At 44.1% G+C, this 72,089-nt stretch overlaps 3 protein-coding genes across 3 annotated transcripts; all 3 read right to left on the bottom strand.

Annotated features, from left to right (window-relative positions):
• Positions 1–8,707: 8,707 nt before the first annotated feature.
• On the bottom strand, positions 8,708–18,442 carry LOC311114347 (uncharacterized protein; the record flags this gene model as incomplete). The annotated part of the gene is made up of 7 exons (XM_084189610.1): positions 8,708–10,842; positions 11,182–11,302; positions 12,217–12,432; positions 13,162–15,272; positions 15,739–15,973; positions 17,385–17,458; positions 18,106–18,442. 6 exons carry the CDS (start codon positions 18,440–18,442, stop codon positions 11,201–11,203), a joined length of 3,075 nt encoding a protein of 1,024 aa, XP_084045736.1. The 3' UTR covers positions 8,708–10,842; positions 11,182–11,200.
• A 6,795-nt stretch (positions 18,443–25,237) lies between these two features.
• LOC311114348 (chromatin assembly factor 1 subunit B-like) lies at positions 25,238–35,810 on the bottom strand. Its single transcript, XM_084189611.1, has 14 exons — positions 35,723–35,810; positions 35,225–35,357; positions 34,753–34,885; positions 31,745–31,865; positions 31,520–31,623; positions 30,564–30,660; positions 30,291–30,375; positions 29,673–29,766; positions 29,141–29,210; positions 28,452–28,543; positions 28,150–28,309; positions 27,254–27,856; positions 25,944–26,023; positions 25,238–25,686 (listed from the first exon to the last, which is right to left on the bottom strand). The coding sequence occupies exons 2-14, from the start codon at positions 35,348–35,350 to the stop codon at positions 25,565–25,567; spliced, it is 1,887 nt and encodes a 628-aa protein (XP_084045737.1). The 5' UTR covers positions 35,351–35,357; positions 35,723–35,810; the 3' UTR covers positions 25,238–25,564.
• A 1,408-nt stretch (positions 35,811–37,218) lies between these two features.
• LOC311114350 (uncharacterized protein) lies at positions 37,219–58,583 on the bottom strand (the record flags this gene model as incomplete). The annotated part of the gene is made up of 19 exons (XM_084189613.1): positions 37,219–38,690; positions 40,220–40,437; positions 40,697–41,843; positions 42,008–42,092; positions 43,796–43,952; positions 44,076–44,189; positions 44,353–44,395; positions 48,482–48,556; positions 50,303–50,431; positions 50,525–50,632; positions 50,846–50,943; positions 51,077–51,196; positions 51,545–51,673; positions 52,165–52,306; positions 52,618–52,774; positions 52,985–53,217; positions 53,621–53,753; positions 56,896–56,968; positions 58,545–58,583. 19 exons carry the CDS (start codon positions 58,581–58,583, stop codon positions 38,543–38,545), a joined length of 3,348 nt encoding a protein of 1,115 aa, XP_084045739.1. The 3' UTR covers positions 37,219–38,542.
• Between the last annotated feature and the right edge of the window lie 13,506 nt (positions 58,584–72,089).

Genomic DNA, 72,089 nt, shown 5'->3' with positions numbered 1-72,089 from the left:
AAAGAAACAACATGATCAGCATCTTACCTTCAGTAACAAGATGCTGGAGTCTGTCCAATGAGGAGTCAACTCCAGGTCTTGTCTCCAACAAACTACTATTTTTATACACTGTGCTTTTTTAAATCAGGGGCATGGCTATTGAGTGACTTGAATTTCTGGTGAAACTAGTGAAATTGGTGATCGCTATCACTAGTTCTAAGGAGAGGGACACATATGACTATGTCCCAAATGGCATCCTATTCCCTACACACTGAGTATATCAAACATTAGGAACACCTTCCTAATATTGAGTTGCTCACCCCCCCCCCTTTTCCCTCAGAACAGCCTCAATACATCAGAGCATTGACTCTACAAGGTGTCGAAAGTGTTCCACAGCACAGGAGGCTGCTGAGGGGAGAATGGCTCATAATAATGGCCGGAACGGAGCAAATGGAATGGCATCAAAGACCTGGAAACCATGTTTTTGATGTATTTGTTACCATTCCACTGATTCTGCTCCAGTCATTCGAACGAGCCCGTTCTCCCCAATTAAGGTGCCACCAACCTCCCGTGTTCCACAAGGATGCTGGCCCATGTTGACTCCAATGTGCTCGTGTGTCTATGTATGCGGATGACTCAAGGCTATACACGTCAGCTACTACAGTGACTGAAATCATTGCAACACTTCACAAAGAGCTGCAGTCAGTTTCAGAATGGGTGGCAAGAAATAAGTTAGTCCACGTTTTTCTTAAAATAAAAGCATTGTATTTGGGACAAATCATTCACTAAACCTCAACTAAATCTTGTAATGAATAATGTGGAAATTGAGCAAGTTGAGGTGACTAAACTGCATGGAGTAACCCTGGATTGTAAACTGTCATGGTCAAAACATATTGACGCAACAGTAGCTAAGATGGGGAGAGGTCTGTCTATAATAAAGTGCTGCTCTGCCTTCTTAACAACAATATCAACAAGGCAGGTCCTACAGGCCGTAGTTTTGTTGCACCTGGACTACTGTTCAGTAGTGTGGTCAGGTGCCACGAAGAGGGACTTGGGAATATTACAACTGGCCCAGAACAGGGCAGCACGGCTGGCCCTTAAATGTACACGTAGAGCTAACATTAATAATATGCATGTCAATCTCTCATGGCTCAAGGTAGAGGAGAGATTGACTTCATCACTACTTGTTTTTGTAAGACGTATTGAAATGTTGAATGCACAAGCTATCTGTTTAAACTACTAGCACACAGCTCTGACACCCATTCATACCCCACAAGACATGCCACCAGAGGTCTCTTCACAATCCCAAAGCCCAGAGGAGACTATGGGAGGCGCACAGTACTACATAGAGCCATGCATTGGTGGAAAAAGTATCCAATTGTCATACTTGAGTAAAAGTTTAGATACAGTTGAAGTCGGAAGTTTACATACACCTTAGCCAAATACATTTAAACTCAGTTTTTCACAATTCCTGACATTTAATCCTAGTAAAAAATATCTGTCTTAGGTCAGTTAGGATCACCACTTTATTTTAAGAATGTGAAATGTCAGAATAATAGTAGAGAGAATTATTTATTTCAGCTTTTATTTATTTCATCACATTCCCAGTGGGTCAGAAGTTTACATACACTCAATTAGTATTTGGTAGTATTGCCTTTAAATTGTTTAACTTGGGTCAAACGTTTCGGGTAGCTTTCCACAAGCTTCCTACAATAAGTTGGGTGAATTTTGGCCCATTCCTCCTGACAGAGCTGGTGTAACTGAGTTAGGTTTGTAGGCCTCCTTGCTCGCACACGCATTTTCAGTTCTGTCCACAAATGTTCTATAGGATTGAGGTCAGGGCAGGGACGGCTTGTTCAATAGGGCGATATGGGCGACGCACTGCCAAACGGGAAAAGGAAGGGATTTTTTTTCTAATCAATTATATCACGGCAACAGCAGTTATCAGTGTTCACGTCTGATCTGCCAGCCACTAAATGTCAAATCAGGCTAAAGTCGTGCTTCAAATGGCCCCGCCCGTTTTTGGGGCGATTTCAGTCAAGTTGAAAATCGCCCAGAAGTCTCTCATAGCCTGTCATGTAAAATCTATTTTTTTCACATTTCAAAGCTTTCAATACATTCTCTATGGGTGTCTGTGGGCTTGCACTTACGCGCTTTCGTCATACGTGACGTAACGTTGAACGTAACTAAGACAATGGCGGCTAGAAGCGTCTCTGTTGCGACCTGCAGTGCGGCGTTATTTTATGTTTTTAATTTGTAGACTTAGTTTACAAACATTCTGCCAACCATGGATTTCCAGTGGTTGGTTTTGGACTGATCTTGTTGATCGTGTACATACCCGCTACGAACGGACTAAATAATGAAAACGCTGCTGGCAGCTGAATCCCAATACAGCTGGGAGACTTGGCTGGATGAGTCCCGGACAGAGAAGTGGAGCCGGCCACCTTCACCCTGGTCAGAGCGGACCGCGATCCTGGTAAGAGAGCGACTCTGTACCCCGACATTGAACTGCTTTCTGTGTCATTGCGACCTTACTATCAATTCAATTCAATTTAAGGGCTTTATTGGCATGGGAAACGTGTGTTAACATTGCCAAAGCAAGGGAAGTAGATAGTAAACAAAAGTGAAATAAACAATAAATATTAACAGTAAACATTACACTCAGAAGTTTCAAAAGAATAAAGACATTTCAAATGTCATATTATGTATATATACAGTGTTGTTACAATGTGCAAATAGTTAAAGTACAAATGGGAAAATAAATAAACATAAATATGGGTTGTATTTACAATGGTGTTTGTTCTTCACTGGTTGCCCTTTTCTTGTGGCAACAGGTCACAAATCTTGCAGCTGTGATGGCACACTGTGGTTTTTCACCCAGTAGATAAGGGAGTTTATCAAAATTGGGTTTGTTTTCGAATTCTTTGTGGATCGCTGTAATCTGAGGGAAATATGTGTCTCTAATATGGTCATACATTTGGCAGGAGGTTAGGAAGTGCAGCTCAGTTTCCACCTCATTTTGTGGGCAGTGTGCACATAGCCTGTCTTCTCTTGAGAGCCAGGTCTGCCTACGGCGGCCTTTCTCAATAGCAAGGCTATGGTCACTGAGTCTGTACATAGTCAAAGCTTTCATTAAGTTTGGGTCAGTCACAGTGGTCAGGTATTCTGCCACTGTGTACTCTCTGTTTAGGGCCAAATAGCATTCTAGTTTGCTCTGTTTTTTTGTTTGTTCTTTCCAATGTGTCAAGTAATTCTCTTTTTGTTTTCTCATGATTTGGTTGGGTCTAATTGTGTTGTTGTTGTTGTTGTTGTTGTCCTGGGGCTGTGTGGGGTCTGTTTGTGTTTGTGAACAGAGGCCCAGGACAAGCTTACTTAGGGGACTCTTCTCCAAGTTCATCTCTCTGTAGGTGATGGCTTTGTTATGGAAGGTTTGGGAATCGCTTCCTTTTAAGTGGTTACTATCTGCCCCGTGAGTTCCCCCAATTGTTTGTTACCGTTGTGTACTGTTGATAATCACAAGTTTACTGGAGAACTGAGACCAAGTAGAGACTTTGGACAGGGTGGATATGGTATAATAAAGGCAGTTTATTCAGAGGTAAAGATATCTGGAATCGCGTGCACGGACTCGTGCACGTGTGTAGGTCACCTAAATCATCAGAAAAATTGCCCCTCCTGAGAATTTTTTCAGGAGCCGCCACTGGGTCAGGGCCTTGTGATGGCCACTCCAATACCTTGACTTTGTTGTCCTTAAGCCATTTTGCCACAACTTTGGAAGTATGCTTGGGGTCATTGTCCATTTGGAAGACCCATTTGCGACCAAGCTGGAACTTCCTGACTGATGTCTTGAGATGTTGCTTCAATATATCTACATCATTTTCCTTCCTCATGATGCCATCTATTTTGTGACGTGCACCAGCCCCTCCTGCAGCAAAGCACCCCCACAGCATGATGCTGCCACCCCTGTGCTTCACGGTTGGGATGGTGTTCTTCACCTTGCAAGCTACCCCATTTTTCCTCCAAACATAACAATGGTCATTATGGCCAAACAGTTCTATTTTTGTTTCATCAGACCAGAGGACATTTCTCCAAAAAGTACGATCTTTGTCCCCATGTGCAGTTGCAAACCGTAGTCTGGCTTTTTTATGGCGGTTTTGGAGCAGTGGCTTCTTCCTTGCTGAGCGGCCTTTCAGGTTATGTCTATACATGACTAATTTTACTGTGGATATAGATACTTTTGTACCTGTTTCCTCCAGCATCTTCACAAGGTCCTTTGCTGTTGTTCTGGGATTGATTTGCACTTTTCGCACCAAAGTCTAGGAGACAGAACGGGTCTCCTTCCTGAGCGGTATGACGGCTGAGCGGTCCCATGGTGTTTATACTTGCATACTATTGTTTGTACAGATGAACGTGGTACCTTCAGGTGTTTGGAAATTGCTCCCAAGGATGAACCAAACTTGTGGAGGCCTACAATATTTGGCTGATTTCTTTGGATTTTCCCATAATGTCAAGCAAAGAGGCAATGAGTTTGAAGGTAGGCCTTGAAATACATCCACAGGTACACCTCCAATTGACTCAAATGATGTCAATTAGCCTATCAGAATTTTCCAAGCTGTTTAAAGGCACAGTCAACTTAGTGTATGTAAACTTCTGACCCACTGGAATTGTGATACAGTGAATTATAAGTGAAATAATATGTCTGTAAACAATTGTTGGAAAAATTACTTGTGTCATGCACAAAGTAGATGTCCTAACCGACTTGCCAAAACTACAGTTTGTTAACAAGAAATGTGTGGAGTGGTTGAAAAAATGAGTTTTAATGACTCCAACCTAAGTGTATGTAAACTTTCGACTTCAACTGTACCTTAATAGAAAACAACTAAAGTAAAAGTGAAAGTCACCCAGTAAAATACTACTTGAGTCAAAGTCTAAAAGTATTTGGTTTTAAATATACTTAAGTATCAAAAGTAAGTATATTTTAGCAAATACATTTAAGTATCAAAAGTAAAAGTAAAAGTATAAATAATTTCAAATTCCTTATATTACGCAAACCAGACGGCACCGTTTATTGTATTTTTTATTTACGGATAGCCAGGTGCACAGTCCAACACAAGGACATAATTTACAAACGAAGTATGTGTTAAGTGAGTCAGCCAGATCAGAGGCAGTAGGGATGACCAGGGATGTTCTCTTGATACTTGTGTGAATTTGACCATTTTCCTGTCCTGCTAAGCATTCAAAATGTAACAAGTACTTTTGGGTGTCAGGGAAAATGTATGGAGTAAAAAGTACATTATTTTCTTTAGGACTGTAGTGAAGTAAAAGTAAAAGTTTAAAAAATATATAAATAGTGAAGTAAAGTACAGATACCCCAAAAAACTACTTAAGTAGTACTTTCAAGTATTTTTACACCACTGGAGCCATGGCTACATGGAACTCTATTCCACATCAAGTAAGTGACGCAAGCAGTAAAATCAGATTTAAAAAAACTGATAAAAATACACTTTATGGAACAGCGAGGACTGTGAAGAGTCACACACACAGGTACAAACACACACATACAGTGGGGAAAAAAAGTATTTAGTCAGCCACCAATTGTGCAAGTTCTCCCACTTAAAAAGATGAGAGAGGCCTGTAATTTTCATCATAGGTACACATCAATTATGACAGACGAATTGAGGAAAAAAAATCCAGAGAATCACATTGTAGGATTTTTAATGAATTTATTTGCAAATTATGGCGGAAAATAAGTATTTGGTCACCTACAAACAAGCAAGATTTTTGGCTCTCACAGACCTGTAACTTCTTCTTTAAGAGGTTTCTCTGTCCTCCACTCGTTACCTGTGTTAATGGCACCTGTTTGAACTTGTTATCAGTATAAAAGACACATGTCCACAACCTCAAACAGTCACACTCCAAACTCCACTATGGCCAAGACCAAAGAGCTGTCAAAGGACACCAGAAACAAAATTGTAGACCTGCACCAGGCTGGGAAGATTGAATCTGCAATAGGTAAGCAGCTTGGTTTGAAGAAATCAACTGTGGGAGCAATTATTAGGAAATGGAAGACATACAAGTCCACTGATAATCTCCCTCGATCTGGGGCTCCACGCAAGATCTCACCCCGTGGGGTCAAAATGATCACAAGAACGGTGAGCAAAAATCCCAGAACCACACGGGGGGACCTAGTGAATGACCTGCAGAGAGCTGGGACCAAAGTAACAAAGCCTACCATCAGTAACACACTACGCCGCCAGGGACTAAAATCCTGCAGTGCCAGACGTGTCCCCCTGCTTAAGCCAGTACATGTCCAGGCCCGTCTGAAGTTTGCTAGAGTGCATTTGGATGATCCAGAAGAGGATTGGGAGAATGTCATATGGTCAGATGAAACCCAAATATAACTTTTTGGTAAAAACTCAACTCGTCGTGTTTGGAGGACAAAGAATGCTGAGTTGCATCCAAAGAACACCATACCTACTGTGAAGCATGGGGGTGGAAACATCATGCTTTGGGGCTGTTTTTCTGCAAAGGGACCAGGACGACTGATCCGTGTAAAGGAAGGAATGAATGGTGCCATGTATCGTGAGATTTTAAGTGAAAACCTCCTTCCATCTGCAAGGGCATTGAAGATGAAACATGGCTGGGTCTTTCAGCATGACAATGATCCCAAACACACCGCCCGGGCAACGAAGGAGTGGCTTCGTAAGAAGCATTTCAAGGTCCTGGAGTGGCCTAGCCAGTCTCCAGATCTCAACCCCATAGAAAATCTTTGGAGGGAGTTGAAATCCGTGTTGCCCAGCGACAGCCCAAAAATATCACTGCTCTAGAGGAGATCTGCATGGAGGAATGGGCCAAAATACCAGCAACAGTGTGTGAAAACCTTGTGAAGACTTACAGAAAACATTTGACCTGTGTCATTGCCAAGAAAGAGTATATAACAAAGTATTGAGAAACTTTTGTTATTGACCAAATACTTATTTTCCACCATAATTTGCAAATAAATTCATAAAAAATCCTACAATGTGATTTTCTGGATTTTTTTTCCTCATTTTGTCTGTCATAGTTGACGTGTACCTATGATGAAAATTACAGGCCTCTCTCATCTTTTTAAGTGGGAGAACTTGCACAATTGGTGGCTGACTAAATACTTTTTTTCCCCACTGTACAAACATATAACATACACACTAAACACACACGTAAACCTGGATTGCGTGTTTTAGTAGAGTAGTGTACAGAGGACACACACTTAATGTATTGTGAAATCTGTAGTAAAATGTATTTTAATGTTTAAAAATTGTATTATAATGTATGTTACTGCCTTAATTTTTGCTGGACCCCAGGAAGAGCTAATGGGGATCCATAATAAATACAAATGCTTTCCACAGTTGTGTCAAGTTGGCTGGATGTCCTTTGGTGGTGGACAATTCTTGATACACACGGAAAACTGTTGAGCGTGAAAAACCCAGCAGTGTTGCAGTTCATGACACAAACCGGTGTGCCTGGCACCTACTACCATACCCCGTTCAAAAGCACTTAAATATTTTGTCTTGCCCATTCACCCTCTGAATGGCAGACATACACAATCCATGTCTCAACTGTATGAAGGCTTAAAAAATATTATTTAACCTGTCTTCTCCCCTTCATCTACACTGATTTAAGTAGATTTAACAGGTGACATCAATAAGGGATCATAGCTTTCACCTGGATTCACCTGGTCAGTCTGTGTCATGGAAAGAGCAGGTTTTGTATAGTCTGTGTATAGTGCAGTACTTTTGAGAAGGGGCCATAGGGCCATAGACAATATTAAACAGACAATAGTAAAGTGTGATATGGTGTAATGGGGCTGTTATCAAGAGGAAATTAATGAACACTTGTTTTGCATGCTATGCTGTCCCTTCCCTGGTGTGGTTGCAACATGATGATGATGGTGACTCAATGCACTCAATGCAATCTGTATTGCGGAAGTTCAGCATTACAGCGTGATTGAAGTTTAAAGACAATGTTCAGATAATTTCCGATTAGGCCAACATATGCAGCGTTTACCATGAATGCAGTGTCTGCTAACGCTGGTTAGCGAAGACTGCGTTTACCGTAAATGCTGCATATGTCGGTTCAATTGGAAATTACCTTTACATTTATATTGAGCAATCTGTAACGCTTCAGCAAAACAGATTGAATAGAGCCCTTAGTCATTTTGCAGAGGTACCAACATCACCACTGGCCAATTCTCACTATCTAGTATTGGCTGCCATCTTGTGGTAGTATCAGCTACTGCTTGCTAATGTCATGGTGTTACATGAGTCATGGTTACATTCAGTATCGATCTGAATATGCCTGTGACATCACATCATTATGTTTCAATGAGAAGCGGATGCTGTCTATATGCTGTATGGACACAGTAAATGGATTAGCGACCATCACTGGTAGATTCCAGCTTTTCTTCGTTCCTCCTAACTCTTTGGATTAGCAGAGAGGAAATACTGTATGGTTAGTAAAACCATGATGATGTGCCTGAAATCTGTAGAATACTCATAATACTATGCATAACTGAGTGAATACCTAAGGTTTTGAATATATTTGTCTAAGCTGATCCATTTATCAAACTCAAGAATGAGAAAAGTGTTAGAAATAGCTACTCTGTCTACTGTACAGTTACAAGATAATACAAACAAGAGAGAATCAAATATGTGAAAAACTATTATACATTTTAAAGAAATAAAGGCAAAAATTTCAAAAGCATAAATTTATTCCATATCACCATTTTTACAGATAACCAAAGGGAGAGCGTCAGAACATATTCAATGTCTCCATAGTATGTGCACGCGTTGCATTGAGTATGAAGGAGGTTCTTATATATAAAAAAGGCCAAACAGCCTAGTTTGTTTTTTATCAGTATTGAGACAGTCATGTTGATTACACATTTTAGAGATTCACATTTAGACCTGACAGTTTTCCCTTTCATAGATAGATAGGCAGCATTCGAAAAGACAAAGGGAGGAAGCAGACCCTTACCCCCAACTAGCCAACTCATGGGCCCAGTCCCAAATGGACCCCTACACCCTATGCACTTGTGGAGATCTGAGAGGATTTGACAGGTGTAAGCAATATGGTAACACATCTACTTTGCCCTTTTATCTGCAACAAGTGCATAGGGCGTAGGGTTTAGGGGTCCTTTAGTGATTGGGCCTATTCCCCCCTCCCAACCCCCTTTCCCAAACCCTGACCGAAGGTGAGACTAGAGAACCGATACATAGAGAAACCCTAGTCAACTCATATCATCTCTGAACAGCAAAGAAGACAGCAGAAGGAAACCCAACATCCCTCCTCGTCTTGACTTTAAAAAGACACTCCAACTCCATCTCCACCCCTGTGAAATTTCAAGTATTCTATCCTGGGCCTTGTCTACTCTCCCCTCCATCACATCAACATACTGTATCTTAGGTTTACAACAAAGCTTTGGTACACTACATGACCAGAAGTATGTGGACACCTGCTGGTCGAACATCTCATTCCACAATCATGGGCATTAATATGGAGTTGGTCCCCCCTTTGCTGCTAGAACAGCCTTCTCTCTTCTGGGAAGGCTCTCCACTAGATGTTGGAACATTGCTGCAGGGACTTGCTTCTATTCAGCCACAAGAGCATTAGTGAGATCGGGCACAGATGTTGGGCGATTAGGCCTGGCTCGCAGTCGGTGTTCCAATTCATCCAAAAGGTGTACGATGGGGTTGAGGTCAGGGCTCTGTGCAGGCCAGTCAAGTTCTTCCACACTGATCTCGACAAACCATTTCTGTATGGACCTTGCTTTGTGCATGGGGGCATTGGTATGCTAAAACAGGAAAGGGCCTTCCCCAAAATGTTGCCACAAATTTGGAAGCACAGAATCGTCTAGAATGTCATTGTATGCTGTAGCGTTAACATTTCCCTTCAATGGAACTAAGGGGCCTAGCCCGAACCATGAAAAACAGCACCAGACCATTATTCCTCCTCCACCAAACTTTACAGTTGGCACTGTGCATTCGAGCAGGTTGCGTTCTCCTGGCATTTGCCAAACCCAGATTCGTCCGTCTGACTGCCAGATTGTGAAGTGTGACGCATCACTCCAGAGAACGCATTTCCACTGCTCCAGAGTCCAATGGTGGCTAGCTCCAGTCGACACTTGGCATTGCCCATGGTGATCTTAGGCTTGTGTGCATCTACTCGGCCATGGAAACCCATTTCATGAAGCTCCCGACAAACAGTTATTGTGCTGACATTGCTTCCAGAGGCAGTTTGGAACTCGGTAGTGAGTGTTGCAACTGAGGACAGACGATTTTTACGCACAACGTGCTTCAGGTGGCAGGTTGAAAGTCACGGAGCTCTTCAGTAAGGCCATTAGACTGCCAATGTTTGTCTTTGGAGATTGCATGGCTGTGTGCTCGGTTTTATACACCTGTCAGCAACGAGTGAGGCTGAAATAGCCAAATCCACTAATTTGAAGGGGTGTCCACATACTTTTGGTGATGTCGTGTATAAGTGCACTCAAAGATTCAGTCTATACATAGAAAAATAATGATCATCATCATAATACATTTCCGTCATTTCCATTCTACACATTTCTCATTTACATAAACTGTGACGTCATCGACCATTTAAATACAGTGACGTCACAGTTGCCCCACCCCCTGAGTGTAACGTTCAAGTTTAAACCCCTGTAGCTACTGAAAATGCAAACAAGAATTTAAGTTTGGTTATTTAAATAACAATAATCATCATCAACGTCATAGTAATTACATCCTTCCTGGGATGCATTGCATGTACAAGATTGCAGTTCAACAATGTGCTCTCCTCTCTTCAGCACCTCAGTCAATGTAGAGAGCTTCAACCCTAAAACCCAAACAGGACAGTTAGGGAACTGGAGAGTTAGTCTGACAACGGATAGGAATTCAATCATAAAAGGCAAACTTCATTGATAGGAGCAGTGCTGACATATACTGTACACTTGCTTAAAGGACAAAACAGACCACACCATCGAACGGTTAAAAGCAGCGAGTGGCCGTCATGTCGCCTCTGACTTCAGAACATCAGCTGCCATTTTGTGTTCATTTCCCGCCTATTCTACATGTTGAATCGCCACTGCTCGTCGACATCAGCAGGTGATCTACTGCACATGGCCGACGTCGGTTATGGTTTATCTTGCCCTTAAGAGGGACAGGGGACACTCACCTCCCTCCCCAGTCAGGTCTCAGGATGCAGCCATACAGCTGCGACACTTATACAGCCTCTGGTCGTGGGTCCGGATATGGTTCTTCACATTCCTCATCCTGAAGAACGTCTTACTGCACAGCTACAACACACAGAGAGGTGGATGTTCAATACCATCTCAGTTCATATTTACAGCCCAGGCAGAGAGGGAGGGGGTATGTTCAATACCATCTCAGTTCATATTTACAGGCCAGGCAGAGAGGGAGGGGGGTATGTTCAATACCAAATCAGTTCATATTTACAGCCCAGGCAGAGAGGGAGGGGGGTATGTTCAATACCATCTCAGTTCATATTTACAGCCCAGGCAGAGAGGGAGGGGGGTATGTTCAATACCATCTCAGTTCATATTTACAGCCCAGGCAGAGAGGGAGGGGGTATGTTCAATACCATCTCAGTTCATATTTACAGGCCAGGCAGAGAGGGAGGGGGGTATGTTCAATACCATCTCAGTTCATATTTACAGCCCAGGCAGAGAGGGAGGGGGTATGTTCAATACCATCTCAGTTCATATTTACAGGCCAGGCAGAGAGGGGGGGGGGTATGTTCAATACCATATCAGTTCATAGTTACAGGCCAGGCAGAGAGGGAGGGATGTTCAATACCAGCGGGTAGGGAAGAGGTGAGGGGTGAGGGGGGGTAGGGGCAGGAGTTTAGGGAAGGGGTGAGGGGGCAGGGGTAGGGTTGGGGTGAGGGGGCAGGGGTGAGGGGGTAGGGGCGAGGGGGTAGAAGCATGGGTAGGGGGGTAGGGTAGGAAAGGGGTGAGGGGGGGGTAGGGTAGGAAAGGGGTGAGGGGAGTAGGGTAGGAAAGGGGTGAGGAGGTAGGGTAGGAAAGGGGTGAGGAGGTAGGGTAGGAAGGGGTGAAGGGGGTAGGGTAGGAAAGGGGTGAGGGGAGTAGGGTAGGAAAGGGGTGAGGAGGTAGGGTAGGAAGGGGTGAAGGGGGTAGGGTAAGGGTAGGAGAAAGACAGTAGTAGTTTGGTTTCCAGTTGCAGTACGTACAGGACAGGGCCAGTGCTTGCCCTCGATGTGCCTGATGCGGTGCATGATGAGGCCGTTACAGTCCTTGTAGGAGGCCCGGCACTGCAAGCAGACGTGGGATGACTTGGCCTTGGGGGCCTGACTGCGAGGACTCCGCAGTTGCTTGAGCCGCGCCCGGCGGATTGAGTCCAACAGGGCGGGGCCTCGGCTAGGCAGGTGGAGGGGCTTAGCTTGTTTCTGCAGAGAGAAAGGGAGAAGAGTCCATTCTGTTAGATAACAGTCAGGAACACACATGGATTTCTTTAGATGACGTTATGCTCTTTTTTGCTGGACAAGCACCCAGTTACGTGGTCATTACATATTGTAGCTTGATGATATATGTATGTGTCGGCTGAGCAATCAATATGGAATGCTATCAAACTCAATTTAGTCTCCAAAAGTAAGAAGTATGTATTCTTTGCCCAGATCTGACATTTCCCAACGTAATCTAAGAGAGCATTAAAGTTAAGTGTCAACATTTTTAACAGTGTGAAAGCAATGCTTCAGTTAGTGAGGCTGATGATTAGACACCTTCCCCTCAGACAGGATTGGTTCAGCCATTTAACCCCTGACTGAATCCTCAGTCTAATAAATGGTGTTATGGAAAGATAACGGTTATTTCCACCCACCCCTGACCTCCCCTGGAGAACTGTGGAGGAAAGCATGGCTGCATATCAATAGTTTCAAACTGCCTCCTTCCCTTGATCTGTACTGATTTCAGAGAATTGGCCAGGTGAAAGTAAGTCCTTCAGTAGACCTATGCTATTTCTTTCATTTACTGTACCTTGTGTTTTCTTGTCAGTGCAGTTGACAGAAATAAGGTGAGGACTGAGAAGAGCAGCAGCCCACTTGAAACTATTGAAACTCGTCCCAAATAATAGGAGAGAACGTGCAAGAACAGCTATACTATGCACCCCTGGTGTGTACCTTTGGTATGTCCCGTGCCGTGCATGCACCCTTTGACCCTGTGGCTCTAACCAGGTGGGGGTCTTTGTGTTGGTGAGAGTTGACAGCCCTTGGTGTCCTCTGCCTCTTGGTTCGACTTTGGCTCACACTGCTCTCCTCCCGCTCCTTCTTCACCATGAGCAGAGTGGGGGGGCCTCCTCTGGCCCTCAGGACCCTGTCCGGGGCCCCCCCTGGACCAAACCTCTCCCCCCTCGAGACAGACCGTGTTAGGCAGATATCCACGCTCTCCTCCTCCCTCTTCACCCCCACCATGGGCCCTCCGGCCGGCCGGCAGAAGCTGAAGAGGAAGCCTGGATCTAGAAGCTTGACAGGGGGCTTGATCTGCCTCTTGCCCAGCTCTGGGGACGGCGGCTCGGGGAAAGGCCCAGCCACAGGTAGAGGGTCTGCTGGTTCCTCCTTGATGACCCTGTACAGAGGATGGCTATGGAGGGGAGGAGGGACAGGGTCAGGGCTGAGGATGCTGTTTTTCCTGCTGCTCAGAGCTCCAGGCCCTCTCTCCGTGACCCCCCTTGCTCCCTGGTTGCACCCTGTCCTCCTGCTCTTCTCTTTGGGCTTACGCTGGGCTCTCCCAGCCTCTTTCATGCCACTCCACTCCGGCTTGGTTTTGGCCACCAGACGCCCGCTGTTGTAGCGGAGCACCCTGACAGTCTCCATGGTAACCTTGTTCCTGGGGTGGGCCCTGGGAGGGGGGATGTGTGTGTTAGGGCGTCGGCCATGTGAGGGGAAGGGCGGGGCTGAGATGGCGTAGTCGGCAGGTTCCGGTTTGATCCGGATAGTAGAGATGTTCCTCTTGGGATCTGGAACTCTGGCGTTCCCAGAGCGGGGCGGGAGGTGCGGATGGGGGTGGCTGACCTCTTCACCCCTGATAGAACGTCTGAGATCCCTGCCTCCGTAGGCCGGCCTGGACACGGGCTGCAGCAGGTCCGGTAACGCCACTTTACTGCGCATGCTCCTGTCGCTGGGCGGAAACCGCCGGGGCTGCCTGGATCTCTTCAGTCTCATGTCCTCCATGCTGATTGGATACTCAGGCTCCTTCTTTATGATCCTGTTCAAGAAGTGGGTGTTGGCGGTAGTGCAGAGTGGGAGGGACAGGGGCAGCCCCCCGAACACAAGCCCCCCCAACCCCTGGGGGTGAGGTTTCCGCCGCTTAGTCAGCGAATAGTTATTGGCTTTCAGCTTCCGGAGGCGTTTCTTCTGCCTCCAGCCAATCAGATCCTCTGGTCTGGGGAGGAGGGACGTCCTCTGTAACCCGAGCACGCTCATCAGCCGGTACTTCTCCAGCACTCGGAAATGATCTTTCTCATCCTCCTCCACCTCCTCCTCCTCCTCCACCCTCACTATGGGGGCCTCAGAGCCAGCCCTCTGTCTGGAGGAGGTGGAGGCAGGACGGGGGACAGGGTGTGGCTTTCGGCCCAGAGGAGGGCTCTCTGTCCTGGGCAGCAGTCTCTGGACCTCCTGGGCGGCCCCAGGAGTGGAGCGGAGGAGACGGGTGTGTGTGTGGGGCGAGGAGGAGGAGGGGGCGTTTCGGGAGCGGGGGGTGGAGGGAACATTTTTTGGGGGGTAAGAGGTTATTTTACAGGAGGGGGATTTGAAGTCCATGAGCTTCATCCTGTGCGTGGGGCTGAGGGGGAGGCCGTTCTGCCCTGGGGGGTGGGGGCTGGGTCTGAGGGGGCGACGGGGCGACCGTCTGGTGGGGCTCTCCTCACCCGACTCATCGAACTGATCCAGAATTAGCCTGAAGCCATCATCCAAACCCCTCACCATTCTCCCACCAGCCACCCTCTCCCTGCCTTCTCTAGCCAACCCCTTCTTCCTGTCCTTCTGGTGGTGGCGGAGCTCCAGGGGAGACCCAGGGCTCTGCGATGGGAAGCCCAGGGCAGGGTGCTCCGTATTGGGGTAGCGGGCGGTGTGGTCCCCGTGCTCCCTCTGGAGGGCCGTGCAGGCCTCCACGGCAGGCCACATGCCCAGATGACGGGCCATAGTGCTGACCTCTGACAGGTCCTCCTCAGACACACACAGAGTAGAGGAGTAGGAGAAGTCCAACAGAGACACCAGGCTAGACTCACTGAAACCTACAGGGCAGGGAGAGGGAGGTGATTAGACAGGCAGGGAAAGTTAAAAAGTTGTTGAGTTAGTGAGATATAATTTTTATCTGAATGAGAGAGACAGAAAGAGAGAGAGAAAAATAAAGAAAGAGTGAGAGAAAGAGAGAGCAGAAAGGAAAGAACGAAAGAGAGAGAAAGAGAGATTAAAGAAAGAGAGGCTCAATATAGGCACAAACATCAGCCCTAGCCCCAAAAACAGATGTTGAGAAGATCAAAGGGAAACAGTGGAAGGAGAGACCAAATATGACGGAGTGGAAAAGTGGAAAAGAAAGTGTGAGGTAGAAAGTGGTGTTGAGTTCATTTCAGAGCAGTAGCCGACATGTCCATGCCAAAACAACATGGGCATCCTCAAAATGAGAGCAGATGGAAGAAAAAAGAAACAAATGGATAAAGAAACCCCATTCAGAGAGGCGTGTGTGTGACCGTCTCATACCTGTGAGGTCGATGTCAGACATGGCACTAGGGGCGGAGTCCATCTCAGTGAATACTTCCTGGAAGTACTCGCTCACTGCCACCAGCACTGCCTTGTGGGCGGAGTAAGAGCGTCCGTCTGTCCTCAGAGTGATGTCACAGAAGAGCCCAGCCTCCCGCTGGCTCCTCAGCTTATTCAGCACGTCACGGCTGTGTGACATCATCGTCTGAGAGAGACGGCTCTCGCCCACACGCTTCTGTTGGAGGGAAAGTTAGCATGAGCGAGAGGAGGAAAAGAGAACGTGAGAGACGGAAGTATGAAAAGATTGAACATGTCATAGAGAGAGAGAGAGAGAGAGAGAGATATGAGAGATGAGAGAGAGGTGAGAGAGGTGGGAGAGAGAGATGAGAGATCAGAGAGAGGGGAGAGAGAGAGACGGAGAGAGAGAGAGAGGGGAGAGAGGAGAGAGAGGAGAGAGAGGATAGAGAGAGAGGAGAGAGAGGAGAGAGAGAGGAGAGAGAGAGGTGAGAGAGAGGAGAGTGAGAGAGATGAGAGATGAGAGAGAGAGATGAGAGACAGAGAGAGGAGAGAGAGAGGAGAGAGAGAGGATAGAGAGGGAGAGAGATGAGAGACAAAGAGTGAGATGAGAGAGAGAGAGGAGAGAGAGATCCTCTGTAGCTCAATTGGTAGAGCATGGCGCTTGTAACGCCAGGGTAGTGGGTTCGATCCCCGGGACCACCCATACATAAAAATTTATGCACACATGACTGTAAGTCGCTTTGGATAAAAGCGTCTGCTAAATGGCATATTATAGAAAGAGAGATGAGAGAGGGGAAAGGTGAGAGGAGAGAGAGAGAGAGAGAGAGAGAGAGAGAGAGAGAGAGAGAGAGAGAGAGAGAGAGAGAGAACAGGAAAAAGAACTGCCGCTCTATTCATTAAAATCACAATTTAACCAACACCCATCTATTTTTGTGACGACCTAGACCTACCATTTGGTTTTGAAGTATTGAAACCAAACCATATGATTTAAATGAAAATTATTTGAATAAACATGAATGTAAGAAGTGCTCATCATTTCAAATAGGCTACATGTCGTATTAAAGAGCATAGAAACACTCTAAATGAATTATTTAGGCTATATTATTTCTATTATTACAAGGCTATAGCCTACAAAGAAATACATTGTGAAGCATTTGCAAGTGCGACACTAGGCTGGTAGGTACATAAAGCGCTCATCATTTAAACAACATTCCGTTGTATTAAATCATTATAGTCTGTAAATTGGGCATATAGGCTGTGACTTACTTAGAATTAAATACAAATTAAATGAAAAATGGATCTTGGTTCCCATCTTTGTAAGTTACCTTGATGTTGCACCTGTGTGTTTTATCAGTTTCTTTATGAAAATATTTAGCTAACTCCATGACAGTAGCTAAAGCAAGGGGCTATAGCAGCACACAAGTAGACTACAAATGCATGTTGGGCCAGGCATACCAGGAGCTCATGAAGTGAGCGCAACTGGAGCAAAGGCCGACGCTCCAGCCTTTGGGAATCTCGCTCCGTGCTCCAGTCAAATTGGGCACACTCCGCGCCAGCTCCGCTCACATACTCTGGTGCCGTCACATCAGCATGATGATCAGCTGATGTTCTAGGGTTCCATCTCTTACCTCGGGTCTCTTGTTCCTCTGCTCCAGGCACTCTGGACATCCCAGGACAAAGTCTCGGATCTGAAAGTACATCCCTGAGGATGAATCAATAATGTATGTTATTTCAATGATCATCATATCCAACATTTTATTCACAAAACAATCCGTATTACACAAGCAGTGCTTTTGACAACCAAAAGGGTCCTAATGTTTCTGAACAGCAAAACAAGACCAGCCATTCTTCAAAATGTAGTTCAACATTATCTTTCTGACTAAAGGTAGCCTTGCGGTTAAGAGTGTTGGGCCAGTAACCAAAAGGTCGCTGGTTCGAAACCCCAAGCAGAATAGTTGGGGGGAAATCTGTTGATGTGCCCTTGAGCAAGGCACTTAACCCTAATTGCTCTTGTAACTCGCCCTGAATAAGAGCATCTACTAAAATGTAAATGCCTAATGGCGCATTATAATAACACCTCTGTCTAACGCCTGCACTTGTGATGAGAAGAGGAATACATTGTTTACACTAGATGATAGATTATAGAGAAGCAACATAGGGGAAGTCAGTCACAATGTGCTTAAATTACAGCCTATACCATTCTTGTATACCTATACCAAGCCTCACAAGAACATTAGACGGACATCTTTCGGTCTATAGGCCACTTTGGGGAACATCCCAAGCGGTTTTAATCATTGTCCTGTGCAACAATGCCATCGATAATAAACCATCCCACCCGTCCAGACTCACCCTCCCACCAGTAGTTCTCTGCCACTGATCTGTACGTGTCTTCCAGGGAGTGGTGGCGCGTGCCTGGCCGCCGCCGGTGGAAAGTAGAGATAGCCCCGAACCGTCGGTCCTCGTCCAGCACCTCCCGGTAGTGGATAAAGCCTCTCTCCAACTTCTTACGGTACAGCAGTCCGTCAATCATCTCGAAGTTTGGCGAGCAACCCAAGGATTTACGCCCCGTCACAGCACGGGAGGCGTCGGGCTCCCCCGCGAGCACCCGCACTCGGTCCGGTAATTTGGATGGAGAAAATGTGTCATCATTCGCGTATTGTGTCTTATAGTTGCAGTCGCCGGCCATTTTAGCCGGACCTTTTATTTTTTATCTGCTGTAAACTACTTTTCCTTATTGAGTATATCCCTCTTCCTCTCCGCCGTCCGAAAGCAAAAACAAAAGCTATGTCCCCTTGCACTGGTCTGGGGATTACAGCAGAGGGAGCCGTCTGTGCGTCACGGTTGCAAGTTTCCTCCACCTAAAAGTTGTCAGTGTCTGGTGTTGTCAACTCCACGTGGATGCGGTGACAGCAGTGGACTGTTACAAATGATTAAAGACGGGTCAGGAAAACATAGGATGAAATAGACCTATGAAACTTTCAAATTAACCTATTGGCAACCTATTTGGATAGGCTATTTATGTTGCATTCCAGTGTGTGGTTAAAACCATTCACTGAGACAATGTGGCACGTTTAGCCACTAAAATCAAAACGTATCCAATAACAGTCTGCAGCTCAATAACTATGTAACCGATTTGTTAGAATAGGAGAATTGTCACCAGCATATTTCCATGAAGTCAGCATATCTTTGGCGATCATCCATACATTCCAGGGTCATGATCATAATCCGAATAGAGCAGTCTCATCAAGAGTCAGAGTGGATATCCTACACAAACAGGGGTAATTCAACAGAGACTAAACGTACACCCCCTTGACAAATCCAATAGGTTATTTGATGATGATGGAGCCAATGAAAAAGTGAATAATATATTCCAGATTATTATAATGTAGGTCTGGATAGACTATATTTCAGTGGCAAGGTTAGTTTGAAAGAAAATACACTTTGATTCTTCATTTTCCCAAATGCCCATAATGAAAATGTTGGCTAATTACAATCGAGACCACCAATAACAAATGAGGAATATCGCGCCAAACACAGGCATAAACAAGTGATACAATGTAACCAGCTACTTTTCTTCTTAGTTCACATCACGGGGCGCGACAATGTATCACTGAAGTGCCAACGAGCCAAATCAACAGATGTATCCATCCTTTTCTGCTTACAATTGCAATTGTCGGGTAGCCTTTGTAGCTAAATGACGACGACTCACTATTCCCCTGGTGTAACTTGTGATTTGTTTCGCTAACTCGGAAGCAACATGATGATGCAGCTATCTGTCCAGCATCGCGAGTTGAACAACCTATTCGTGAATCGAGGTGTTTCGCCGATCACCACAAATGTTCAAAATGTCAAAATTATGTATCCAAAAACAACACAAGACTCCCGTCTGTGGTATCCGACTCATTCCATATCTCTTCCCTTTACGCAAAACAGGTCAGATGATCAAATAATCCCATTTTTTAAAACTCGTAACCTTCTGTTGGTTACCACATGACAACCTAACATCATTCTAACACTCACAGGATCTTCCCCCTCCTTCAGTCAATGCCTATTAGTAGACACTTTAAAGAGCCCCGACCATAGACTATGCGATTGGCCATTGGAACTGCCAGTCAGGCAGTGTTTTTTTAATGCATCAAGATAGGTTGTTGACGTCAGTATTGCCTCAGTGCACATTGCCAAATTGATTACTGAGAAATAGAATTGATACAATAATTCCGCTACTTCTCTTAAATCAGCCAATACCTCTCTAGGGAATTCATATAGGCCTATTCTTAGATTAATCTTATTTTGCATTCAGACCGAGAAATGTGATCAGAGGCCAAGCTTTCAGGCATTCTTCTGCTACAGGCTATAAACATAAACATGTTTACAAATGCACCCACAATGTTGTCATCTAAATGTATTCATGTGAATGCATAATGTGTTGTAGGCTAGATATGTGACCCCAAACTGGAATGGCAGGAGTGGCAGTATTTGATTTCATTTTATATTACTCTATGTAGAGTAGTCCCTTTATTATAAGGATTATGGGCTTTACAATCAAATTAATAACATGCTTCCAGTTGTATGTAGTTTAGGTAAGGCATTATCCATACTGGCCATGTATCGTGAGATTTTGAGTGAAAACCTCCTTCCATCAGCAAGGGCATTGAAGATGAAACGTGGCTGAGTCTTTCAGCATGACAATGATCCCAAACACACCGCCCGGGCAACGAAGGAGTGGCTTCGTAAGAAGCATTTCATGGTCCTGGAGTGGCCTAGCCAGTCTCCAGATCTCAACCCCATAGAAAATCTTTGGAGGGAGTTGAAAGTCTGTGTTGCCCAGCGACAGCCCCAAAACATCATTATCCATACTGACTGTTTGATGTAAGACCAGAGTGGACCACCCATGCAAAAATACACACACACCAAGCCCTCAAACATGCACCTGACTGTATAACAGACTCTGTTGTCCTTAACCTAAACATAATCAACATCATCATCCTCTTCTACTTCTTCATCCAAGGCATGACATGCAGCAAGCAAAATTAGTGATGGAGACAAAATATACAGTGGGGGAAAAAAGTATTTAGTCAGCCACCAATTGTGCAAGTTCTCCCACTTAAAAAGATGAGAGAGGCCTGTAATTTTCATCATAGGTACACGTCAACTATGACAGACAAATTGAGAAAAAAAATCCAGAAAATCACATTGTAGGATTTTTTATGAATTTATTTGCAAATTATGGTGGAAAATAAGTATTTGGTCACCTACAAACAAGCAAGATTTCTGGCTCTCACAGACCTGTAACTTCTTCTTTAAGAGGCTCCTCTGTCCTCCACTCGTTACCTGTATTAATGGCACCTGTTTGAACTTGTTATCAGTATAAAAGACACATGTCCACAACCTCAAACAGTCACACTCCAAACTCCACTATGGCCAAGACCAAAGAGCTGTCAAAGGACACCAGAAACAAAATTGTAGACCTGCACCAGGCTGGGAAGACTGAATCTACAATAGGTAAGCAGCTTGGTTTGAAGAAATCAACTGTGGGAGCAATTATTAGGAAATGGAAGACATACAAGACCACTGATAATCTCCCTCGATCTGGGGCTCCACGCAAGATCTCACCCCGTGGGGTCAAAATGATCACAAGAACGGTGAGCAAAAATCCCAGAACCACACGGGGGGACCTAGTGAATGACCTGCAGAGAGCTGGGACCAAAGTAACAAAGCCTACCATCAGTAACACACTACACCACCAGGGACTCAAATCCTGCAGTGCCAGACGTGTCCCCCTGCTTAAGCCAGTACATGTCCAGGCCCATCTGAAGTTTGCTAGAGTGCATTTGGATGATCCAGAAGAGGATTGGGAGAATGTCATATGGTCAGATGAAACCAAAATAGAACTTTTTGGTAAAAACTCAACTCGTCGTGTTTGGAGGACAAAGAATGCTGAGTTGCATCCAAAGAACACCATACCTACTGTGAAGCATGGGGGTGGAAACATCATGCTTTGGGGCTGTTTTTCTGCAAAGGGACCAGGACGACTGATCCGTGTAAAGCAGGGTTCTTCAATTCTGGTCCTGGAGGGCCGAAACACCTCTGTTTTTCATCCTCTCCTTCTAATCAGGGGCTAATTCAGACCTGGGACACAAGGTGAGTACAATTAACTACCAGGTAGAAATAAAAAACAGAAGTGTTTCGGCCCTCCAGGACCGGAATTGAAGAACCCTGGTGTAAAGGAAAGAATGAATGGGCCCATGTATCGTGAGATTTTGAGTGAAAACCTCCTTCCATCAGCAAGGGCATTGAAGATGAAACGTGGCTGGGTCTTTCAGCATGACAATGATCCCAAACACACCGCCCGGGCAACGAAGGAGTGGCTTCGTAAGAAGCATTTCAAGGTCCTGGAGTTGCCTAGCCAGTCTCCAGATCTCAACCACATAGAAAATCTTTGGAGGGAGTTGAAAGTCCGTGTTGCCCAGCGACAGCCCCAAAACATCACTGCTCTAGAGGAGATCTGCATGGAGGAATGGGCCAAAATACCAGCAACAGTGTGTGAAAACCTTGTGAAGACTTACAGAAAACGTTTGACCTGTGTCATTGCCAACAAAGGGTATATAACAAAGTATTGAGAAACTTTTGTTATTGACCAAATACTTATTTTCCACCATCATTTGCAAATAAATTCATTAAAAATCCTACAATGTGATTTTCTGGAGAAAAAAAATCTCATTTTGTCTGTCATAGTTGCACAATTGGTGGCTGACTAAATACTTTTTTTCCCCACAGTACATCACTGCTCTAATGACAGATTCTGCCCTAAATGTACTTGTGTACATTCACCTGTGGTTGGAAAGACAATGTGATCTGTTCTAGTGGTTATTAAGGCTCTTAAATGCTCATAGGATACTGGTCTAGGGTTATGAAGCTACAAGTGGCACAGCCTTTCCACCTTTCTGCCTTATTATTGCTACTCAGATTTGTAAGTTGTCGCCTCACATATATCTACGGTCAGTTTTGAGGACGGTAAGCTGATTGTTGTTGCAGGATATACTGCCCATGTTTGGCTTTCTCGGTGGAGGAAGGTGTGGTGAAGGGCTACGACAGGAGTCAAAGATAGACACCTTTAAAACAAGAGGGAGACAGAGGTTTAAGCTGATCCTGGGTATGTGTCAAAGGGCAACTTCTACCTGGAGTCAGATGCCAGAAACACCTCATGAAAGATGAGGTGTTTAATTGATTCTGTGATCTCTCTATGTGTGAAATGAAACCAGTGTCTACAGAAGATGTCTGCCTCTCACATAATCTCTCCTGTGACCAGTGCTTGACTCAATTTGGGTTCCAAAGGAGCAGGAGCTCTACAATACGTTTGAGCTAATATTCTATATGATGGAACAGGAGCTCAAGCAGTAGAATATTTGAGGGGCCGGTACACAGCTCCGGTGAGCTCCTGCCAAAGTCAAGCACTGCCTGTGACCTTTCAACTCATTGTAGTCAGGCAGGTCAAAGGATGTGCTTGTTCATGAAGGTTTGTGAATAGTTAGACTGTGCCTATAGCTAAGGCAGGGAGTGACCCTCATCAACCCCTCCTCATCCCCCTCTCTTAGGCATTGGCCGTGTTCGAGAGCATCAAAACCGTGATGTATCATGGGTAAATTGTGACTGACTGACTGATCTACAAATAATGAGTCGTTATTTATGATGCAAGGTGATTTGTAGATCAGTCAGTCAGCAGTCGCCTGCAATGTCAAACAAGCCCATTCTAATCTCATCTCAATGTCAGACAGGGCGAGTCTTAAAAGTATATAGTGGCTTCCTCTCCGTGTTTTCCTTCCCTCATACACTGTTCTGGATAAGCCAATAGGATACTTGTTTTTACCTGTCCGATTCAACATCCATGTCTGCCAGGTGTCAGGTATCCTTAGCACTTCGGTAGATGGATAGATTTAGTTGAAAACCGGATGTAACTACCATTTTTGACTTACTTACATAGGCCATTGATGAATTTCCTCCATCTCACTAGGTTCAGGGGCAGGTTTTTCCTCTGCCTGAACGTATCTCCTCCAAGTGTTTCTGGGTCAACCTCTCTTTCTTTTCTCCATGTGGGTTCCATTTCAAGGACCGCCAGTTTTCGTAGAGTGTGTCCAATCCAACTCCACTTTCTTCTTTCTATTTGTAGTTCAACATGTATAAATGACTGTAAGTAAATTATAGTGTCATGCTAGAGCCATTCCATTCAATCGGTATATCTAGACAGTCTCATCTCCAAAGGAGATCAGGGCAGTTGAGACCTGCTTTCTCTATGTAAAGAATGTCTTGCCATGCTCGTGTGCTTGAATATAAAAACAGTAGTAGTATGATCAAATAGCCACAGTAGCCTACTAGGCCACTGTTATAACTGTAAGTTAAAGCGGGTACAGCCTCAGTGTTCACAATAAACGCGTGCCAGAAGTTGCACAGAATTTTCACAACATTCAAGTTTGTGCTCAGCAGACCTGAAATTTGTTCAGTGATTAGAGGGAACATTGTCCCTAACCCTGGGAGTAGTAATATGATGGGTCCCTAACCCTGGGAGTAGTAGTATGATGGGTCCCTTACCCCTGGGAGTAATATGATAGGTCCCTAACCCTGGTAGTAGTATGATGGGTCCCTTACCCCTGGGAGTAGTATGATGGGTCCCTAACCCCTGGGAGTAGTATGATGGGTCCCTAACCCCTGGGAGTAGTAGTATGATGGTTCCCTAACCCTGGTAGTAGTATGATGGGTCCCTAACCCCTGGGAGTAGTATGATAGGTCCCTAACCCTGGTAGTAGTATGATGGGTCCCTAACCCTGGGAGTAGTATGATGGGTCCCTAACCCCTGGTAGTAGTAGTACACTGCTTTTCATCAGAATGTTTTTTGAGAGACGCAGCAAATACATTTCTTTTTTTAGACAAGCATTATTGTATAAAAATGTTACCAAAATACACAGCATTATACACAGACATTCATATACAAAAATATACACTACATTACCAGAAGTATGTGGACACCTGCTCGTCAAACATCTCATTCCAAAATCATGGGGGGACCAACTTCATTAATATGGAGTTGGTCCCCCCTTTGCTGCTAGAACAGCCTTCTCTCTTCTGGGAAGGCTCTCCACTAGATATTGGAACATTGCTGCAGGGTCTTGCTTCCATTCAGCCACAAGAGCATTAGTGAGGTCGGGCACTGATGTTGGGCGATTACGCCTGGCTTGCATTCGACGTTCCAAGTGTTTGATGGGGTTGAGGTGTGGCTGAAATAGCAGAATCCACTAATTTGAAGGGGTTTTCACATACGTTGTATACATAACTTTGTATATATAGTGTACCAATATAACACTAATACAGACAATCATTCAGACAAAAGTCAATGTCCATTGCGTTTCATACTTGAGCTAGGCTTCATTTGGACTGAGGTGGTTTATCTTAACTTAAACTTCTTGTTCTTATCCTTTATTTTCATTTTACAATAACAACCTGGTTATCCACCAAAAGGTGCTACAGATTCAGAACGTCAAGTTACAAAAACGTACAGAATAATGTTAGGAGGAAACGCCAGTCTTCGCTCTGTGAACTCTTGTGAGCATGTACGCGAGTGTTAGCTGAGAACACCAGTCTCTATGCAGTTTTATAGGCTAGACTCCAAAAGTGTGTGTGTGAGAGTGCGAATGTGATAGTGTGTGTCAAAGTGTGTGTGTGTGTGTAGGATGATAATATGTGAGTTGCATGTTGACACCACTCTCTCTGTGCTGCTCTGTACTCATGCTTCAGTGTTCTTGGTAGCGTGGGGTCCTTAGGGGTTGGGTGTGGACCCTGAGGCTGGAGCCACCCCTGTCTTGCCTGCCAGGGTGCTGGTCTTGGGCCGCTTGGACTCTGGGGGCTGACACACAGGGTCAGTGGGGGGAGAGGGCCGTTCTGGGGGAATAAGTTGAACCAAAAGAGATGCATCAATCACAGGCAGAACACTGGACTGGATAAAACAAACAGTTCTTAGGAATAAGATTTCACATAATTTAGTATACTCAGATGTTAATTTTGTTTCATTAGTTGGGCTCTCAGAGGCAGACCCCATTACAAAGACCGGTAATGATAATACTGTCCATAGCCAATCGCTGGCCTTGTTGTAAAGTGCTTGGCCAATCCCGGCGTTAGTTGTTGCTGGATATACTGACCATGTTTGGCTTTCTCTGTGGAGGAGGGTGTGGTGAAGGCAGCTGGAGATCTGGAGACGAAGGGAGTCAGAGATATCCGTCTGAAAACAGAAGGTAAGAGAGCGAGAGAACTGTGACTTCGAGGGGGATTCTACCCGGCTCTTGAGTAGGTGGCTGAGGAATTAGTCCCATCTAAGACCACAGTAGAATTCAACATACAGCTATTATTCTATTAGTGTAGGCCTACATAAGAAACACTCCCACCTTATTTAGGATTCATTGATAAAAAGTAAACCTGCAAATAATAACAAATCGAACTTCACTTCTGCCCCTTCTCTCCTCATTCAATCTGTGTTTATATAGACTGATGTCACACACACGGCCCATCCATTGTCTGCCGGCAGCTTCTCAGGATAATCAGCATTTGATTAGCTGTGGGGGGTTCAACAAACCCTGAATACCAGACAGGGTTTTGTTCTGACAGACAGTAGCTAATGACCAAACACACCGCAAGCGCTCTCATTATTTTGTCACACACACACAAAATGAAAAGTAATCTGCAGCATCTGAAAATCTAAGTTTACAAAATAATTCACAACCATTTCCATAAATGGAAACAGTAGGGGGAAAATGGTTCAATGTCCTTCCCTACACTAAGCATGCTGCCTGGCAGGTGCTCCCATCTCCCACCAGCCTCTCCCCATCTAACTGCTCCTTTCCATCCAGTGATGTGGCATATATTTACCTACCATAGTCTTGCATTAACGAGAGAGAGCGTAGCCTACATGCCGTGTGCTGCCTTTACATTCAGGCTAGCTCGTTTTAGCATCTAGGCTATAGCATCAAGCAGCATTACATTTACATTTGAGTAATTTAGCAGATGCTCTTTTCCAGAGCGACTTACAGTTAGTGCAGTCATCTTAAGACAACTAGGTGGGACAACCACATATCAAAGTAAGTAAATTTTTCTTCAATAAAGTAGTTATCAGCAAAGTCAGTGCTAGCAGGAAAAGTGAGATTTTTTCTCTTTTTTACTGAGATCAGGATTGTTATGAGATTATGGACCAGGGGCAGCCATTACAGCGAGGAGGGTTTCATCCATCCCTTGATTGTAGCGGTGGCTCACATAATGAGGGATTCAACCAGGATCAAGGTACATTTTAGCATGCAAAAAGCTACTCACACTCTCACATTATACACGCACCAACTCTGACTCACAGGCATACATATAAACAGAGACAGGTAAAGACACACACAAACACAGACACACAATGGTCTGTGGATAAAAAAGTAATGACATGATCCATGACATCTTGTATTTGTGCTCTTACCTGGGGGCGGGTCCTTTAGGGGTGCTGGGGCCCAGGGTTTTACCGCTGCTGCATTGGGCCTTTGGGGTGAGGCAGGGCTGGGATATAGAGGGGGAGAGGGGGGTGTTGGGGGTAGAGGGGTTGAGGGGGGTGTTGGGGGTAAGGCTAGGCTGCTGGGGGGTGGCGAGTGTGCTGATGCTGGCTGTGGTGGGGGTTTTGGGGGCACTAGCAGCAGGCGCTTTGGGGGTGCTGGGCTTGCCCCACCCCTCCAGGGTGTTGAGGGTGATCCTACGGGGCTGGGGCTTGGCTTTGCCAGGGTTCTTCTTCTCCTCTCCTCCAGGGGCCAGAGGAGTGGCAGGGGAGGTGAGGGAGGAGAGGGGGGTGCTGGGGGCCTCTTTAGGGTTGGGGTGAACAGGGGCGGTGCTCTCTGTGGTTTTGGGGACAGGGGACACCGTGCGGGCCGCTGCAGCCTTCTTGCCCTTCTTTTCAGGGCCGTTGCCAGGGGTGACGACCTCCAGGACGGGGGGCTCCTTGAGGGGGGTGCCCAGCTCGCCAGGGGAGAAGGACAGGAAGGAGCAGTAGCCGTCTGTAGACGACACCGCCAGGAAGGAACCGTCTCGAGACCTACAAAAGGATATGACATCACTAAAGAGACTGGGTGAAAACACCACAGACTGGAACAATGCCACACAACAACAACAACAAATTAAACAGTAGTTAGAAGTTACCCCTAAACACTGATACAGGATCAGATATTGTTCAGTGCAGTTTAGGATTGGGAGTAGTAGGGTCATCGGATCCTAAATCTGTGGTCAAGGAATCTTCTACCTCAAGCTCATCAAAAACACAGAAATAGAAGATACAGTATCTGCCTCAAGGAAGAGAGTGTGTGTGTGTGTGTGTGTGTCTGTGTCTACCAGGTGAGGTCGCTGAGTGTGTGGTAGTGGAGGTTGGAGACGTAGCCGAAGGGTAGGGTCTGCTGAGTGTCATAGAGGAAGATGGAATCCTCGGAGGCCACAGCAAACAACAGTCTGTAGGGCAAGCCAAACGTGTTGGGCAGGGGCTGGGCACTGCCATCTGGGGAGCAGGGAGAGGAGTGGGGAGGAGGGAGAGAGAGGAAGGGAGTTAGCTATCCTTTTATATCTTGGGTAATATAGTTTGCTGAATAAATGAAATATATAAATGAGTAATAATCAGTAGAAGAGCTGTGTGTCTTTACCCTCTCCCTTCTTGGTCCTCAGCTCAAAGTAGACGGGGCAACAGCGTACAGCCAGGGTGGCTTTAGCAGGGCAGGGCAGGTGAGCTATGGGCCTAGGATGCATCCAGTTTTACACTTACTCTGATACAGTCACAGATACACACTAAGAGAGCAAGACCTTTTAGAGCTCGGACGATAAACTGAAAATGATCGACACTGATCACTTATTGCAGGCATTTGGCTGATATCGTTCATTACGAAATGTGAAGTTGTAAATTAAATGTTTGCTAATATGGGTGATTGTTAATAGGACAATTGATGGCTACAACCATCAAACTAGTAGTAGTAGTTTTAAGGATAATTATTTTTTTGTTAATGGTGCACATTAATGTTATAAACGTATTGTTCTCGCATCAATTCAGGCAATTTATGGCAATATGGATGTTAGTCCATATCACCAAGCTCTAAGACCTACAGTAGGGCAGTGGTTCCCAACTCCAGTCCCCGGACAAGCACACCTGATTCTACTTGTCAACTAATCATCAAGCTATCCAACAAAATGTGTGTTGTTGGGGGTACTGGAGGATTGGAGTTGGGAAATACAGACCTAGAGCAACAGACCCAGAGAGAGCAGCTAACTCCAGACCTGGACAGTTTCAGTTCAATTAATCTGTATTGTCCACAAAGGGCTATTGGTTGGCAGCAGTTACCTCTTGAGGCTCTTCCTGGAGAAGACGTAGGTGGTGTTGGTGATGTTCTCCCCTGCCTCCACACACCCCGCTACAGAGAGAGACAGAAAACAGACAGAGGAAGGGGGGGGGGCACAGAGCGGGACACAGAGAGGGACACAGCAGTCAACTAGCTAGCTAGGTAGCTGTTTAGCTTTCTAGCACATTCACTAATTTGTTTGTAAACAATTAACAAGCTACCACATGTTCTTGTCAAATTGTCAACAGAGCAGCTAGCAAGCAACAAGATATGCAAAATAATTTAAATAAATCAGATTTGAACATTCAGACAAGTCGCATGGCCAAGAATCAGTTTTGTATCCGACTTCAAACCACCTACGAAGGTGGTTTAAAATGTGGCTTGAAATATCTGAATCCATGTCTGTTTTGGCTGTTCAGACTGCAGGAAATAAAACTGATTCGAATCGGATGCAGAAAAATAGTATTTGAGTCACTTCAAACTGCCAATGTGAACAAGGCTTAATTGTTTCTGTGTGTGCGGGTGCGTGTTTACCTGGGGCGAGCAGGAAGGAGCCGTCCGGTGTGAAGGTGAGGCGTCTGAAGAAAGACCTCATGCTGTCGTCATGGAACATTCGGTACTGTTTCACCTGCTCACAGACATTAATGAATGTTCGGTGTGTGTATGATTGTGTTTAGTGTCAATGTAAATTGTGTGTGTGTGTGTGTGTAGACGGGTTGGTTGTTTAGCAACAAAACTGACACATACGGGGCAAAACAGACGGAGTTGGCTTAGAGTGTTGACAACATGTAAGCTATAGTTCGTCTCCAATGTTTATTGTAAAACATAAATACATTGGCACAATGAGCACTTGCCTCAAATACATCGTTACAGTTGTTGGTTAGCTAGCTACCGAAGTTTAGCCATATTAGCATTGGCATGAAATCAGTCAAAACACCTCAAAACAAGACATGGTATCAAGAACAAGATGAAACTGGCTGAAGCAAGTCACTTACGATTCCCCACATGGTAGCTTCTTGTCATTGTTGGTAGCTATCTGGCTATGCAGAATCACAACAGACTTCTGCCCCATTGAAGCATGCACATGGTTTTCTTGACGTTGTCAGCTAACCCATCTATGGGAGAACATTTGTCCACTCAGCTCATACTGACCTCTCCCTCCGCAGCTGATCCAGAGCTCATCTTACTGACACTGTAGGCCTTCCTCCTGCTCTGAGTACTGTACACACGCATCACCCTGAGGGAGGGAAGACAGTCAGATTATCAATCATATCACATTGTTTAAGAAGGTTCAGACCTTATCAATCTACGAGTCCATGTTGGTTCATTGTTTACGTATCATGTTAGTCCCACTGATCACTGATAAAAGGAGAGACAAAATGGCATCTTACGGGAGACCAGTGGCTGTGTGTGTTGTGTTCCTACCTGTCACAGCTGAGTGTGGCCACATACTGGCCCAGCGGGTCCCAGGTCACTCCCTGCACATAGCTCTTATGGTCGTTAAAGATGCACAGCTTCTGACCTGAGAAATACAACAGTTATTACCTGTGTTATACTTATTTCTGATTGGCATTCTAGAGCATGCATTATTTCCCTATAACGCTCGGTATATTTGCACGGTATAAATAAATGGCTATAGTTCATTCTTACATGTTCTATGTTTGAGCTGCTTTTGAAAGCAAAAGCTGAATTGAAAACATTATTGCCATTTTCATAATGGCTTTCTAGGACTGATGGTTTGGTTAGCTAAACTAGCAAGTCTGGTTGTTTGGTTACCACAGCAACTACTGTAGCTATCTAGTAAACTTGCTCTCCACTTCAGTGGATGTTGAACACATTTCTAGTGGCAAATGTGTTAAATTATAGCCATGGTATAAAAGGGATAATCAACTCGGGGCTCTATGCGTTCTCTGGAAAATAATGCAACTCTGTGGAATGTCAGTTACACTCCGCTAGCGCATCGTGGAACACACCTTCCACGTTGTTCATTATTTTTCATAGAACGCATAGCCCCTCATTGATTATCCCTTACTGAATAACATCCACACACACACACAATATAGACAACACAGAGGTATACAGTTGTGGCCAAATATTTTGGAACCCTTGCAGATTTCTTAAATACTAAACTTTAGGCCACCACACCTTATTGGTGCCAATAATTTTGTCCATGCCATGTCTTTATTTTCTAAATTAAAAGTTTTAAAAAAGTTTACAAAAATACTATTAATTCTGCAATGTTGAAAATCCAATAAGGTGAGGAGACCAAATGTTTTTCTTCAATTTTAACTTTAGAAGACATAGGGAATTATTTAAGAAAAGTGCAAGGGTGCCAATATACAGTATTTGGCCGCAACTGTAACTGAATAGACACGTCTTACCCTTTGTTACATCCCACATAATGGCAGTGTTGTCCACAGAACCAGAGACCATGAAGTTCCCATCCCGGGTCCAGCTGATATCATACACATCCTCAATGTGTCCCCTACAAAACACAACACCATTTAAACAATGCACACACAAACAGTCACGAATGTGATTATGAAGTAATACACAGGGAGGGAACAATGTATTATAGATAAGGGGAGTGATTAAAAGGGTCTCACCGCAGGGTCTTGACCACGCTCCAGCTCTCCTTGTTGAGCTGACAATCCTCCTCCTCCTGGAACGACGGGGTCTGCTCAGGCTCCTTACTGTCGTTCAGCTTCCACAGCAGGATGGCTGAATCTGTTACACACAGTCATCAACACACAGTCATTAGCACACACACATGGAACAACATAAACTGTGGACTGAGTATTTGTTATCAAAGCAGTCTACAACAAGCTAAATTAGCAGATGAAGTCACTGACGATGGAAATACTCGCACATATTTTGTGCAGGAGTAGAGACATGTCGTTTTCTCACTGTCTATCGGTGTATGCGTCTGCACGAGTTTCAAAGTGAGCCATGCCACAAGACAGGGCGCGGGAGACATGCTCGCGAATGGATTTAGAATATTGATAAGTGGCAGTTGGGACATCGAGTGTGCATCGTCTCAATGCTCATTTTGGCCAAGACACTTGCAGACTCGAGTGATCACTATCGAACACATCAGCAAGTGGCCAATATATAAAGTGTTTAGGGGCCAAGTGTTCGGTTTGAGATTCTGCCTAGCTATGACTTGAACATAGTAAAGTACAAAAAAGACATGCACTCATTACTGTAAGTTGCTCTGGATAAGTGTCTGCTAAATGACTAAAATGTAAATATAAATAGCGTATTATTGTTCAGTGTTGGCATCAATTGATTACAATTGGAGATGCTGATCACCCTTGTTCCATTTTATTTGTCAACTATGCTATAGTTATATTTGCTATATATGTTATATCTTTATGGCAAACCATTTTCTGTCATACAGATGCAGTCAAATATACTGGCACGTGGCACCAATGATGTACAGTGGGGAGAACAAGTATTTGATACACTGCCGATTTTGCAGGTTTTCCTACTTACAAAGCATGTAGAGGTCTGTAATTTTTTATCATAGGTACACTTCAACTGTGAGAGACGGATTCTAAAACAAAAATCCATAAAATCACATTGTATGATTAAGTAATTAATTTGCATTTTATTGCATGAGATAAGTATTTGATACATCAGAAAAGCAGAACTTAATATTTGGTACAGAAACCTTTGTTTGCAATTACAGAGATCATACGTTTCCTGTAGGCCTTGACCAGGTTTGCACACACTGCAGCAGGGATTTTGGCCCACTCCTCCATACAGACCTTCTCCAGATCCTTCAGGTTTCGGGGCTGTCGCTGGGCAATACGGACTTTCAGCTGCCTCCAAAGATTTTCTATTGGGTTCAGGTCTGGAGACTGGCTAGGCCACTCCAGGACCTTGAGATGCTTCTTACGGAGCCACTCCTTAGTTGCCCTGGCTGTGTGTTTCGGGTCGTTGTCATGCTGGAAGACCCAGTCACGACCCATCTTCAATGCTCTTACTGAGGGAAGGAGGTTCTTGGCCAAGATCTCGCGATACAAGTTCCCATCCATCCTCCCCTCAATACGGTGCAGTCGTCCTGTCCCCTTTGCAGAAAAGCATCCCCAAAGAATGATGTTTCCACCTCCATGCTTCACGGTTGGGATGGTGTTCTTGGGGTTGTACTCATCCTTCTTCTTCCTCCAAACACGGCGAGTAGAGTTTAGACCAAAAAGCTATATTTTTGTCTCATCAGACCACATGACCTTCTCCCATTCCTCCTCTGGATCATCCAGATGGTCATTGGCAAACTTCAGACGGGCCTGGACATGATTGACCGTCATCTTGAACTTCTTCCATTTTCTAATAATTGCGCCAACAGTTGTTGCCTTCTCACCAAGCTGCTTGCCTATTGTCCTGTAGCCCATCCCAGCCTTGTGCAGGTCTACAATTGTATCCCTGATGTCCTTACACAGCTCTCTGGTCTTGGCCATTGTGGAGGTTGGAGTCTGTTTGATTGAGTGTGTGGACAGGTGTCTTTTATACAGGTAACAAGTTCAAACAGGTGCAGTTAATACAGGTAATAAGTGGAGAACAGGAGGGCTTCTTAAAGAAAAACTAACAGGTCTGTGAGAGCCGGAATTCTTACTGGTTGGTAGGTGATCAAATACTTATGTCATGCAATAAAATGCAAATTAATTACTTAAAAATCATACAATGTGATTTTATGGATTTTTGTTTTAGATTCCGTCTCTCACAGTTGAAGTGTACCTCTGATAAAAATTACAGACATCTACATGCTTTGTAAGTAGGAAAACCTGCAAAATCGGCAGTGTATCAAATACTTGTTCTCCCCACTGTATATAAACCCTGGATTGCTGATGTTATGTATTGGCCATTGAGCTGCTTTGAAGCCACCGGTTGGCCATATTGGCACTCCTCAGTAGGATGTTGCAAGGACAAAATTACATGTATTTAATTATTCTTTAGGTGTAGTGGGGACAGTAACATTAGTCATGTCTAAAAATGATATTTTAAGGAAATTGTTTTTATATCTTTTTTATGTTTAGCTCACATAATATAATTTAAAAGTATGAATTAAGGTGTCTGTAATAGAATGAATGCGGCAAAGACAAATGCAGACATTAACAAAGCATTTCTATAGCTTCCAAACTATTTTTTACAATGGTGGGAGAGTACCAAGATGGAGGCATGGTGGCTTCAACACAGCGCCCTGATCAGTAATCTAGTGTATACTGTATAGGCTATAGAGCATTGATTGGCACCCTTGCACTTTACAATGGAGAAGAATGTTCTGTTTTATCTTTTTTAAACCGTTTGAATGGCAATTCTTACCCTGTAGGCACCTGCAATGTATCACAGATTTGATTAATTACACAGTAAATGAGAATAATTACCTCTAACCAAATTAATTCTGATTTTGAATAATTTCAGCTTAGATATTTTTCTTCTCTTGGTCCTGTGCAGTTGTAAATCAAAGAAATACATGTATAAACATATGTTTTTTCAACATATTTTAGAAGAAATAGTGAATCATGCAAGGGTGGCAATATACTGCATCTAATCACATCTTTATATATTACAGTCCCGCTGTGTTGATATATACGTTTACTACGTCGAGACCCACCATCTCCTCCAGATGCGAGCAGCTCGCTGTTGGGGCAGAAGCGCACCACGTTGACAGCCTTGGTGTGCCGTGCCAGGTTGGACAGGAAGTCCACCACAGCCTTCCCATCAGGCCCCATCTCCACACGCCACAACTGACCACAGGAAGTGACATCACACATTACAGCATCACACAGACCCACTACACTCGTTAGGTCATTGTCTCTCTTAATAGCATATCACCATACAATGCATTATTAAATAGTTCCCTTACTAAGCTCTCTCTGTGTGTGTGTGAGGCACTCTGCTAATGCATACAAAGTGTTCACAGTGTGTGCGTGTATGTATGTGAGAGAATGAACGATAGAGAGCAATAGAGAGATATAGAGACTGGTCTCAATTCCAGATTGGACCCTTGAAACAACCCCAGAGAAGGAATGATTAAACGACAATGGCGGTGTTGTTTTAAACAGATAACGTTAGTAGCTACTCACCCTGACAGTGGTGTCCACTCCTGCTGTGGCCAGCCTGTGTATGCAGCCCTCAGAGTTGTGCTGGAAGTCCAGACTGTAGACAGGCTCTTTGTTGTGCCACGCAATCTCACATGTTATCACCTTCATCTTGCTACTAAATACAGGCAGAGTAGCTAACAGTAAAGATGTCATAGCTACAGAGAGATACTAGCTAGTTAGCTAGTTACAGCAACTGAACAAACAACAGCTGTTGTGTTGTTGACACCGACAGTCACTTGCAATACATACTGAGAAGGCAGTGGAGAAAGTTGGGCCATTACCAACTTTCAAATGCTTATAGTTACATTCATTGTTTTAAAGAGTTAGCTTGGTAGCTACTGGTTTGCTTAGTAAAGCCAGGGCCAAGTTAGGTTAATTAGTTAGCTCTGTGAGATGAAGTACACCCACTTGCGAACACACATGAACATTTATGTTATATTAAATATTTCATTATTCAGATATGCATTTATCTCTGCCTACCAGTTTTTTCCACTGTTTAACTTTTCTGCTGCGTCCCGCGAGGAGTCGAGTAAACAATCAGAGAGCAGCGAAAAACAACATTGCTTTCCCGCGTAGAGTTCGGCCAGAACTTCCGGTAGAGAAGTAAGCACTGATAGGCTGAGAGGGGAAGGGGCGGGTAATACCAGAGTAGTCCAGGGTTTACACGAGCTTCTATAGCCACAGATTCCACAGCCACAAAGTCAAAATTGGCACACACAAAAAAGTGCTTTTTGGTCTTAATTTAAGGTTAGGTTTCAAATCAAATGTAAGAAGACAAATTGTAGAAATGGGCGGGGTTTATGACTTGGTGTCTATAGAGCTCGCCAGCTTGTAGTCCTAAAAACAGCCATTCCTATGGGCAAAACTAACGGGGAAATAATAGGGTTTTGGAATACACGCCGAAAATAAGGTCACAGGTTAACACAGGCTAATGAGATCTTATATGTTTTGTTCTATGAGTTAACATGACATTTATGAATTATGCATTTATGCAACGTTTTTTTTCAATGACAAATGCTTAAGACAGTGATGTTAGCTGATGATTATATCATAGAACAAAACCTATAAGATCTCCTAAGCCTGTGTTTGCCACAGACCTTATTTTCGGCATTTATCCAAAAACCCTACAAAAACTCCATACATTTTCCCATAAGCTTCATTTAACGAACCATGGTGGTTAGTGCCTACAAAAAGACGCCATTACTATAGTCCGCCACAGTGGACACATAAAAACACCCATAATACCCATATAAACACAGAAATGGTTCCAATGTTGTTGTTTTTCGCCATTCATTTTTCACATTGTCAATTAATTGTGTTTGGTGTAGGCTTATCTTGGCGTAACGTTTTGATAGCTGTGTAATTCTCTCTCGGACAACGTGAGTTTTATCAATATATTCGCCTCAATTTACTCTTAAACATTCTCAACGCGAATTATTGATACAAGTTACCTTATCCGAGAGAGATTTGTGCAGTTATCAAAACGTCACGCCAAGGTAAGCCTACACGAAACACTGACTTTATACAGTATGACGTAATTCTAAAATCGCAGATGGAAAAATTAATGATGAAAACGATTGGAACCATTTCCGGGTTTTATGACTCATACTGTGTATGGGTAATTTCAAGATTGTCAATCTGCATTCAAAAGACATTTCAGTATAGCAGAATAACATATGACGACATGCAAGCCATTGTAAGTGATTGATGTAATGTAATTTCAGCCATTCATCAAATATGCACTTGCTAGGTGCTCTTCTGATGACACAATGACCTTATTGCTTCAGTTTTGATGCCTTCCCAACCAAGTGAATTATTACTGATCATGTATGGAATTGTGAAAGTGACAGAGGATTTGTTAGTCAGTAAATGTTATTGGGCTTTCTAGGTCTACTGTTTTTTCATTGCATACTGTATACTTTAAGAAGCAATGTTGGTAATGTATTACAGCATTAATGTGTGTATCTTTTGTTGCCAGTGACGTAAGGGGCTATACATTGAAATAAAAGTCACATAACACATTGTTAGAACAGTGAAAAAAATAAATATATTTTTAAAAGAAATAATACATCCGGGACAGTTGCATTGCTAAAAGGACAACCAAAATGTCCTCTTGTCGAGAAAACAAAACACATTCCCACGCTCTAATCCCAATTGAGGGATAAATCACAAATCAATAAATTAACCAGGATGAATAAATTAACCAGTTAACTTTGTTAACATTCCAGATATAGCTGCTGATTTTCCAGTTTATTAATAAAGGTTCAGTTGAATATGGACCTCAATGAGTCAATCTTTCTTCATGAACTAGAAGGTTTGGAGTGGTTTGAGCTGGCTAACACTTTGATCCTGCTTTGAAATACTTCTCTGGACTCATCCCCCATCTCTTGCATTACAATCTCCGCCCGCATACAGAACTTTTACTTAATAATTTACAATTTTGTTAGTGTCCCAGAGGTAGGAATACGTTTGAAATCCTCTGGAGTGCAAAAACCCTGTTATTTCAAGAGAAACATCAGTCTCAGCTCAAAGAACAGAGAGGGATCTGATAAGACAAACGTGTGACAAGAGTGAGGGGAGAGCTTATGGATATGGTACCCCTAGTTATAAAACATACAATACAAAATAAAAAATATATGTTAACTCAAGATTTGGGTGAAAAAGGCTTCAATATTTCTTAGTAAATAAATGAACATGAGCACATAAGAGTGAATGCAACATTGAATACTGAACTTAATCTGTCTTGATCTAGGAACAATGTAGAACTGATGGCTAGGTCTGTTTTGGGAGAGAAGGGCGTCCTTCTACCAAGCCACAGAACAGTCCATGGCAGAGATTACATCCCTACACTCATCAACTGAAAACTCCTCTGTTCCTGACGTCATTCCAGGAAAGTTCACTGTGGTCACCTGTAGTCGAAGAGAAAAACATCTTCCCGGAACACTGACAAGATTCTAGAGCCTCCATCCACATTGGAGTAGTAAGTGTCTGTGAGAAGGAGAGGTTGAACTCAGTAACCCCAAAGTTTCAGTGCAAAATAGCTTACGGTTTGTTGCATCATTAAGTACCACCATGGTCATGGAACAATATAAAAGTGTTTGTACAGCAATACAAATAAATACTTTTCAGTTCATTCCCTCTTTCACTTGTAAAAAAATCCATAGAAAATCCATTTTAAAAATTTAAAAACGCTGAGGTAAAAGGAGAGGCAGGAAGTCTCTGTGACCATCTCCAGGTCTGCCTCTCCTCACAGAGTTAGATGGAGGACAACCCCTCCATCCATATCCCGCCCCCAGGCCCCTACGCAGGCCCCAATGTCTCCACATCAGTAAGAACCTGGTCGAGGATCTCGTCTATGACTGGACAGTCGTAGTTGACTTGTTCGAGGTCCAACGCTGGGACAAACGTGACGAGGAGACGACCAATGCTCCTCCGAAGCTCCCTCAGTCTGAGAGAGAGAGACAGAAACAGAAAAATGGTGATCAACATGTACAGTGCCATTCAGAAAGTATTCACACCCCTTGACTTTTTCCACATTTTGTTGTGTTACAGTATGAATTTAAAATTGATTAAATTGAGACTGTCACTGGCCTACACACAATACCCCATAATGTCAAAGTGGAATTATGTTTTTAGACAATTTTACAAATTCATAAAAAATGAAAAGCTGAAATGTCTTGAATCAATAAGTATTCAAACCCTTTGTTATGGTTTGCCTAAATAGGTTCTGGAGTAAAAATGTGCTTAACAAGTCAGATAATAAGTTGCATAGATTTTTTTTATTTTTATGACTACCTCATCTCTGTACCCCACAGATATAATCATCTGTAAGGTCCCTCAGTCGAGCAGTGAATTTCAAACACAGATTCAACCACAAAGACCAGGGAGGTTTTCCAATGCCTCGCAAAGAAGGGCACCTATTGGTAGATGGGTGTAAAAACAAATTATAAAAAATGACATTGAATATCCCTTTGAGCATGGTGAAGTTTTAAGTTACACTTTGGATGGTGTATCAATACACTCAGTTGCCGGAGAGGAAGGAAACCGCTCAGGGATTTCACCATGAGGCCAATGGTGACTTTCAAATAGTTAGAGTTTAATGGCTGTGATAAGAGAAAACTGAGGATTGATCAACATTGTAGTTACTCTACAATACTAAACTAATTGACAGAGTGGAGAGAAGGAAGCCTGTACAGAATAAAAATATTCTAAAACATGCATCCTGTTCGCAAATAAGGCAGTTTATGTCCTGAATATAAAATGTTATGATTGGGGCAAATCCAACACAAACACATCACTGAGTACCACTCTTCATATTTTCAAGCATGCTGGTGGCTGCATCATGTTATGGGTATGCTTGTCCTCTGCAAGAATTCAGGAGTTTTTTAGGATAAAACAAAACATAATAGAGCTAAGCACACGCAAAATCCTAGAAGAAAACCTGGTTCAGTCTGCATTCCAACAGACACTTGGGAGACAAATTAACCTTTCAGCAGGACAATAAACTTAAATTGGCTTGAAAATCTATGGCAAGACTTGAAAAAGGCTGTCTAGCAATGATCAACAACCAACTTGACAGAGCTTGAAGATTTTCAAAAGAATAATGTGCAAATATTGTACAATCCAGGTGTGCAAAGCTCTTAGAGACTTATCCAGAAAGACTCACAGCTGTAATCATGCAAAAGATGATTCTAACATTTATTGACTTGGGTGTGAATACTTATGTAAATGAGATTTCTGTATTTCATTTAAATAATTGTGCAAAAATGTCTAAAAACATGTTTTCACTTCGTCATTATAGGGTATTGTGTGTAGGTGGGTGAGAGAAAAAAATATATTTAATCAATTTTGAATTCAGGCTGTAACACAACAAGATGTGGAATAAGTCAAGGGGTATGAATACTTTCTGAAGGCACCGATGATTTGATGACCATACAGGAATACTGAAGGAAACAAAAGTGAAAATCTTATCCTCACGTTTGGGGCGCCTCCGAGGTCGAGCCATTAGCAGCACTAGTGACCGCTATGTCTCCCCTCTCTGTCTGGGCAGCCTGAGCTGCTTCTCGCTCCTCTTTCTCTCTCTCTTGTTTCTCTCTCTCCCACTCTTGTTTCTCCCTCCTCAGCTCCACCACGTCCAGCTGCAGCGTCTCACACTGGGACCAGAGGTTGCCCCTCTCCTCTTTCATAGCCTCTACCTGGGGGTGGGAGAGCAGACAAGGGCACAGAAGGGAATGGTCGGCAGAGGATTATGTGGAGGAGGGAGATAAGAAATCACATCAGATAGACACCCTGATTCATGTTCATTTACACACAGCATGGTACATTGCCCCATCACCACCTCTTCATCCTACACACACCTGGTACATCAGGTTTCCATCAATCCAGTATTTTTCATGGTACGGTAAAATATCAACAGCATATCTATAAAGGCAGGGGGACAAAATGTCCACTCACCTGGGAGCGTAGCATGTCACGTTCACAGTTGGCGTTGCTGAGGTCCTGGAGCAGAGTGTCCACCTGTACAGCCAGCTGGTCACTGACCTTCCTCCCCTCCGCCTGCTCTCCTTCTCCACCCCCTGCTCCAGTCTGACAGACCTGGTGGCATTGCTCTCTCTTCACAGCGGCCTGGGAGAGCTCCTGCATGCTGCCCTCCAGGTCATGGAGCTGGCAGGTCAGCTTGTGGACCTGCTCCTTGAACTGGTCCCTCTCATGGGCTGCAGCCTGCATGAGCTCCAGCAGCTGGTCCTGCTGCTCCTGGGCCTCCGACAGGTTACGGAAGTCAATCAGAGGACGGTCTAATGGGTCTGGGGCTGATGGGCCAGCAGACGATGGGCCTGGTGCGGATGGGCCTGGTGTGGATGGGCCTGGTGTGGATGGGCCTGCAGAGGATGCGCCTGCAGAGGATGCGCCTGCAGAGGATGCGCCTGGTGTGGATGGGCCTGCAGAGGATGGGCCTGGTGTGGATGGGCCTGGTGTGGATGGGCCTGCAGAGGATGGGCCTGGTGTGGATGGGCATGGTGTGGATGGGCCTGGTTCTGTTCTCTTCCTCTCTCTTTCCTCCTTCTCCCTCTTCTTCTTGTCGTCCTCTTTTTTGTTCTTCACTTTTGTCCGGTTCTCTATTCTCTCCTTCTCCCTTTCCTTCTCTCCTTCCTCCCTTTTCTTTCGTTCCTCCTCCTCTTCATCCTTCACTTCGCCCCGTATGTCTGTCTGGGTGGTGATGCTCATCTGCTCTGAGGGAGGTGGTGGAGGGGAGGGGTTGGTCGCTGCGGTTCCCGTCTCCATGGAGCTTGTTCCTATGCCATTGGTCTTAACGTTGCCAGTGCCAGAAGGTGTTTCCACGGCCCTACTCTCTGACTTTACCTTGGCCATGTCAAAGGTTGCCTTCTTTGGAATAGGGGTGCTGTTGGTCTCCAAGATAACAATGTCATCGTCATCCGTGATCTCATCATCGTCATCGTCAATAGGGATGATGACTGACGGGGATGACACATTAGTCTCTGCCGCCGTTGATGCAGTCCCCATAGAGGTGTTTTGGTGGAAACCGTTCACCCTGGGTCTTTTGGTGTCCCTTTCAGAGGTCATTGCCAATGTTCTCTTCATTCTACAGAGAGGGTATGGGGCTTATTATGCACTAATGAACTAATAACAATGACTATTGACAGAATTTCTATGCGTCTTGTGGCAATGATATGTCGTACAAACACTACGAGAGAGAGAGAGAGCATACAAGAGAAGAGAGAAAACCACTCAAGACAGTGGGCCTACCTTGAAGGGGTTGAAGGGGCTGGAGGGGTTGAAAGAGAGCACACGCTAGAGATGATGGGCATGTGGTTGGAGGAAGGGCTGGTCCCTATGAAGAGAGAGAGACATACAGTGAGGGAAAAAAGTATTTGATCCCCTGCTGATTTTGTACATTTGCCCACTGACAAAGACATTATCAGTCTATAATTTTAATGGTAGGTTTATTTGAACAGTGAGAGACAGAATAACAAAAAGAAAAAGAAAAAGAAAAACGCATGACAAAAATGTTATGAATTGATTTGCATTTTAATGAGGGAAATAAGTATTTGACCCCCTCTCAATCAGAAAGATTTCTGGCTCCCTGGTGTCTTTTATACAGGTAACGAGCTGAGATTAGAAGCACACTCTTAAAGAGAGTGCTCATAATCTCAGCTTGTTACCTGTATAAAATAAACCTGTCCACAGAAGCAATCAATCAATCAGATTCCAAACTCTCCACCATGGCCAAGACCCAAGAGCTCTCCAAGGATGTCAGTGACAAGATTGTAGACCTACACAAGGCTGGAATGGGCTACAAGACCATCGCCAAGCAGCTTGGTGAGAAGGTGACAACAGTTGGTGCGATTATTCGCAAATGGAAGAAACACAAAAGGACTGTCAATCTCCCTCGGCCTGGGGCTCCATGCAAGATCTCACCTCGTGGAGTTGCAATGATCATGAGAACGGTGAGGAATCAGCCCAGAACTACACGGGAGGATCTTGTCAATGATCTCAAGGCAGCTGGGACCATAGTCACAAGAAAACAATTGGTAACACACTACGCAGTGAAGGACTGAAATCCTGCAGCGCCCGCAAGGTCCCCCTGCTCAAGAAAGCACATATACAGGCCCGTCTGAAGTTTGCCAATGAACATCTGAATGATTCAGAGGAGAACTGGGTGAAAAGCGTTGTGGTCACATAAGACCAAAATCGAGCTATTTGGCATCAACTCAACTCGCCGTGTTTCGAGGAGGAGGAATGCTGCCTATGACCCCAAGAACACCATCCCCACCGTCAAACATGGAGGTGGAAACATTATGCTTTGGGGGTGTTTTTCTGCTAAGGGGACAGGACAACTTCACCGCATCAAAGGGACGATGGACGGGGCCATGTACTTCAAATCTTGGGTGAGAACCTCCTTCCCTCAGCCAGGGCATTGAAAATGGGTCGTGGATGTGTATTCCAGCATGACAATGACCCAAAACACACGGCCAAGGCAACAAAGGAGTGGCTCAAGAAGGAGGACATTAAGGTCCTGGAGTGGCCTAGCCAGTCTCCAGACCTTAATCCCATAGAAAATATGTGGAGGGAGCTGAAGGTTTGAGTTGCCAAACATCAGCCTCGAAACCTTAATGACTTGGAGAAGATCTGCAAAGAAGAGTGGGACAAAATCCCTCCTGAGATGTGTGCAAACCTGGTGGCCAACTACAAGAAACGTCTGACCTCTGTGATTGCTAACAAGGGTTTTGCCACCAAGTACTAAGTCATGTTTTGCAGAGGGGTCAAATACTTATTTCCCTCATTAAAATGCAAATCAATTCATAAAAATTTTGACATGCGTTTTTTCTGGATTTTGTTGTTGTTATTCTGTCTCTCACTGTTCAAATAAACCTACCATTAAAATTATAGACTGATCATTTCTTTGTCAGTGGGCAAACGTACAAAATCAGCAGGGGATCAAATACTTTTTTCCCCCCTGTACATTTATATCAACACCTAGATTATCAGAAACATCGCCATCAACATAACACACGCAGTTCCCAGTAGACGTACCTGATTGTGTGAGGGGAGAGATCCTGAGAGGAGAAGATCTGGGCCTTGCACTGAGTGGTGACGCTGTGGAAGCCCTAGAGCTCAGTGGTGCCTTCACATTAACTCTGACTGTGGGGGGAGCAGCAGCTGGAGACATCTGTACAGCTGTCCTGAAGCTCTACACATGACAGAGGAAGGGAAGGACATGAGTAGGAAGACTTCGTATTGGCTGTTTTTATTCAACTAGCTAGTCCTCCTGGCCTCTGTACTAGGCGCTGCTATATGACATAGCTAGACTCACCGATGTCTTTATAAGCTGCAGTTTCAGGTCCTCCTGTTGGCGCCTCAGAGCCTCGTTTTGCCGAGCCAGCGCCGCGATCCGCATCCGCTCTGACTTCTTCTGCTCATCTTCATACTGACACACACACACCAGGGCCAGGCATTAGGACATACACAACAGGGTAGTTTGGGCAGGGTACACAACATATAAGGTAGAACAAAACATGTATGGCCATAACATACCGGTAGGCATGAACCAGGGTGTGACACATACACAGACGGACACAGAAATAGCTAACCTGTTGTCGTTTCCACTCCTGCTGCATTTTGGTGTTCCTTTCACTGTGAAATAGAGCACAGATTGACTGACATAGAAAACAATGTTTAAGAAAATAACACTGGCACCATTGAGATTTGATTTAATTGAAAATGAAAAGCCATAATTGCATTAATCTCTCACCTGCTGACATCATACACATTCTATGGAATAGCCTATCAGGTGAAATATTATTGGCACCCTTGATAAAGGTGAGCAAAAGGTTTTCAATGGGGTTCAAGTCAGGGGACTGAGATGGCCATTGCAAAATGTTGATTTTGTGACAATTTCTTGGTGGATTTTGATGTGTGCTTGGGGTTATTGTCTTGCTGGAAGATCCACTTGTGGCCTCGAAGTTTCAGCCTCCTGGCAGAGCCGACCAGGTTTTTGGCTAAAACGTCCTGGTATTTGGTAAAGTTAATGATGCTGTTGACCTTAACAAGTGCCCCAGGACCAGTGGAAGCAAAATAGCCCCATAACATTTACATTTTAGTCAAGATCCACCACCATATTTTACAGTAGGTATGAGGTTATGTTCTGCATATGCATCCTTATTTTGACGCCTAACCCACCACTGACTGGTGTGCATGGCCAAAGAGCTTTATTTTCATGTCATCTGACCATAGCACCGGTTCAAATCGAAGTGCCAATGGCGTTTATCAAACTCTAGGCATGTACATTTGTTTGTTGCTCTCAATAAAGGCTTTTTCTGGAAACCTTTCTAAGGAGCCTATTGGCATGGACGTGGCGTCTAATTATAGATTTGGCGACCCGTTGATGCGATGAAGTCCTGTAATTCTCCACCTTTGGCTCTTTTATTTGCCTCCCGAACCATCTTCCTCACTGTGCGTGGGGCCAAGATACACATGCGTCCAATACCTGGCAGGTTTACCACTGTTCCAGCGGTTTTAAACTTCTAAATTGATGCCCTAATAGTGGTAGGTTGTATTTTTTTGGGGGGTTCAAAATTATTTTTAGCCATTGTCAGATTTATGAAGGTCAACAACCATGTATGTCTCTTTTCGATTGTGAGTTCTTTGCCTTTTCCCATGGTGATGGATGACATGCGTGTTACCTCATTTTTATACCCCAGTGAAACAGGAAGCCATGGAAGGCCACAATACAGTTCCTTAAACTGAGATTAACTTTAAAAAGTAGCCTGTTAATGCAGATTTAATTAAGAATCTTAAAGGGTAACAATAGTTTTGACATCTACACTACCGGTCAAAAGTTTTAGAACACCTACTCATTCAAGGGTTTTTCTTTCTTTTTTACATTGTAGAATAATAGTGAAGACATCAAAACTATGAAATAACACATATGGAATCATGTAGTAACCAAAAAAGGGTTAAACAAATCAAAATAGGGCGGCAGGTAGCTTAGTGGTTAAGAGCGTTGTGCCAGTAACCGAAAGGTTACTAGGTGAAAATAGTAAAAATAAAGAAAAACCCTTGAATGAGTAGGTGTTCTAAAATATTTTACCGGTAGTGTAGATTTTTTAGAACAAAATGTATTAGTTGTTAAACAAAATCTCTTTCTCTGAACAATTATTTGTATTGATATAAAATAATAAAACAATATAGCTCAGTAATTATATTATTTATTTTATACATAATTTTTTGCTAATCTTTACAAGGGTGCCAATAATGGACCTGACTGTACAACGTTAACTCCTTTCCTACTGTTTTCCAAAATCTGTCAAGTCAACAGTTAGGTGTGCTTGCTGAAAGCAATGCACAACTCCAGATTTCTCTCATAGTCTTATTATTAGAGGGGCTTAAAGCATGAGTCCCCACTTTAAATCTTCGACATACTTCTTCTTCTGCACGCTACTCCTCTTACACCGTTTGGATTGAGTTGCTTACATACAACTTTTTGACATCTTTTATACTTTTTAAACTGTAAGCTTTTTGTCCTTATTTTTGTCCTCCATCCACTTCCATGGGATTTCCTCAACATTCTAAAGGTCCCAGTGTGACACCACTTTCAACATTCCATTCACTCTAAATGCAACAATGCAAAACATTTCTTGTTTTTTCTTGTTTTATTTTTGGTAGTTACAGTCCCATCGCTGCAACTCCCGTACGGACTCGGGAGGGGCGAAGGTCGAGAGCCGTGCGTCCTCCGAAACACGACCCAGCCGAGCCGCACCAATGTGTCAAAGGAAACACCGTACACCTGGCGACCGTGTCAGCATGCACTATGCCTGGCCCGCCACAGGAGTCACTAGTGCACGATGGGACAAGAATATCCCTGCCGGCCAAACCCTCCCCTACCTGGATGACGCTGGGCCAATTGTGCGCCGCCCCATGGGTCTCCCGGTCGCAGCCGGCTGCGACAGAGCCTGGACTCGAACCAGGATCTCTAGTGGCACAGCTAGCACTGCGATGCAGTGCCTTAGACCACTGTGCCACTCGGGAGGCCCAAAACAGCTGTAAATAATAATAATAATAATATAAATAAAGTTACAGCTGTTTAAAGTGACGAAAAGTAGCTAGCTAACGTCAGCTTCTCATGTCTCATCACTGAGCAGCCCAAACGGAGCCATTACTCTGGATACTCACAGTGCATGGGGCAGCGCAGGGAGCGAGGGACAGACAAAGACAATCAGCTATAGATACTAACAAAGGAAGTTACTTTATTTCTAATTTCGGGTTGAGCAATTGGCCTGGGTAGGGTAGGGCCTGAACGTCAACGGCCTGGGTAGGGTAGGGCCTGAACGTCAACGGCCTGGGTAGGGTAGGGCCTGAACGTCAACGGCCTGGGTAGGGTAGGGCCTATACGGCAACGGCATGGGTAGGGCTTGCGCTAAAATGTCATGCCCATGCAGGACTCTCCATAAAATGTAACAATGGTTGCGTGTTGCGTTTGCCCAGGGCTTCGGGATACAAGTGTGAATCACTACATGTACCCACACACATACACTTTATTTTTGCTTGACTGAGCTTGCCTGGCTTACTGGACCAATAGAATAGTCCCAAAATTGCAAATCTGACCATCTGACACTCCAGGCAGGCTAGAGAAAACCCTCAAAGTATAGTATTTGAACATCCAGTATTTGACACAGACTTTTCTTTCCTAACAGGTCTGAAGGATAAGCCACAATCTTCACACAACCCTGTGTACGTAAATCAGACAAATCATGTCATGAACGTTTCCTGCAAATTTTATCAATTTGCTTTGTTCATAACTTCAAGTAGATTCAAATTCAACTATTGACTCGACTTGTGTATCCCCCTGGGGACAGATGTGCTCCGAGGGAATGGGTGCCCTTCTCCTGCCAGTGGGTCCCTCTTCCCTAAAGACACCAAACCAACTTTAACATGTTCAGGATATCCTATCCAATCAATTAATCAATCAGCCAATCCATTTTTCCATCTACCTACTTTTTCAACTACAACCAGTCACCACCATTACTACTGCAGACACTACCACTACTATACATATTTCAAAACCATAAATACTTTAAAACAAGCTAGCAACCACACCACATTTTCTTCAGGAAATGTACTTTTCTAGTTCTTTGGGTTTTAGACTTTTCTAATCTGAACACCTGCTCATTCGTCCTTATTTTTAGGCACGTGCGATTTCACACTCAACTTCAAGCACGAAGGTGACTATGCATGCCAGCTAGCTACTTTGCGTTTGATAGTAAATTCTGAAAACAAGTAAGTCTAAACATATACACGCGGTTGTCAGCCATTTGTGCAACATGTTTTTTTCTTTTTTCTTTATCTGCGTCCAGCTAAACCTTCGGTAGAATTCAAATGTTTTGCACTAGAATAAATGGCCTGGCTACTACCAAACATGACAACTGTGGCGGGTAAACTCGCAGCATAATGACAACACAAGCAACTTGTGCCGCGAACCAGCATCAGAAATATGTCAGGATTATTTTGCTTCCATCAACAAATCACACAAAGCACTATTATCAATCTTACTGCATTTTGCGGAAGGCCTAACGTTGGTTTTTCACTCCATACATTGACAAAATAATGATGCATGTTTCAGCCTCAAGGTCAATTATCTGCAAATAGCCTAGATGTTCAGTTATGCATTCAAAATATCTTTAGATGCAGCATTAATTCTACAGTATATGGTTGGATTCTCACTGTTGCTTGTAGGTTTTCTGGTATGAAGGTTGGTCATCATCAGAGTCTTCAGGCTCTTCCTCCACCATGCAGCTCCTGGAAAAGGCAGCTGATAATGAATGCCCATATACTGCCATGGCAACATCACACACTGGTACACACATACAAATACATACAGTGCATTCGGAAAGTATTCAGACCCCTTGACTTTTTCCACATTTTGTTACGTTACAGCCTTATTCTATAATCGATTAAATAAAAAATGTCCCTCATCAATCTACACACAATACCCCATAATAACTAAGCAAAAACGGGTTGTTTTTTGTGTGTAAATGTATTACAAATAAAAAACAGAAATACTTTATTTACATAAGTATTCAGACCCTTTGCTATGAGACTCGAAATTGAGCTCAGGTGCATCATGTTTCCATTGATCATCCTTCAGATGTTTCTACAACTTGGAGTCCACCTATGGTAAATTCAATTGATTGGACATGATTTGCAAAAGGCACACACCTGTGTATATAAGGTCCCACAGTTGACAGTGCATGTCAGAGCAGAAACCAAGCCATGAGGTCGAAGGAATTGTCTGTAGAGCTCCGAGACAGGATTGTGTCGAGGCACAGATCTGGGGAAGGGTACCAAAAAATGTCTGCAGCATCGAAGGTTCCCAAGAACACAGTGGCCTCCATCATTCTTAAATGGAAGAAGTTTGGAACCACCAAGAATCTTCCTAGAGCTGGCCACCCGGCCAAATTGTGCAATCGGGGAGAAGGGCCTTGGTCACTCTGACAGAGCTCCAGAGTTCCTCTGTGGAGATGGGAGAACCTTCCAGAAGGACAACCATCTCTGCAGCACTCCACCAATCAGGCCTTTATGGTAGAGTGGCCAGACGGAGGCCACTCCTCAGTAAAAGGCACATGACAGCCCGCATGGAGTTTGCCAAAAGACACCTTAAGGACTCTCAGACCATGAAACCAGATTCTCAAGATTGAACTCTTTGGTCTGAATGCCAAGCGTCACGTCTGGAGGAAACATGGCACCATCTCTATGGTGAAGCATGGTGGTGGTAGCATCATGCTGTGGGGATATTTTTCAGCAGCAGGGACTGGGAGACTAGTCAGGATCGAGGGAAAGTTGAACGGAGCAAAGTACAGAGAGATCCTTGATGAAAACCTGCTCCAGAGTGCTCAGGACCTCAGACTGGGGCGAAGGTTCACCTTCCAACAGGACAACGAACCTAAGCACACAACCAAGACAACGCAGGACTGGCTTCGGGACAAGTCTCTGAATATCCTTGAGTGGCCCAGCCAGAGCCCGGACTTGAACCTGATCGAACATCTCTGGAGACATGAAAATAGCTGTGCATCGACGCTCCCCATCCAACCTGACAAAGCTTGAAAGGATCTGCAGAGAAGAATCTCCCCAAATACAGGTGTGCCAAGCTTGAAGTGTCATACCCAAGAAGACTCAAGGCTGTAATCGCTGCCTAAGGTGCTTCAACAAGGTACTGAGTAAAGGGTCTGAATACTTCTGGAAATGTGATATATCCGTCTTTTATTTTTTTTTATAAATTTGCAAAAATATCTAAAAACCTGTTTTTGCTTTGTGATTATGGGGTATTGTGTGTAGATTGATGAGGGGGAAAAAACAATTTAATTAATTTTAGAATAAGGCTGTAACGTAACAAAATGTGAAAAAAGTGAAGGGGTCTGAATACTTTTGCACTGTACATTCCGGTAGGCAAGTAGACATGCACACAAACATACAAACAAAGACCGAGGGGGCCCACAAAACATGTTATAAGCATGTTCATTTGATCTAGGTGGGTTCGGGACACACCTGAACTGGGGGTCGGGGTTCATGTGGCAGAACCACTTCTCTGGGAGCAGTCTGCAATCAATCCCATCTGGCAGCTTCCTCCAGCGCAGGCAGGTGTCACATTGCACCCAGTTCTGGTCCGGGCGCTTCCTATGGGGATAGAGATACACAGAAGAACCAGTTAGAGGAGGGACGGAGACAAAGAGGAAAGGAGAAAGGAAGACGGAGGAGTGTTTTACTTACATGGTGTCTTCCACTGGCACGGTGCTGTTAGGATCTTCTTTGTCTCTTTTAAAGCGGATCTCTTTCCAGTAGTCCTCCAGCTTTACCCCCAAGTTGTTGATGGTTTTCCTGCACAAAGAAAATAAGAAATAAACAATGACAGTTTACATAGTGCTGATTTATCCAGCTAAATTATTGAAAGTACACTATCTTTAAAGTGTGTGGGCAGATAGCTGCAAAATAGTCAGATTGTTTTGTTTCATTGAGTGGAAAACAGTTCTTCAGGAAGTGTTCTTGAAGGGAGCACTCTCCTCCTCACCTATATGTGGTAAGAGTCCTTACCTGTATTTGTCGGTATTGTCAAAATCTTGCTTGTTGTGGGTGGGCTCCAGAAAGTTACACTCGATAACCCCAATTACCCCGAGACCTTGGATGTTGGCCTGACGGGGGTAGAGGTGGTTATGGGTCAGTGATGGAGGACATAAGGCATCAGAGTACCACAATAGATGGCAATACTTTTTCTTATGCACATGCACAATCCACTCGCACAAACATACAAATACACTCTTTTACCTTGAGTTGAACGCCCACTCGCTCATAAGGTTTTATGAGGCGGTTCTTGTGGTACATCATGATGCCGTATTGGTCTTTGCTCTTGGTGTTGTACCCAAAGGTGATGGGAATACGTCTGTTCTGGTACAGGACTTAAGGCCTCAAACAGGAAGGAGAGCAGATGACACATATCCTCTTCCCTTTGTGAAAAATACCCTATTGTATCACTGTGCTGAACATGAACATCTAGCTATGGAATGTATTGAACTAATATTAGTTAAACATAAGTAACTGATTATTATTGCAAGCTTATAAAAGCATTGTGTCTATGGCAGTGACTGATGGTATTTCTTGTATGTAGAGCATAGTACCCATATTTGACTATTTCTATTTTCCCTCCAAAACAAAACAGAAGTAGTGTCTCCAGGATGTGACAACACCAACACACAGTAAAGCCATCCACAGAGGCTCCTGGGTGGGGTAGGATACCACGAAGTTGGGCTTGTAATAGTCCTTTGCGATGTATGCCAGGCTCTTGGAGATGAGCTCAGTCTTCACTTTTTGCCCTCGAATGACGATCTGCATACGCGGCTTCAGGTACAGAATACTGCAGTATGCCTGAGCACACAAACAACACATTGAGAGAATACAATAAACAATCAGCCCAGCGTCGTCCGGGTTTGGCCGGTGTAGGCCGTCATTGTAATTAAGAATTTGTTCTTAACTGACTTGCCTAGTTAAATAAAGTTAAAATAAAAAATAAAAAATAAATCAACAATCAATCAAAATACAACACTAGGAAAAAAATGAAATAAAATAGGCTATTTCACACATACAAATGATAACACACTAGTCCAGCGTTTCCAAACACTGTCCTGGGGACCCCAAGGGGTGCACCTTTTGGCTTTTGCCCTAGCTTTACACAGCTGATTCAAATAATCAACTCAAGCTTTGATTATTTTAATCAGCTGTGTAGTGCTAGGCAAAACCGAGTTTGGAAAATGCTGCACTAGTCAAAGGATAAATTATTTCAATCCAGCTAAAGCTACGCTCTGTTGTGTGAAATGCTGTATGGAACGTCAATATAACATCACTATACTAATACTTACACGTAGCGAGTAGTAACTCTCTGGTTTTGTGAGCAGCTCCGACCGCCTGTATTGCTCACTGGTGCTCTCCAAGACATCCAACGGGATTCTGATGTCGTAACTGGATGTTGTGAAATCAAACTCTGTTTGTCCTGTTAATGTCCTGTGGACAAAAATAAACACTTACTGTATAGACTCCTACTCAACGGTTTTACTTGCTCCACACTTCAAAAAGGGCCTCAGGGCTGACCCCTAATGGTGGAATTTTAGGTTTTGACTATGTTCAAGGGGAAGGCGAAAGTGAAACCTACAATTCCACCAAGGGAGTAATCTGATGGCCGAGAGAGTGGCAATTTCAAAGGAGAAGTGACATTTGAAAGTCAATTCCACGTAGTTGAGGGAGAAGGAAAGAGAGGAAAATGTCCTTATATGGAATCTGTAAGAGAGAAATACTCAAGTGTGTATGTGTCTGACCTGCGCAGGCTCCAGATGATGATGCGTGTTCCTGAAGAGCCCGTGGAGCAGGTGGAGTTGATGGCTTTGAGCTCTGTGAGCAGCTCGTTCTCCGTCTTAAAGAGAGAGTAGTACAGGATGTCCTGCAGACTGGCCTTGTGCTTCTCATTCACACGGAGTGCACCAGAAGTCAAGGACAACACACACAGGAACAATACAACCGATAGACCTAAATAGCTAGCCGTATTTAAGATTGGCACTATCAAATGACACTGTGTACAAGTACATCTATAGATCTACATCCCACCTGTCCAAACTGTTTGAAGGTGATGACAGTTTAAGCACTATGATGTGTGTGTGTGTGTATAGTCTCTCTATAAAAGGATATACTGGTTGAGTCCGACGCGTTGGAAGGAGACGATGGGTACGATGATCTGCTCTGCTTTGATCTGTGCCAGGTAGCTCTGGGAGAGCATGCCCACATGCATGGAGTCTCCATTTAGCGACTTGGAGAACACGATGGCGTCTCGTCCCAGACGCATGGACCCCGACTTGAAACCGTTACCGTAGAGACCAATCGGGTGCTGGCCGTTTATGACTGTCTTCTCACTGTAACCGAAGCTGAGGAGAGAGAAAGATAGAGAAAAATGTTTTTTTTATGTACATGAATCATAAACTTGCATTCTTATAGCACAGCATACATTATTAATTTTTTTACTTGTCCCTGGTTTGTTCCGGGAACGTCCCTTTAGACATTTTCAGGATGTTCTCTGAACATTTGTTTTTCCAATCGTCAAGACATTACATGATGGTCCCAAGGGAACGTTCTCTGGGGGACTTCTGTAAGTTCCCTGGACGTCATGGAGGACCAGGTCAGGACGTTCTCAGGACATTCACCAGTGTCATCAGGACGTCACGTGATGGTCCCGAAGGGGGTGTTCCCTGCAGGACTTTTGTCCAGGCTTTTATCTAACCTGATTCACCCTGCTAAAGTAGTGGTAGTGGTTAAGAGAACTGTCCATACCTGAGCATCTTGTGCATCTTTTCATAGTCCAGCCCATTTCCATTGTCCATGAAGATGAGGCAGTCTTGGCCTTTAAACTGGGTCTTATCAATCCAGAACTGCTTGGCATTGACATCTGGATCATAGGCATTATCTGGGGAAAGACATGGAAATAGAGGACTTGTAAGCATAGAGGAATATGAACAGAATACATTAGAAATGACATTTGACAAAATATTGTTTTTACACTATGTTGTTTTACAAATAACGAATCCCTTTCATAGTGTATGCCACCATAGCAGACCACCCAAGCCATTTGCCCAACGCCAACACATCCACGCCAAACCAGCATAGGAGTCCAAGCCAAACCACATTGCCATCTGTGTTGCTAATACTGTGGAAAACTACCACGCATCAGGGTTTTAGACACCCCAGATAACATTCAAAGCTGTGTAATGTAAAGTGTGATAGATATAATATGTCCTCCTTTGTTGCTTGTGCAATGTGGACAATTACAACAGGCTGCCTTTGACAGCTGTAACAGAGGATGCAACCCCAGCCTCTGCTGTAGATGCAACATCTTCAAGACACTACTGGAACATCAGCTAACACAAACATGTGGTCTGGTCTCACTCTCCCCAGAACTATCTTCAAAATCCCTCCCTCCCGCTATCCATCCAGCCATCTCCTTTTCAAATGTTCCTCCCTACCGCCATCTTTGTACTACTATCTTCTATAGTCTAGCTCCCCCTCTCTCCATTATTCTGTCTGGAGCAGGCTTGAATCCAAAGGCCTGTCCAAAGCCACACTGGCGAGGTGGGGTTGGCAGTGTGTGTGTACTGGCTAGATGGGAAACACTGGGCTGATGAGAGATATTGCTATATCCTAAGCATTTATTGCTCCAGGTAGAGGTAGAAAGAGAGAGAAAGAGTGGAATGGGTTAGGAAAAGTGAGGGGTATGGAAGGAAATCAAGAGTGTGAGATACTGGAACACAGAGAAAGATGGAGATAAGAGAAGGAGATAGGAGGAAACTGTCGCAGAGACATGCAAAGAAATGTGATGGACATCTGAGACGGTATCTGGTGACAGGCTGAATACTAAACTGGGTTGGCAGACAGACTGCAGACAGGCAGACTGCACTGCAGCAACAGAGACCTGCCTGAGAAACTGCTCATTGCTCAATGACTGATAAGCAGGGCTCCAGACTGCAACCATTTAGTCGACCCTATGACTTGCTGTGCGAGTTACATTTTAATTGGCTACACATTCTACCTGGTCACCTCAATCAAAATGTCCTATTTTTGGGGCAAATAAAACCTTGATTTGGTTAAACAGCAAACTGCATTATACTCATGATTCTTTTAATGAAACTGTCTGCCCTCCCGCTGTGCCTGTTTCGCTGGGGCCAGCTGCTGTAATGAGCGAGCATCTCACATTCTCACAAAAAAAATCAGAACATTCTGGCGCCCTATTTTGACATGAAAATATAACTAAAAAATGCAAGACAATCACTGGATTAGGTTGCATATCAAAAAATCTTGAATCATGCATTCCTGCTTAGACTTGTTAGATGTAACAACTTATTTATTGAATACCATCTCAGTAGTCTATTACACACTACTTACTAAAGCTTTGTGAATGACCTTATAATCACTTTATAAGATGATTACTCCTATTATTTCTATTGCGTGACGTTGCAAGATTTTATTTGGATGGTGCAACCAAATTATGGGCTGATGCCGCCAACTGAAAAAGTTAGTGCCACCAGGGGAAAATGTTAGCCTGGAGCCGCGTGATAAGGGAACGGGATTAATCATCATGGAGGCTGAAAGTGTCTGTTGAAAAAGACCACCCCAGGGACAGGACTGCTGTGAGATAGGCTATAGGCCTAGCCTGTGGGATAAAGTGCCTTATCCAGACACACTGCTGTAGGCTAATTGTCAGAAACTATGGTAATATGGTTCAAGAAAAAAAAAGTATAATCACAATGACGTAATTCGAAAGCAAATCAAGGAGATGCGAGGAAATGGTCCTCTGTAGCTCAGCTGGTAGAGCACGGCGCTTGTAACGCCAAGGTAGTGGGTTCGAACCCCGGGACCACCCATACACAAAAAAATGTATGCACGCATGACTGTAAGTAGCTTTGGATAAAAGCGTCTGCTAAATGGCATATTATTATTATAAAAGTGAGGAAGGAGAGCCGAGGAGGGCAGGGGTCCTTGAACATCCATTAGGTTATATTCCCACTCATTGTAGGGTATCAGAGAGGCATTACGGCGTATATTTGAATTCCCTCTTTCTCTGACGCTCTCGAGTAGTTTATGTGAGAGAGCAGCCTAGCACATGGATTATTTCTTAGCAAGGGTAAAATGTTCTTATATGCAACATCCATGACTGCCAACTTGGGAGAGTGGAGAAGGGAGAAAGCTAGAAAGGTAGAGAGGAGGGGCCAGGAGGCAAGACAGGGGATTTAGAGTGATAGTCCTTGAGCTTCCATTAGGTTATATTCCAACTCATTGTAGGGTTCAGAGAGCTTTAGCATTCTCTGTCGATCTTGAGTAGTTTATGTGCGATAGCAGCCTAGAACAATAACTTTTTTTAGTACAGTCTGGGGAATGGTAGTAGAAAGGTAGGGAGGCGAAGTGAGTATAGGAGGGGAGGGGAAGGCATGGCAGGGGAAAGAAAATAGCATATTCCTTAGTGTGATTTGAATTGAGAGTGATATTCATTGAACATCAATGAGGTTATATTCCCACTCATTGTAGGGTTCAGAGATCTTAAGCTCTTCAGTGTGTCGTGTTAAAATGCACTCCCCATGCATGGAACATTTCATTTGCATGCACATTAGTGTGTCATACAGCATAGGTTACATGTAGCATACATCAAAAAGTTAGATTCCATGTTATGAAAATTCCCAAACGTTTCCAAAGTACAGTACATTTTGAAAGTTACTGAGAATATTTCCTCCCTTTGCAACCCTACTCTGGAAAACAGACATCCCCAGGGACCGCTGTGGGTCAGTCTATAAGTCTACCCCAGGGGACAAAGAAGACCCATCCATAAACACTGTTGGGATGGGAAAAGAATCCCATCCAAAAATGAAACGCTCAGCAGGATAAAATAGGTCACAAAGTGAGTGCAGAACATTGCCTCTGAGAGTAGCCATTTTAACACCATGATGCTCAGCGATTGGACAGGAATGACTTACAGTTGGACACAGCGATTGGACAAATATGACAGGTGACACACCGGTTAACTTGGCGACTGGACAGTACGACTGATGATGATGACTCACCTATTAATTCAGCGATGGCGCTGAAGGGCCAGGTGTGGCTGGTGGAGTTTGTGTGGAGGAACTTGGGACAGAGCTGTTAAGGGAGGAGTAGAGTTAGCCTATGTTGATGACATTAAATGGATCAAATTTGGTATATTACCACCTCCTTCAGGAAGCATTATATTAGGTCTACTCCATTTGGAGGCGAAAGAAACGCACATCTGTTTATGCGAGGTGCTGGCTAGCGGAGTAGAACACCTGAAAAAGAAAAGGAGAGCCACACACTCTAGGAGCTCAGATGCAATAATTGTATAACCTGATAAACAACGTTGACAGACAAGCTGTCTTCATCAGGCTATAATGACAAACACTGCGGGTCACTAGTTTATATAGTGTCAAAGGACACACACACCGGGTCACTAGTTTATATAGTGTCAAAGGACACACACAGACCCGCAGTGTTTGTCATTATACCCTGATGAAGACAGCTTGTCTGTCAAAACGTTGGTTATCTGGTTATTATATTATTGCATCTGAGCTCCTAGAGTGTGCAGCTCTCCTTTTCTTTTTCAGGCCTACTCCATTCCCAGATGACTGACAACCCTACATGTCCTGACTGATTAACCTACATGTCCTGACTGATTCCCAGATGACTGACAACCCTACATGTCCTGACTGATTAACCTACATGTCCTGACTGATTAACCTACGTGGGTCCATCCCCACAACCTGTGAGTTTAAAGTGTGAAAAGCACACCCAATACTCACTGCCTTCATTCATCTCACACAAACCTCTCCATCTTCAACCTCCCCCTCCTCTCAAACACACACACGCCTGTAGATTCAGAAGCCTCCCCAAGCAGACCCCAGGTCACATGGAGAGGATCGTTTTAAATGATATAAGATGCATGTCCGGGCCAATGTGGTCATTATTGGCTATACGGTGAAAATTGACACTATTTCCCCATTTGAATGGCATAAGATAGCTTGGATGCAGCAACAGCAACCATACTGTGACCGAGGAGTGGAATCATTGGGGTATATATTATAGCTATGAACTGGAGACAGCGTCCAAGATGGCCGACCGTTGTTTTCAACGTAATCTGCTCACGTTCCCATACGCTGTTTCGTGGTGGTTGCCATCTGCTTTACAACGCCGTGAAAACACGCCCGTTAGGCAATCTGGCGCTTTGATTTGAACACAATTCAATCTCCCGGATTTCCGAATCTCTCGACGCAACTCGTTTTTGACAATAGTGGATGAGCGCCATTGGGCTACTCGGTGTGTGACACAGAAAAATATTGCACGTCACCACAACAACACCGCATGACATGAGATGATGAGAAACGCCTCTACAAAGTATATATTTTCCCCAAGTTCAGAAATAGTTATGTATTTATCTAGCAAACGACAACACCGAAATATCCAGCTCCGCTGTTCAAAAGATGTTCCACTTTGTATGGGGACTGGGGGTTATCAATATCGCACGCGCTAACGGCAATCAACATTCCCAAAGGATATTGGTTAGCTAGCTCCAAAACATACATCACATTATGCGATCGAACCAACAAGACTATCGCCATACTTCTAAATTTACTGCACAGCAATTTACTTCTACATACAAATCCCAACAGATTATAGATAGTGTCAAATATCATGATATGCTTACCGCACTTAGAGGCACTCCTCTCTGTACTTGCGACGCCATCTTCTCCGAAATGCAGAAGGGGCGTGGTCAACATGCACAAGTCCAGCGCGAGGGCACCGCCCAGCTGGATATAACCCCGCCCATAACATGCTGTTGGTGTGTTAAGAATAACTTAATTTATCTGTTTATTCACGAACCAATTTATATCAATTTAAAAGAAAGACACTGGCATCTTAGTATGGCTAACACCTAACTCTCGAAGTCCTCCTGACTTCAGAGTCTGGAATGGTTCTCTGATGTTGTCGGCACAATGCGTCGATAATGAAGGGGGCTGTGCTATTACTGGTTGGCTCTCCACTGTGTCTTTCTCACTCAAACACCCACACGCACAGACCCAAGCCCCGCCCTTCCATTTTCATTATTTTTTTTGCATTATCAATCAATCAAATCAATCACATTTTAATTATAAAGCCCTTTTTACATCAGCAGATGTCACAAAGTGCTATACAGAAACCCAGCCTAAAACCCCAAACAGCAAGCAATGCAGATGTCGAAGCATGGTGGCTAGTAAAAACTCCCTAGAAAGGCAGAAACCTAGGAAGAAACCTAGAGAGGAACCAGGCTCTGAGGGGTGGCCAGTCCCCTTCTGGCTGTGCCGGGTGGAGATTATAACAGTACATGGCCATTAAGGCCAGATTTTTCTCCAAGATGTTCAAACGTTCAGAGATGACCAGCAGGGTCAAATAATAATCTAATCAAATCAAATCAAATTGTATTGGTCACATGCGCCGAATACAACAGGTGCAGACATTACAGTGAAATGCTTACTTACAGCCCTTAACCAACAGTGCATTTATTTTTAACAAAAAAAGTTAAAATAAAACAACAACAAAAAAAGTGTTGAGAGAAAAAAGAGCAGAAGTAAAATAAAGTGACAGTAGGGAGGCTATATATATACAGGGGGGTACCGTTGCAGAGTCAATGTGCGGGGGCACCGGCTAGTTGAGGTAGTTGAGGTAATATGTACATGTGGGTAGAGTTAAAGTGACTATGCATAAATAATTAACAGAGTAGCAGCAGCGTAAAAAGGATGGGGTGGGGGGGCAGTGCAAATAGTCCGGGTAGCCATGATTAGCTGTTCAGGAGTCTTATGGCTTGAGGGTAGAAGCTGTTGAGAAGTCTTTTGGACCTAGACTTGGCACTCCGGTACCGCTTGCCGTGCGGTAGCAGAGAGAACAGTCTGACTAGGGTGGCTGGAGTCTTTGACAATTTTGAGGGCCTTCCTCTGACACCGCCTGGTATAGAGGTCCTGGATGGCAGGAAGCTTGGCCCCAGTGATGTACTGGGCCGTACGCACTACCCTCTGTAGTGCCTTGCGGTCGGAGGCCAAGCAGTTGCCATACCAGGCGGTGATGCAACCAGTCAGGATGATCTCGATGGTGCAGCTGTAGAATTTTTTGAGGATCTGAGGACCCATGCCAAATCTTTTCAGTCTCCTGAGGGGGAATAGGCTTTGTCGTGCCCTCTTCACGACTGTCTTGGTGTGTTTGGACCATGATAGTTCGTTGGTGATGTGGACACCAAGGAACTTGAAGCTCTCAACCTGTTCCACTACAGCCCCGTCGATGAGAATGGGGGCGTGCTCAGTCCTCTTTTTTTTTCCTGTAGTCCACAATCATCTCATTTGTCTTGGTCACGTTGAGGGAGAGGTTGTTGTCCTGGCACCACACGGCCAGGTCTCTGACCTCCTCCCTATAGTCTCATCGTTGTCGGTGATCAGGCCTACCACTGTTGTGTCGTCGGCAAACTTAATGATGGTGTTGGAGTCGTGCCTGGCCATGCAGTCATGGGTGAACAGAGAGTACAGGAGGGGACTGAGCACGCACCCCTGAGGGGCCCCCGTGTTGAGGATCAGTGTGGCAGATGTCTGAGCACGCACCCCTGAGGGGCCCCCGTGTTGAGGATCAGTGTGGCAGATGTGTTGTTACCTACCCTTACCACCTGGGGGCGGCCCGTCAGGAAGTCCAGGATCCAGTTGCAGAGGGAGGTGTTTAGTCCCAGGATCCTTAGCTTAGTGATGAGCTTAGAGGGCACTATGGTGTTGAATGCTGAGCTGTAGTCAATGAATAGCATTCTCACGTAGGTGTTCCTCTTGTCCAGGTGGGAAAGGGCAGTGTGGAGTGCAATAGAGATTGCATCATCTGTGGATCTGTTGGGGCGGTATGCAAATTGGAGTGGGTCTAGGGTTTCTGGGATAATGCTGTTGATGTGAGCCATGACCAGCCTTTCAAAGCACTTCATGGCTACAGACGTCAGTGCTACGGGTCGGTAGTCATTTAGGCAGGTTATCTTAGAGTCCTTGGGCACGGGGACTATGGTGGTCTGCTTGAAACATGTTGGTATTACAGACTCAGTCAGGGACATGTTGAAAATGTCAGTGAAGACACTTGCCAGTTGGTCAGCACATGCTCGGAGTACACATCCTGGTAATGCGTCTGGCCCTGCGGCCTTGTGAATGTTGACCTGCTTAAAAGTCTTACTCACATCGGCTACGGAGAGCGTGATCACATAGTCATCTGGAACAGCTGGTGCTCTCATGCATGTTTCAGTGTTGCTTGCCTCGAAGCGAGCATAGAAGTGGTTTAGCTCGTCTGGTAGGCTTGTGTCACTGGGCAGCTCGCGGCTGTGCTTCCCTTTGTAGTCTAATAGTTTTCAAGCCCTGCCACATCCGACGAGCGTCAGAGCCAGTGTAGTACGATTCAATCTTAGTCCTATATTGACTCTTTGCCTGTTTGATGGTTCGTCGGAGGTCATAGCGGGATTTCTTATAAGCGTCCGGGTTAGAGTCCCGTTCCTTGAAAGCGGCAGCTCTACCCTTTAGCTCAGTGCGGATGTTTCCTGTAATCCATGGCTTCTGGTTGGGGTATGTACGTACGGTCACTGTGGGGACGACATCATCGATGCACTTATTGATGAAGCCAGTGACTGATGTGGTGTACTCCTCAATGCTGTCTGAAGAATCCCGGAACATGTTCCAGGCTGTGCTAGCAAAACAGTCCTGTAGCTTAGCATCTGCGTCATCTGACCACTTTTTTATTAACCGAGTCACTGGTGCTTCCTGCTTTAGTTTTTGCTTATAAGCAGGAATCAGGAGGATAGAGTTATGGTCAGATTTGCCAAATGGAGGGCGAGGGAGAGCTTTGTATGCGTCTCTGTGTGTGGAGTAAAGGTGGTCTAGAGTTTTTTTCCCTCTGGTTGCACATTTAACATGCTGGTAGAAATTAGGTAGAACGGATTTAAGTTTCCCTGCATTAAAGTCCCCGGCCGGGAAACTTACATCCGTTCTACCTAATTTCTACCAGCATGTTAAATGTGCAACCAGAGGAAAGAAAACTCACAGTGGTTGTAGAGGTTGCAACAGGTCAGTACATCAGGAGTAAATGTCACTTGGCTTTTCATAGCCGGGCATTTAGAGGTTGAAATAGCAGGTGCGGTAGAGAGAGAGAGTTGAAAACAGCAGGTCTGGGACAAGGTAGCACGGTCAGGGTTCCATAGCTGCAGGCAGAAGAGTGGAAACTGGAGCAGCAGCACGACCAGGTGGACTGGGGACAGCAAGGAGTCATCAGGCCAGGTAGTCCTGAGGCATGGTCATAGGGCTCAGGTCCTCCGGGATGGGAGGGAGGGAGAGAGGGAGAGAGAGAGAATTAGAGGGAGCATACTTAAATTCACACAGGACACTGGATAAGACAGGAGAATAACACCAGATATAACAGACTGACCCTAGCCCCCCGGCACATAGACTATTGCAGCATAGATACTGGAGGCTGGGGGGTTGGGAGACACTGTGGCCCCGTCCGACGATACCCCCGGACAGGGCCAACCAGGCAGGATATAACCCCACCCACTTTGCCAAAGCACAGCCCCCACACCACCAGAGGGATATTATTATTATTATTATATTATATTTATATTTATATTTATATTATATTATTATATTTATTATTATTTATATTATATATCAACAGACCACCAACCTACTACCCTGAGACAAGGCTGAGTATAGCCCACGAAGATCTCCTCCACTGCACTAGCCCGAGGGAGCGACAAACCGGACAGGAAGATCACGTCAGTGACTCAACCCACTCAAGTGATGCACCCCTCCTAGGGATGGCATGGAAAGCACCAGTAAGCCAGTGACTCAGCCCCCGTAATAGGGTCAGAGGCAGAGAATCCCAATGGAGAGACAGGAACCGGCCAGGCAGAGAAAGCAAGAGCGGTTTGTCGCTCTAGTGTCTTTCCGTTCACCTTCGCACCCCTGGGCCAGACTACACTCAATCAAAGGACCTACTGAAGAGATGAGTCTTCAGTAAAGACTTAAAGGTCGGAGACCGAGTCTGCGTCTCTCACATGGATAGGCAGGCCATTCCATAAAAATTGAGCTCTATAGGAGAAAGCCCTGCCTCCAGCTGTTTGCTTAGAAATTCTAGGGACAATAAGGAGGCCTGCGTCTTGTGACCGTAGCATATGTGTAGGTATGTACGGCAGGACCAAATCGGAGAGATAGGTAGGAGCAAGCCCATGTAATGCTTTGTAGGTTAGCAGTAAAACCTTGAAATCAGACCTAGCCCCCCCCCAAACCAAACCATAGAGACACAATAAAAGTATATTAAAGACAAGTTACATTTGGACAAATACTGTAGACACTTATTTGATCATTTATTATTTATATATTTTAGGGATGTTATAAAAATCAATTAGAAAAATATTGAAACGATTGTTTTACCCATGAACTGAATTTTTTTTTTGTGTCTTTTTTTGTATTTCACCCCCTTTTTCTTCCCAATTTCGATCTTGTCTCATCGCTGCAACTCCCCAACAGGCTCGGGAGGCGAAGGTCGAGTCATGCGTCCTCTGAAACATGACCCGCCAAACCACGCTTCTTAACACCCGCCTACTTAACCCAGAAGACAGCCGCACCAATGTGTCTGAGGAAACACTGTTCACCTGACAACCGAGGTCAGCCTGCAGGCGCCCGGCCCGGCCCGCCACAAGGAGTCGCTAGAGCGTGATGAGCCAAGTAAAGCCCCCCCCCGGCCAAACCCTCCCCTAACCCGGACGACGCTGGGCCAATTGTGCGCCGCCCTATGGGACTCCTGATCAAGGCCGGTTGTCATACAGCCTGGGATCGAACCAGGGTCTGTGACGCATCTAGCACTGCGATGCTTTGGACCGCTGTGCCACTCGGGAGCCCCCATGAACTTCATTTTATGGATGAAAAACTCTCCAGAGTTCAGCCAGCCTTCACAAGGCCATAACATATGCAAATAATCAAATCTAATCTAATTGTATTTGTCACATGCACCGAATACAACAGGTGTAGACCTTACAGTGAAATGCTTACTTACAAGCCCTCAACCAACAATGCAGTTTTAAGAAAAATAAGTGTTAAGTAAAAAATAGATAAGTAAAAAATTAAAATGAAAAAAAAAAAATGACTAGGGTGGCTTGAGTCTTTGACAATTTTTAGGGCCTTCCTCTGACACCGCCTGGTATATAGGTCCTGGATGGCAGGAAGCTTGGCCCCAGTGATGTACTGGGCCGTACGCACTACCCTCTGTAGTGCCTTGCGGTCAGAGGCAGAGCAGTTGCCATACCAGGCAGTGATGCAACCAGTCAGGATGCTCTCGATGGTGCAGCTGTAGAACTTTTGGAGGATCTGAGGACCCATGCCAAATCTTTTCAGTCTCCTGAGGGGAATAGGCTTTGTCGTGCCCTCTTCACGACTGTCTTGGTGTGTTTGGACCATGATAGTTTGTTGGTGATGTGGACACCAAGGAATTTGAAGTTCTCAACCTGCTCCACTACAGCCCCATCGATGAGAATGGGGGCGTACTCGGTCCTCCTTTTCCTGTAGTCCACAGTCATCTCCTTTGTCTTGATCACGTTGAGGGAGAGGTTGTTATCCTGGCACCACACGGCAAGGTCTCTGACCTCCTCCCTATAGGCTGTCTCATCGTTGTCGGTGATCAGGCCTACCACTGTTGTGTCGTTGGCAAACTTAATGATGGTGTTGGAGTCGTGCCTGGCCATGCAGTCATGGGTGAACAGGGAGTACAGGAGGGGACTGAGCACGCACCCATGAGGGGCCCCCGTGTTGAGGATCAGCGTGGCAGATATGTTGTTATCTACCCTTACCACCTGGGGGCGGCCCGTCAGGAAGTCCAGGATCCAGTTGCAGAGGGAGGTGTTTAGTCCCAGGGTCCTTAGCTTAGTGATGAGCTTTGAGGGCACTATGGTGTTGAACGCTGAGCTGTAGTCAATTAATAGCATTCTCACGTAGGTGGTTCTTTTGTCAAGGTGGGAAAGGGCAGTGTGGAGTGCAACAGAGATTGCATCATATGTGGATCTGTTGGGGCGGTATGCAAATTGGAGTGGGTCTAGGGTTTCTGGGATAATGGATGGTCTTAAACTGCAGTAATGTATGTCTGAGATTATATGAACATGACTGGGCATTCAAACATATCTGTATCCATTCAACATCATCAATAGCTTCTATCAGGTCTTCCTCATATTTTTAGAATATTATCTAATAATATAATCAATGGTTCAATAATTGAAATGACCATTATTCCCTGATCCCAGACTGTAGCTTTAAGCTTAAGCTACTTTCCTGTAGGTCTACCCATTAATTCAAGATGGAACTTTGTATCATTCACTGATATTGTTAATAAACTGCTGAATTCACCTGAGCTCAGTAGACTGGTCTTCCCTGGCTGTCTGATCCTGCTGTGACCCCTGTCACCATCTGATAAGACATGATGAGCATAGCGTTGTGTAGGCCTACTGACTGCACTAAGGCCTACACAAGAGGGCTGATTTCCCGCGGGATGCCTGCGAGAGCTGCGGGTCCCGACAGAGATCATTGCGTTGCGGTCTGCATTTTTCATGCTGTGGACAGGAGTGGGCGGTCAGACAAGACGACTTTGGGATTAAAATATTTTTGTTGTCCCACAGATTATTTGGAAACGGTCCTCTTTCTGCTTTGTATGCGTTAGCCTACCCATTGTATTAAAAGCACATATTTTTTGCATTATTCACACATAGAATTCGCTGCTTCAACTTCAGTAGCCTACCTCTCCTAGTTGGGCGTGAGAGTTCAAGTGCGCCTCGTATGCTTGGTCCCATTGAAATAGAGTAGGCTGACTACATGGGCGGAGAATAACGTGGCAGTTAACTTGAATGTAAAATTAACTTAAATATGATTAGACTGTAGTTTACTACAGTGTCTGTAAATAAATATTGATAATGGAACGAAGTGGAGGGCGCTCAGTCAACGTGAGTCGAAGTACAATAAAAAATAAAGAATAATAATTGAAAAGTAAAAGGCGCAACGCGCACATAGGTTAGCCTACTATGGTGAGCGAGCATTGCGCCTTTTCATATTCAGCAAGTATTGATTACCCATTTATTGGTCTCTGCCTGCAAATAGTCCTTAAAGGTATGCAATATCCAATAGACCTATGCAAAAGGTAGCAAGTGTAGCTGTCATCGTTCTTGCTGCTTCCCAGTGGCGACCCGTCATTCAGGGCAGGTGGGGCAGATACGTATCACATATCAGTTTGCAAACAATGTAAAAAAAAGTTTATAAAGCCACATACAAACATGGTCTCTTTTTTTCTTTCTTGAGTAAGGCAGCTCCAAAATGCAGGTGTTTCAGCCTAGCTCAGTGCTTTCTGTGGTGGTGGGGCAGCCAACGGAAAATAAGGAGCGTAGGGGTTGGTAATGTTCTCTACTTGTGCCATGATTGGCTCAGTGTTCTGTCACTCATGGGGACACTATGTCACCGCAAAATCTAAGGGGAGAGCTCAGAAATTCAAGTCCCTTGGGTGCTGCCATAGAGTTACATTAGAAGTGCCCATCCAAGAAGGCTCAAGGTCATTGGCCACAGATAAAATAACGTCAAATCACGTTATACCTACCGCAGCTTTGATTGGATTGATCATGTCAACATCATCCTTTCTAAATCTTAGCTAGCAAGCTAGCAGTCATCATCATGAATCAAGTCGACAATATTCAGGCAAATCCTTTTCATATGAAGATAAATAATGAAGATAAATGATAGATAAAACGTATCGGTGCACATCGCCCATTGGACATTACATAACAAGCTAACATTCAACATTGGCCATGCTGTCAATCAAGCATGACTTCTGCCGCGTTCAAAACAACTGGAAACTCGGAACTGGGAAATCTCAGACTTTAGTGTGTTCAAGATGGCTGGGAACTCTGAAAAAAATGAGCTCCGACTGGGAAAATACGTTTTGAACGGTCATCCAACTCAGAATTGCAAGTCGGGAACTCGGGCCTCTTTCTAGAGCTCTGTCCTGAAGATAACTGACGTCATGATTCGACCTTGTTTTTTTCCCCGAGGTCCCAGTTTTCTTGAAAGCACCATAAATCAAGAGAATGCCAGACTTTGATGAAAAAGTTTGATGACAAAATCTGCCCACGAAGGACCAGCGCGCCATCTTCCTGTTCAAGTGAGCACAGCAGAACAAGGTGAGTCCAAAAATGCTGCTGCATAAATGATGTAATATGCCAGGGAGATATGTATACTGTAGCTAAGAAAGTAATACTAAGTGTATGTTGTGTAGTAAGATGTTAGTAGCCCATGTGCCTCACCCTAATAATTTGGTCCCTTTCCCCCTCATAACTTAGCCTACTGTTCTGACTTGGTGGTGCACAGGTAGCCTATAACCTGTTTTAGAGAAATGTCATCATTTAATATTGTAAGAGCTTTAATTGTCTGCTTATATGCCCCCTTTATTTATCCTACTGTTCTGACTGTACAGGGAGAATACTGTAAGAACGGCCCATGTTCTGAATTCTGTCGCTGTACATTTCAAAAGTGCTGAACAAAAAGTTATTTTTTAAAACATTTTAGTCATTTAGCAGACGCTCTTATCCAGAGCGACTTACATTTGTGAGTGCATACATTTTTCATACTGGCCCACTGTGGGAATCGAACCCTGGCGTTGCAAGCGCCATGCTCTACCAATATTGACTATGTCCGTCCTAGCTCTCTCATTATTGTCTTAATCGAAATTACGGATTGCCTCTTATCCGCTCGTCGTCCCCTTATGCCATAGTTTGTACATCTCAAATGTCAGTAGAAACCACATTTGTTTAAGCAAGTCAACCATATCAGCTATGTTTTTTTTTTAAAGGCAGCATGTAATCTTAATTTTTTTAGTATGCCCCACCAAGATTTACCTGTGAGATCAGGTGTGCGTGTGGTCTCAATTAAATAGAGTAGGCTATAGCCTATGCATGGGCGGAGAAGCACGGGGCAGTTATCTTCCAAGGAAATGTACTTCCTAAATAGGCCTATGATTAGGCTATAATTTACTACATTGCATAGAAATAGGCCTAAATATTGATCACCCATATTTCTCAGTGTCACGAATTCAGCCGAGGCTGCCCCTCCTCCTTGCTCGGGCAGGTGTCGTATATGAAGATTATGACGTTGTTAATGTTTTTAAGTGGAACCGGAGAGGACGTTTATTTTAGTGTCAGAGGGAATGGTTTTAATGTGACACCCCGGATAGGACAGAGAAGTCTGTGTGTTGTAGACAGGGGATTGGACAGTAGAGGGAGCCACCCCTATCTTGGGAAGATATATATACTGGGTAAAAAGCGAAGAAGAGGTTAGAGCGACCATTGCAATCTGGGGCGTCGCTCTCCGGGTGGGCATGACACCTGTAACTCATGCTGAAATCTTGTGATATGAATAAACTTATGATCAAGGGTTCAGTATGAGCAGACTCCTTTGTTTATCAGCAATAACTGCCAGCATTTTCTCGATACCACAAATGGCGTCACGAAAAGGGAAGGACTGCATCTGTTCTTTGTTACATTCATTGCCGCCAAGCTAACTCCTTCTGAAGTCATGGCCAGATAAGGGTGAGTTTTTCCTCACCGCTTTGGGAGTTTGTTAGTTTGGATGCTATTTGAGTGTGCACTGGAGAGATGTACCGTTAGAACAGATGTGCTTTATGTTGCTTTATTGCTGAGAACTGGGGGTCTGGCTAATCATTATAAATTTATTTGCACTGGTAGACAGTGCAAAAGGGGGGAGAGTAGGCTTGGAATTTTAGAGCAATCGATGGTAGGGATTAAGGCAGATATTGGCAGATATAATACAAGGCAGATGTACAAGGCAGATATACGTATACATTAGGGCACTGCACCGTGTAAAGACCCCAGGGGGGCGACCTCATGGTGGGCCATAAATCCTCATAACGCGTTAGGTGTTTTTAGGTCAGTCTAAAGACTGGGGTTGATGGGATTTATTTGATTGTGGTTACTGCTCATCTTTTATTCGACGGGATATCTGCATGGGGGAACTTCTCAGTAGATAGCCATTGAACTCACGGCAGCATAAACGGTAGAGAATAAGACAAAGGAAAGGGCAGTGCAGGTTACTTGTTACGTGTTGCAAGCCACAGGTTAGCTAAAGGCTAATGCTAAATACTAATGCTAATGCTAATGCTAAATGCTGGTTGTGTTTCATGCCACATTGTACATAAAGGCTAATGCTAAATGCTAAATGCTAAATGCTAATTGTGTTGCGTGCTACATGCTAACGTGTGACCTTAGAGGGCCATTGCGATGGAATAAAGCCTCTTAAATTATGTTTGTGTGTGTAGAATTCAGGTTCTATGCGATTGTGAGCTCTGTTAAGTGTTATTGTTTGACTATAAGGGGTAAAAGAGAGGGGCTGTGGTGAAATGCTAACGTTCTATTGTCTGGAAATCGTATCGTTAAATGTATTTGCGCATGCGTTTGATTTTACGACACTACACTACAAAACGGGGGAGTTTACGGCACTAGATTATGACACGTTTGTTTTATGGGACTAAACTACAACACGTTGTTTACTAAAACTACAACAAGGGGAATTTTGGGTAAATGGGTCATACTTCTGTTACACTGCAGGGGGAGACAGAGACACAGATGAGGGAACAAAGAGGAGAGATTTTAACACGAATGGAATCTTCTAGTTGTTACATCGGCTGTTGGTTAAAGATTAAACTGGTTTTGTGACCTATTGAATTGATAAATGAGAGAGATATATGTTGACTAATTAAAATAAATAAAATAAAATGACGGATTAAAATAAAATAATGTTATTGAGCTATCTATATTTATTCCTGAGTTGATTCTTAGAGCGAATGTGAACGAAGGAATATTGAATGCTGGAAGTAACTCAGTGATTGCATAAACTACTAAAATCTTTTTCTGTGTCTCTGTTCTTTTGTCATATGAGAGGAACGATGGGACGAGAGGACAGAGAGAGAAAGAAAGGGAGGTGTTGGCGTGTACATCACGTGACGCGACAGAGGATCGAGTCAGAAAAGCTTTTATCTGTGTTGAGCCTAAAGAGGTTAAACATCTCACTATGTAACATTAACTAATTGGGATAGGATTTGAGGGAGTAAAACAGCTAATTACTCTTAAGGAACCAATTGAGCTCTTCTATAAAAATCAAAGAGAAATTAAAATAGACATACTAATATTAGAACATATACCTATTGCATTGTTGGAAAGAGATGCATTGTGTAAATTGAACTGTACAATAAGATGTACACTAGACGACTGTCTGGTAGAGGATTTAAAAAAAGTAGGGTTTTTGGGAATCATATGTGCTTAAAAAGATAATATCATAGGAAGGATGATAATCTATTAGACTGCCTATTAGACAATCTGTCTGAAAAATAAAGTTAAAAGGGGTGACTGTTATTCTGGGTTACATTCCTACACCAAGAGATTTCAGGCTAGGCTAAGGGATGTTTAGTCGTTTGCCAAGTCTGTGTGTAAAGGAGTCAGAAGCAGGTGGGGACTTCCCAATCACATATTCTAAAAATTTGGTGGTAAAGGATTTTGTGAATAAATCAGTGGAAAAGGTTTTTAAAAGTTAGGAGAAAAGATTAGATTAAAAAGTTAGGAGAACTAGGGTTGAAGGAACTCTAAGACAGTAAGCTAAGTTTCAATGTTAGTTAGTAGTAAGAGAGAGAGAACAGTGGTGAAGGGCATTTTAGAGTTTAGTGGGAAGATAGATATGGTAGGAGTTTAGATCTGTTAGGAGCAGATGCATTGAGAAAGTATGTGTTGCTGAATGATAAGAGAAGATTGAGGGTGATTGAGTATCTATATTTACAATTCCCAGCAGGAAGATCAAGGTAATTGTAGGTGTATTTTTTATAATCAAAAGTTTGAAAGTGAGGGTTTAGAGTAGGAAGAGAGAGTGAATGTAAGTTACATTTACGTCATTTGACACTAGTGGTGATAGATGGAAGTACAAGCAAAGAGTTCAAAGCTTTGGGGAAACTAGATGAAGTAACAATAAGGACATTAACACGTCAGTCTATTAAAACAACAGTGAGAAGCAATTTAACTCTTTCAACATTGATAGTTATTAAAGCCATTAATATATCGCATTTGATTATAAGGGAACCAATAGCTCCAGCACCAATTTTAGGGGGAAAAATACTGTTATTATGGTTAGGATGGGGACGTTCCTCCCACATGGAGAGATAATTATGGAGAAGAAGTATTGTTATCAGGACCAGAAGTAGAAGCTGTTGCACCTAGTCAAAGGAGGTATAGTTTGTACAACGATATGAAGTGGAAGAGGGTTATGAGTGATTGTTCATTTAGTTTGCGTAATGTTACAGAGAAAGATCAGGGAGAATATATGTGTACTTATCTAGTGCAAGCATTAAAATTTGTTCCAGTTAAGAATTATTGGTTAAAAGGCTATGTAATTCGTAAAGTGACGCTTATAATGGAAGATTTGAAATCTGTTGAAGCTTCCACAGTCACCAAAGGAGTTCAGGAGAAGTATATTATAGTAGCCACTCCAACAGTAAATAATACACAGAGGATATTGGTAGCTTTCCCACTAGAAGTAGTCAAGGGTGTAATACATCAACTAAATCAACTACTTTAATGGTAACTTTGGAAGGGATTAATGATGCGACGGCAATGACAAATGTAGGAAGTATGACACCGACACCGACAACAACTTTTCTGAAATTAAAGGGGGTAGCAAGAGGGACTCGAGGGGTTTATGGTACGGATAGAGAGTGCTGTCAATGATAGTAAGTATAGGGTTAAAATAGGAGAGCAGATAGTGGTAGAGAACAATATAGATTCATCTGAAATAGTGAAGGATACTATCATGGAGGTACAGGATGAGGTCTTTGATTTTAATGACAGACAAGGAGAGGTATCTGATCAGTACCGCTCGTTAGGGAAGAGAGAAACTAAATGGGAGGCATGTGGTTTGATTCTTCTGTTGTGAAAATTAAAGATGGATGGGCAGGTAGGAATCTTTGGTTCCAGCAGCTAGCTCATTCTGTAAGATCAGTGAGGAATCTTGAGGGTCCATGTCTGTTGAGAATTCCAGCACCAAACATTTTAGAGACGGTCGCTCAACCTCTATCAAGTATGTGTCAATCTTATGCTTTGTCATGGCTGTTGTATCAGCAACAATCAGTAACA

This window comes from Coregonus lavaretus (assembly GCF_964263955.1).
Source record: "Coregonus lavaretus genome assembly, contig: HAP1_SCAFFOLD_1467, whole genome shotgun sequence".
Lineage (NCBI taxonomy): Eukaryota > Metazoa > Chordata > Actinopteri > Salmoniformes > Salmonidae > Coregonus > Coregonus lavaretus.
The sequence above is the reverse complement of the archived record's forward strand: the minus strand, read 5'-3'. Positions and strand labels throughout refer to the sequence as shown.

Bases quoted from the DNA above. Each gene is read 5' to 3' on its own strand.
- LOC311114348 (XM_084189611.1), bottom strand. From the start codon at position 35,350: ATGAAGGTGATAACATGTGAGATTGCGTGGCACAACAAAGAGCCTGTC. The intron at 30,661-31,519 runs GTAAGACGTGTC...TGTATTTCTCAG, and splicing joins TATGTGGGATGTAACAAAGG to GTCAGAAGCTGTGCATCTTT. The intron at 26,024-27,253 runs GTAAGAGCACAA...TTCTGTTTTCAG, and splicing joins CCTAAAGGACCCGCCCCCAG to ACGGATATCTCTGACTCCCT.